The sequence below is a fragment of the Ostrea edulis genome, chromosome 4, assembly GCF_947568905.1.
Source record: "Ostrea edulis chromosome 4, xbOstEdul1.1, whole genome shotgun sequence".
Lineage (NCBI taxonomy): Eukaryota > Metazoa > Mollusca > Bivalvia > Ostreida > Ostreidae > Ostrea > Ostrea edulis.
Window position 1 is genome coordinate 88,109,317 of NC_079167.1, and position 72,089 is coordinate 88,181,405.

The 72,089-nt window shown below is 35.2% G+C and overlaps 2 protein-coding genes, 2 long non-coding RNA genes and 1 pseudogene across 5 annotated transcripts in view; 2 read left to right on the forward strand and 3 right to left on the reverse strand.

The window, feature by feature from the left end:
• The first annotated feature begins 13,825 nt into the window (after nucleotides 1-13,825).
• On the forward strand, nucleotides 13,826-41,091 carry LOC125668366 (nucleolar RNA helicase 2-like). The gene is made up of 15 exons (XM_048902432.2): nucleotides 13,826-13,995; nucleotides 15,309-15,362; nucleotides 16,236-16,617; nucleotides 18,945-19,028; nucleotides 19,332-19,351; nucleotides 19,663-19,734; nucleotides 20,413-20,530; nucleotides 20,924-21,109; nucleotides 22,284-22,432; nucleotides 22,548-22,754; nucleotides 24,698-24,922; nucleotides 28,239-28,312; nucleotides 28,641-28,800; nucleotides 38,986-39,120; nucleotides 39,911-41,091. Exons 1-15 carry the CDS (start codon nucleotides 13,939-13,941, stop codon nucleotides 40,235-40,237), a joined length of 2,250 nt encoding a protein of 749 aa, XP_048758389.2. The 5' UTR covers nucleotides 13,826-13,938; the 3' UTR covers nucleotides 40,238-41,091.
• On the reverse strand, nucleotides 30,641-40,912 carry LOC125668367 (uncharacterized). The gene is made up of 2 exons (XR_007367549.2): nucleotides 40,774-40,912; nucleotides 30,641-34,480 (listed from the first exon to the last, which is right to left on the reverse strand). It is a non-coding gene; the product is annotated as an uncharacterized LOC125668367 (long non-coding RNA).
• A 5,506-nt stretch (nucleotides 41,092-46,597) lies between the features above and the next one.
• LOC125647347 (uncharacterized) lies at nucleotides 46,598-52,494 on the forward strand (annotated as a pseudogene).
• A 4,129-nt stretch (nucleotides 52,495-56,623) lies between these two features.
• LOC125668241 (interferon regulatory factor 2) lies at nucleotides 56,624-62,417 on the reverse strand. 2 transcript variants are annotated; one of them, XM_048902097.2, is made up of 9 exons: nucleotides 62,050-62,417; nucleotides 61,665-61,936; nucleotides 59,135-59,305; nucleotides 58,902-58,999; nucleotides 58,705-58,798; nucleotides 58,136-58,237; nucleotides 57,991-58,034; nucleotides 57,716-57,899; nucleotides 56,624-57,301 (listed from the first exon to the last, which is right to left on the reverse strand). In XM_048902097.2, exons 2-9 carry the CDS (start codon nucleotides 61,897-61,899, stop codon nucleotides 57,249-57,251), a joined length of 981 nt encoding a protein of 326 aa, XP_048758054.2. In that variant the 5' UTR covers nucleotides 61,900-61,936; nucleotides 62,050-62,417; the 3' UTR covers nucleotides 56,624-57,248. The 2 variants fall into 2 exon arrangements, with proteins under 2 accessions (XP_048758054.2, XP_048758053.2); XM_048902096.2 differs by having other exon boundaries at nucleotides 58,705-58,816.
• A 2,082-nt stretch (nucleotides 62,418-64,499) lies between these two features.
• Nucleotides 64,500-72,089, reverse strand: part of LOC130054422 (uncharacterized) — a 7,951-nt gene continuing 361 nt past the window's right edge. The window contains exon 2 of the long non-coding RNA XR_008802737.1: nucleotides 64,500-65,268. This is a non-coding gene — a long non-coding RNA (uncharacterized LOC130054422). The remainder of the gene's footprint in view (nucleotides 65,269-72,089) is intronic.

Genomic DNA, 72,089 nt, shown 5'->3' on the forward strand with positions numbered 1-72,089 from the left:
TTTTGAAATTACATGTCGAGAAGCTACATGTACAGTAACAACACATGAAATCGCCCAAAGATATGAAATTCGGATTCAATGACTACAAGGGTTACAATGATTTGTGATTTTACAAAGATGCAATATCATAGACCAATATCAAAGCAACCCAGAGATCGTGGACGTCGTCACATTTAAAGTAACAATCGGATAGTATTCCATGACTATTCTTCTAGCGAGGGGTTTAGATGTTTCAAATGTTTTCAAAAATCCACATCTTTAGAAAAAAGTTTGTGTTTATATATAACTTGATACCAGTCCAAGCTCCATCCTCCTAGAAGAAAATGCCCCATACCTTACATGTACTACCTTACTATTTTGTCTGACAGTTATTAACACATATACAAATTGTCGCCAGAGACACTCTTTAATTCCCATAAGATCCATCAACACAGTACCCAACAGATGAGGTATCATTGGGTCAAATCCTGTCTGATGTGTTTCATACCGATTGTTAGGCCGTTCTTGGCACACTGATTTTGACTACGGATAACTCTGTTTACCTGATCAGGATATAGGGCTCACGGCGGATGTGACCGGTCGACAGGGGATGCTTACTCCTCCTAGACACCTGATCCCACCTCTGGTGTGTCCAGGAGTCCGTGTTTGCCCAACTATATATTTTGTATTGCTTATAGGAGTTATGAGATTGATTACTGTTCGTTATCTTCACCTTTCATGAGGATGATGCAACGCAAATACTATAATTATAAATTTATAAAATAACCTTTCCGGGATCACCACTAAAGTTCTGTACAAAATATGCATGACAGCTGTTCTGGTGTAAACGTTCATGGACATGCTCGAGTCTGGTTTTCAGTTGTACTCATACCTTAAGAGAATCATGCAGCTGCTAAAAGGAACTGATTGGTTGTGTGCAATTGGTCACCGACGGAAACCAACAGCTGATTACCTCGATGGCAATTGGTATACTGCAAATCATTGATCTATCACAAAATAATATTGCTAGACGTTCTGGTTTGTGCTTCCATAATGTATGCTTTATACAGACAAATTCTGTAAGAAACCATCCCCAATCCGGACATTCAAGCATCATGTCAAATTGACAAAACAACTTTATACGGACAATTCATCATCAGCTAATCAGATGGTTTGGTAATCATGTAAGGACAATCCCTAAACTTTGCACGATCACAGAACAGTATAGAACAAACTCCATGTAGCAAACATCTGCCCCATGACGTCCCGCCTATCGTCCTGTTTTGCTGCAGCTTCGTCGATTAGCATAGTGCAAGAGATATCTCAATCGGATCCGCTCGGATATCTCGCACACTTGTCATATGTATGTCGAGGATGCAAGAAATCCGAGGGGTTTCGATTGAGAGATATATGCGGTTGACCTGCTGTTCTATCTACGGACAAAATCAAATCTCTGATGATCTTGACCCAGAGAACGCTGTTATTTAGAGGCGAGGTGGAAGCGTTGTGATTTCAGAAAGACCATCTCTGGTTATTATAGAGGAGAATATTATGGCAACGAGCGCGTCTTCATCTCCTTCATGTTATTCGTATGATAACCGCTAGCCTATTACCTTTCAAGCAGACCACACACTGCACGTTACAAATCCAACTACCTTGCACCGACTTCGCAACCCGGGGGCCCGGTTCTCAATCTTGATACCACATAAACTTAAGTCATATAATAATTGTAGTGATCTTTCTTTCACCAGGCCCCGACTTTTTAATTGAAAGTCTTAAAAAATCATAGGTCCAGTGCCACAGCAGACGTTGGCAGGATAATGAACCTTCATTGCTGTAGCAGACGATGGCATGATAATGAACCTTCATTGCTGTAGCAGACGATGACATGATAATGAACCTTCATTGTTATGGCACTGAGCTCTATGCATAGGTCACAATTCACGGCGCTCCATCGAAGCTGGTGACGCATCTATACGAGTGATTTTTTTAAAATGAGAAGTAAAACAGCATGAAATCAAACTTACTACATTTCTTAACTTTTCGGCTGGATCTCCATTTGGAGTAATTGGGCTAATGTTGTTAAGCCTTCTATTTCATCTGTTTATACCCGTTATTCATACCATATATTCTTTACTATTAAAGAGTTTCATTATTTTTGTGCAATTTAACATTATGTGATACAAATACATGTATATACACCCATATATATATATACACACACGTATATATATATATATATATATATATATATATATATATATATATATATATATATATATATGAATTATTATATACACGCTCTATTTTCCTCGGGGGTCCTTGTTTGTGTTCAATAAATACACATCTACACACGTCGTTCCTGTTTACTTACGCTGTATATACTTTATATGTTAAAACAAGTTTGGAATTTAAACGTCACAAAAATCACCGATGGCTATCAAGCGTGTATTTGGAAAGACACCGCCTGTTGTGTACACTCTGATCTGTTTATGAATGTGCGGAAAACTTGGTTAAGGTGCACGAGTAAAACGACATGCGGGGGGATATTCCATGGCTAGCCCCTCTAACGTGTGTGCGGCTGTCCTCAGCAGTGCCCTAGGCCTAACTATAGGACTTGTTCTGTTGATTATAGGACTTTTAAAGAACATCGAGGACCTTGTTATTCTCGGAGGATTGTTTCTTGGGCTTTTGTTTGTTTTAGTGGTGGTCATTTCTATAAAAAAGAAGAAAGAACAAGACTACGCACCTGTTATCAGGTAGACCTCTATGTGTTGTGTATATGTACACAGATAGTTGTGACGTCACTTCTATAATTCCTGCCATTGACCATTGATTTGTTTGTTGAAGTACACATGCTCTAATTATGGTAGCATCTAATCTCTCGGATTGTTATCAACGCCACTTTCTACTATTCAGTGATTATTCGTTTAATCGAAGGCATTTAAATACCGCATTTTGCAGCAGGATTACCAATTCCATAGTGTTCTGTAAAACTGATCGTCACGCCAAGAGATTTTGAAAGAACACAAAAGGTGTACACTAGAAAAATCGATGAGCCTTGGGTTAATTTTGAAATACTGGATGTTAAAAACATAGGTTTTTTTTTACATTCACGATGACATCCTTGGATCCACCTAGTTATTCACAAATTACTCCAAATCAGGAGGGGAGGACTCACGTGAACAAAATAAAAGTGACACCGTCTCTTAATGTACGAAAGGAACTAAACCGCGCGAACATTGCCAAAGAGCAGCAGAACCGATTGTACACTATTGTCTGCCTCTTGTGTATGGGGGTACTTGTCTTTGGTGGAGGAATAACACTGGTTATTGTAGGTGATTTGAAAGATATTGAAGATTTTATTGTAGTGGGAGGGTTATTTCTTGGACTGGGAACTGTGCTTTTGGGTGTAATTGCATTAACTCTGCTGAAACCGATCCGAGACAGAAAGAAAATAGCAATGAAGGAATTTTCAAAGAATGCTAACCAGCAGAAGGGCTATGTAGATAATGACGCAACCGATATCGACTCTCCAGAAGAGATAAAAAGGCGACCGAAACCATCGTCAGACCAATTGTACGGATACGATAAAGTGAAGATCCATTTACCTGGACCGGAAGTAGTACCGCCACCAAGACACAAACAAACACATCGACCGCCCCCACCTCCACCCGTCGCTCTCCCGAATCATGGGACATCACAAGAGCCCGTGATGAAGACTCTTCAGAGGGAAGCAACACTCCAAGATTGTGATATTACCACTTCCGGTTCGAAAAATTCTCCGTCACCGGACAGTGGAAAACATGTAGACTTTTATTAGGTGTATATATTTTTTTGCTATCATAAGTGCCAAAACACAAGGGATAATTGCTGATGTTATTTTGGGCGGGAGTCTACGTAACACTAAGCTGCAGTGCAATCTTACAAGAGGTCTTTATGCGTCTATCAGGCATGTGTTTCATTACTATGACGTTTTATATCAATAAACAGTAATAAAACTGTCAATGTTCCAAAGTTCATTTTCATCTGTTATGCTAGCTGCAAAACTGTAGCTCTCTGAAAAAATATTGGGACAGATCAGAGAGCTACAGATCCAACCCTTATAAAATCCTTCGATTTACGGCGCACTAAAAAAATGCGCATGGTTGAGACCTCATATCTCGAGATGTTCGAAACAAGTATAAAACTTGTAAAACCTGCGATTTCAGGAAGAGGGTACTTAAATAGCTTGGAGTCAACCAGGACAGCTTGCTCACGGCGAGAATGGCCCACAGATTGACATTTTATTCGCCCAAAAGTCATACATACTAGGTTTTGAAGTAAAAGGAAGCTAAAAGTGTACACCTCAAGGACCCATGAATGTTATTCTTTTCCGTTATAGTCTAGTCAATCTAGCTCATAAATGAGCAAAACCTCAAACTAATTGCAACAGAAATGAAATTTTGATTATTCATGCAAGAAAACACATGCAAACAACATATTAAAAATCGGCTTTTGTATTTCCATGGGAAAATTGGAATTTTGGGGTAAAATGATGTGTTTTTTCATGAAAATCGCTAAAAACTGGAAATTGAAGAAAATGTCCATTTTATGTAACATACAGTAGAAATAATCTCAAATTTCAACCTGGAAATGTTCGATTAAAATTTTTACAGCAGAATATATTCTTTCCTTGACTGTAATTTTTCGGTAAAATCTTGCTTTTTTGAATATAATTGTTAAAGATTGAAATTTTAAGAAGAAAACCCACATTTTGTCATACATTTGAGTCTACCAATAAAAAATTGAAGTTAGGATTTATTTTAAAAACTGCTCAACAGGTAAGATATATAAATTATTGGCAATATATATGAAAAATACCATTTTAGGTAGGAAAACCTACCTTTTTCTAAAACAAAAATAGTGAAAAACTGGAAATGATAGGAAATGACTGTTTTATAGACGAGATGACATTGATCTTATAAATTTAAGAATAAAACGTCCAAATGCACAACTAAACTTTTCTGCACCAAAATTTATTTTCCCTTGCCGAATTTTGGGTTGAAATCTTAATTTTCCAACAAAAATCGTTAAAAACTGGATATTGGAAGAAAATACTTTTTCCTGTCCATTAGGCATATATGAGTTACCACATGAAGATTTAAACATTAAAATAAACTGTTAACACAAAACAAGTGCCCCTTCAAAAATGGTCTGTTAAAGATGACCTACATTTTTGCAGTTACTCCCCTTACATCGGAAGTTGGAGGCGCGCTTACCATTCCGGTCCTATGTTTCACATAAATACATGTAGTATTTTAAAACAAACAGTGTATAGTAAAGCTTACGTTACCAAATTCTTTATTAAGCTGAGTTTTAACAATTTGTACTACATCTATGATGAAACAAGGTTCAGTTTCTTCGATTTTATAAAGAAATCTTTAATACGTGCACTTCGTCAAATTCTAGAGTTTGGGAAAGAGGGGTGGGGGTGGGGGGGTTATAGCCGTATTTGATGTTTAGTTCTATCCAAATTATTGTGCAATTAATACCGAGAAATTCAGAAGTAATCTGTTTTAAAAACAATGGACACATGGAATTAAAAGCAAAATGAATCAGGCACTCAGCATCGTAAAAAAAATGGGGGGGGGGGGGGGCTGAAGATAATTTCACAATATTGCCTGAAAATTGACAAGTAAATTTTAATCCAAAGTTATAAAAGTCCTTGATGGTGTGTATGGTAGTGGTGGTGGTGGTGGTGGTGGGGGGGGGGGGGGGGGGGCTAAGGTTGTTCTCTCAGTTCAATTTTACACTTCCACTGTGTACAGTTCACGACAATGCTATTTTTAAAAAAATAAAAAAAAGAGGAGGGAGGGCAACCAATCTGTTTAAAAATCGACCCCTGTACGTAAAAATTTATCAACTTTGCATGTAATGATAAAAGGTGTAGAGCCATTATTGTTACGTGCCTGATAATTATATAAGTGATCATTTGAGTAATTGCAGTACAGTTCAGTCCATATTTTTACAAGTACAACGGCTAGTGTCAAAACGTTCAAAAGTTTATCTGGCGCGACTTGTAATTTAGTTTTAACGGATACAAGAATTGCTGAAAGCAGTGATAAGCCCCAGTTCGAAGGATCTAAATTAATCATTTCTTTAGTCCACTCTATGCCTTAAAAAATTCTTGCAGTGCTCCTCTTTTGCAGCTGTAGTTAGTAGTTAGTGGCAATGACTGAACTTATAAAAATGATATAGTGTTAGACAATACTTCACAAAGCAAATCTCCTATAAGTGTCTCTATGGTATTCCATCGTACAAAGTCGATATGACATCGACACCAGAATATATCTTTTTCTCTATGAAATCCTCATATATATAGGAAGGTGAAGATAACGAACAGTGATCCATCTCGTAACTCCTATAAGCAATACAAAATAGAGAGGTGGGCAAACACGGACCCCTGGATATACCAGAAGTGGGATCAGGTACCTATGAGGAGTAAGCACCCCCTGTTGACCGGTTACACCCGCCGTGAGCTCTATATCTTAATAAGGCAACGGAGTTACCCTTATTCAATATCATTGTGCCAAAAACGGCCTAACAATCTATATGAAACAAGTCAGACAGATTTGACCCAATGATAGGTTGTATTGGCAAAGTAGATTGTTATAACGACCATATAATTCGCGAAATGCTGACTTTAAACGAAACAGTTGAAACCCCTTCACCATCAACTTGTTTGTCAGTAGCCTGCCTCCATTAAAAAACTAATCATATACACAATTTTTTCGCGATTTGTCTACATTTTGACTATACAGGACCCGTTCCGATGCCGAACGTTCTTGACGTTGTGTCGCATCCTGTGAATGCATGTAGAAAGGGCAAGGATTGACAAACTTCGTTTCCTAAAAAGACGTCTGGTTTTAACGATATTCTTCACTTAGGGACAAGATCAAAAATTCAATGTCTCACAAAAAACTAAGTTCACATAGTTTTCACCAAGACCCCCCCCCCCTTTAAAACTTAATATGACAAATGTTGAAACTAATCGAAACGTACTATTATATATAACACTCTGTATACCTTTTCTACTGTTTATTCACAAATGAAAGTGTACATTAAATCTATTAAATGTTCATTAATATGTTTTAAATATTATGTGGTATTCAACAGTCGCTTGTCTTTTTCCTTTTTCCACTAATGTGTAATCGATGTCGGATGACAGAAACTTACGGGAGTTTTTATTCCCCTCCCCCTAACTAATTGAATTTAAATTTTCATCCGACATTGATCTCGTCCCTTAGGGCAGTTATGTTTATTTCAGAGTTCGTTGCTATTTCTGTGCTTTATATAAAGACATTTCAAACACAATGTGCATTTTGTATGATCCTCTAAAATTTACGATAAATAACTGTATCCCATTTCCATTCTCAATGATCGTGTGCCAGCGTGGCGAGAATTCCATTGTCATCGAAAACAAGTTTTATCTTGAATAGATGGCCAGGCGGTCTAGCGTGCTGTTCGCATGCTGCTAGGAGATGTGGTTCCGCAGGCCGTGAGCCCAATACTAATTAGAAAGAGAAACTACTCGATTTTACATCAAATCATGATGTTTACTTACATTGATTTTTATTATTTATATTATCAATGTTTTATTATCATTATTATTACCCATGAATGACTCCCCAAACCTGAATTTGAAAAAGAAAAGCAAAAATACTTTACTTACTTAGTTTTATAAAAGTTTTTAATACAAAACGCTTGCTCAAATGATGAAGATACAAAATAACTGAAACTTTTAACCCGAATGGCTTTCCATACTTTCTTTTTTAACAACCGTAATTCCCCCTTGTAAATTGACACTAATTCTTTAAGATTTCATTTCTAATTGATTATTCACAACTTCTAAAGTAAATATTGTGCTTTATAATTAAAATTAATTCAATAGAGGGTCAAACAAAATATTTTGAAGCTTTATTCGCGAAAGTTCCCCGGGAATGGAAGTCGGCAAAGAATATGAGATGCTCAGCAAAATTGTATGTATATAGAAGGTCTTAAAATCACCGTTTTAATACAGCTGTTTAGCTGTTTAATCGCGTATTTTATTACATGCACTTTAGATCGTCGTGTATAACTTTATTCCGATGACTGTCACAGTTAAGTTACTCCCCTTTACATGTACGGCGTGCCGTAAACACCACAAAATATCGATGGTTTACTAAAACATTTAAGTCTAAATTTGAAATATTTCCCATTGTCCGATTTTGTCCGATTTTTTGTATGTTGTTAATCACTAGACTATTAGTCGTTATCAGGGGGAAAGGTGGGTATCTCCTCATATCGATGTCGTCTCTGTATCGAACTACTAAAGACGTGTTACTTTTTGTAAAGAATAAAGATCACAATCCCAAATCAATCTAAACTACGAAAGCCCTGACTTACAGTCCAGTAGATTTTGCCTAGATTAACTTTTTTAAAGGTAGGTCAAAATCCAAGGTCAATGTTATAAGGTTGAAAGCTTTGTTATACGAAAAGAATGGTCTTGTCTCAAGGAATGCATGCATCAAATATCAAAGATATACCACTGACCACTTAAAAGTTATGAACAAATGCATGTTAAAGTTTCGGTTAAAGTTTTGAAATTTGGGTCAAAGTCCAAGGACACAAGCACAAACACATTGGCATCAAACGAATTGTTTTGCCACCAGGAATCTATATATAAAATATGGAAGCCCTATCTTAAATATTTCAGGAGGTATTACCAAGGTTAGGGTTTCTCTACAGTAGTTGAAACTCTAAGGTCAAAGTCACAAGGTTAAAAACTTTGGAACCAGAAGAAAAGTCTTGTCACAAGGAATGTGCATATGAAGTTTGAGAGCCCTATTACTCGCCATTCAAAAGTAATGAACAAGATCCAAGTTTCGGACAGACAGAACAAAAACAATATGTCTAATCATAGTCCTTCTTTTAAAAAAAATATATTTAAAGATGTTACCCTATATACCCACACATAAACCTTTGATCCTCTATTATGGACCCACCCTACCCCTGGGGGTCGTTATTTTAACAAACTTGAATATGCACTGTAAATGCTTGAACGACTAACCATGGTCAAATCCGAAAGGAAACACCCTGTTCTCTTCCGAAAAGTGTCCTGAGAAGTGCCCTATGCTCTTTAGAGAAGTGTCCTATGAGAAGTGTCCTATGCTCTTTAGAGAAGTGTCCTATGCTCTTTAGAGAAGTGTCCTATTCTCTTTCGAGAAGTGTCCTATGAGAAGTGTCCTATTCTCTTTCGAGAAGTGTCCTATGCTCTTTAGAGAAGTGTCCTATGAGAAGTGTCCTATTCTCTTTCGAGAAGTGTCCTATGAGAAGTGTCCTATTCTCTTTAGAGAAGTGTCCTATGAGAAGTGCCCTATTCTCTTCCGAGAAGTGTCCTATGAGAAGTGTCCTATGCTCTTTAGAGAAGTGTCCTATGAGAAGTGTCCTATACTCTTTAGAGAAGTGTCCTATGAGAAGTGTCCTATGCTCCTTAGAGAAGTGTCCTATGAGAAGTGTCCTATGCTCTTTCGAGAAGTGTCCTATGAGAAGTGTCCTATACTCTTTAGAGAAGTGTCCTATGAGAAGTGTCCTATGCTCCTTAGAGAAGTGTCCTATGAGAAGTGTCCTATGCTCTTTCGAGAAGTGTCCTATGAGAAGTGTCCTATTCTCTTTCGAGAAGTGTCCTATCAGAAGTGTCCTATGCTCTTTCGAGAAGTGTCCTATGAGAAGTGTCCTATGCTCTTTAGAGAAGTGTCCTATGAGAAGTGTCCTATTCTCTTTAGAGAAGTGTCCTATGAGAAGTGTCCTATGCTCTTTCGAGAAGTGTCCTATGAGAAGTGTCCTCTGCTCTTTAGAGAAGTGTTCTATGAGAAGTGTCCTATTCTCTTTCGAGAAGTGTCCTATGAGAAGTGTCCTATTCTCTTTCGAGAAGTGTCCTATGAGAAGTGCCCTATGCTCTTTCGAGAAGTGTCCTATGAGAAGTGTCCTATGCTCTTTCGAGAAGTGTCCTATGAGAAGTGTCCTATGCTCTTTTGAGAAGTGTCCTATGAGAAGTGTCCTATTCTCTTTCGAGAAGTGTTCTATGAGAAGTGTCCCATTCTCTTTCTAGAAGTGTCCTATGAGAAGTGTCCTATGCTCTTTCGAGAAGTGTCCTATGAGAAGTGTCCTATGCTCTTTAGAGAAGTGTCCTATGAGAAGTGTCCTATGCTCTTTAGAGAAGTGTCCTATTCTCTTCCGAGAAGTGTCCTATGAGAAGTGTCCTATGCTCTTTAGAGAAGTGTCCTATGAGAAGTGTCCTATGCTTTTCCGAGAAGTGTCCTATGAGAAGTGTCCTATGCTCTTTAGAGAAGTGTCCTATGAGAAGTGTCCTATTCTCTTCCGAGAAGTGTCCTATGAGAAGTGTCCTATGCTCTTTAGAGAAGTGTCCTATGAGAAGTGTCCTATGCTCTTTAGAGAAGTGTCCTATGAGAAGTGTCCTATTCTCTTCCGAGAAGTGTCCTATGAGAAGTGTCCTATGCTCTTCCGAGAAGTGTCCTATGAGAAGTGTCCTATGCTCTTTAGAGAAGTGTCCTATGAGAAGTGTCCTATTCTCTTCCGAGAAGTGTCCTATGAGAAGTGTCCTATGCTCTTCCGAGAAGTGTCCTATGAGAAGTGTCCTATGCTCTTTAGAGAAGTGTCCTATTCTCTTTGGAGAAGTGTCCTATGAAAAGTGTCCTATTCTCTTTCGAGAAGTGTCCTATGAGAAGTGTCCTATTCTCTTCCGAGAAGTGTCCTATGAGAAGTGTCCTATGCTCTTTAGAGAAGTGTCCTATTCTCTTCCGAGAAGTGTCCTATGAGAAGTGTCCTATGCTCTTTAGAGAAGTGTCCTATGAGAAGTGTCCTATGCTTTTCCGAGAAGTGTCCTATGAGAAGTGTCCTATGCTCTTTCGAGAAGTGTCCTATGAGAAGTGTCCTATGCTCTTTAGAGAAGTGTCCTATGAGAAGTGTCCTATGCTCTTTAGAGAAGTGTCCTATGCTCTTTCGAGAAGTGTCCTATGAGAAGTGTCCTATGCTCTTTCGAGAAGTGTCCTATGAGAAGTGTCCTATGCTATTTAGAGAAGTGTCCTATTCTCTTCCGAGAAGTGTCCTATGAGAAGTGTCCTATGCTCTTTAGAGAAGTGTCCTATGAGAAGTGTCCTATGCTTTTCCGAGAAGTGTCCTATGAGAAGTGTCCTATGCTCTTTCGAGAAGTGTCCTATTCTCTTCCGAGAAGTGTCCTATGAGAAGTGTCCTATGCTCTTTCGAGAAGTGTCCTATGAGAAGTGTCCTATTCTCTTTAGAGAAGTGTCCTATGAGAAGTGTCCTATTCTCTTCCGAGAAGTGTCCTATGAGAAGTGTCCTATGCTCTTTAGAGAAGTGTCCTATTCTCTTTCGAGAAGTGTCCTATGAGAAGTGTCCTATTCTCTTTCGAGAAGTGTCCTATGAGAAGTGTCCTATGCTCTTCCGAGAAGTGTCCTATGAGAAGTGTCCTATGCTCTTTAGAGAAGTGTCCTATGAGAAGTGTCCTATGCTCTTTAGAGAAGTGTCCTATGAGAAGTGTCCTATGCTCTTCCGAGAAGTGTCCTATGAGAAGTGTCCTATTCTCTTTAGAGAAGTGTTCTATGAGAAGTGTCCTATTCTCTTCCGAGAAGTGTCCTATGAGAAGTGTCCTATTCTCTTCCGAGAAGTGTCCTATGAGAAGTGTCCTATGCTCTTCCGAGAAGTGTCCTATGAGAAGTGTCCTATGCTCTTTCGAGAAGTGTCCTATGAGAAGTGTCCTATTCTCTTTAGAGAAGTGTCCTATGAGAAGTGTCCTATTCTCTTTAGAGAAGTGTCCTATGAGAAGTGTTTTATGCTCTTTCGAGAAGTGTCCTATGAGAAGTGTCCTATGCTCTTCCGAGAAGTGTCCTATGAGAAGTGTCCTATTCTCTTTAGAGAAGTGTCCTATGAGAAGTGTTTTATGCTCTTTCGAGAAGTGTCCTATGAGAAGTGTCCTATGCTCTTCCGAGAAGTGTCCTATGAGAAGTGTCCTATGCTCTTTAGAGAAGTGTCCTATGAGAAGTGTCCTATTCTCTTTAGAGAAGTGTTCTATGAGAAGTGTCCTATTCTCTTCCGAGAAGTGTCCTATGAGAAGTGTCCTATGCTCTTCCGAGAAGTGTCCTATGAGAAGTGTCCTATGCTCTTCCGAGAAGTGTCCTATGAGAAGTGTCCTATGCTCTTTAGAGAAGTGTCCTATGAGAAGTGTCCTATGCTCTTCCGAGAAGTGTCCTATGAGAAGTGTCCTATACTCTTCCGAGAAGTGTCCTATGAGAAGTGTCCTATTCTCTTTAGAGAAGTGTTCTATGAGAAGTGTCCTATTCTCTTCCGAGAAGTGTCCTATGAGAAGTGTCCTATGCTCTTTAGAGAAGATGACAGGCATAGCCTACATCATATGTCTGTCCACTTCTCTAAAGAGAATAGGAAAATATAAAGCGCCAAATTAACATAAACTCAAATGATTGAAGATCTCTATCATCGACAGCATTGATGCGCGCAATAATTGAATTAATGTATTCATCATTTCAATTGTGACATCAGTATCTGATTTGATGTGCGCATTAATTCCATTGATGGGAGCAATGATTGATTTGATACGCGCAGCAATTCAATTATTGCTCTCATCAATTCAATTGATGCGCTCATCAATGTGGCGGAATAATTGTATTGCTCGCGAGCTCCGGGTAAATGATTTGATGATCTCTTTAATTCAATTGAAGATATTTTTAATTATTTACAACGCTTTTGTATAAGGAATTCATGCGCGCATCGATTCTTTTAAAGAGACCAACAATTCAATTAAAAGAGATCATTAATTAGATTGAGGATATGTGGAATTGATGATATCTCTCATATAAAAGACTTATTGCACGCATCAAATTGAATTTAAAACCATATCATTTTAATTCAATAAGAAGAGAATAATAATTTAGTTGCGCGCATTATTTGAATTAATGCGTGCAACAATTATACTTAATCAGTTCAATTGTTGATATCATCAACTCATTTGAAGAAAGCAACAATTCAATTATAGCGGTCATCAATTCAACTGAATAACTGATGCTATCAACAATTCAATTAATGCGCGCAATAATGAAGATGCCATTAACTATTGGAAGAGATCTTTTAACGAATTATTGCGCGCATTAAATGAATTGATGGTATCTTCAAATGCTTAAAGATGTCTTCAATTATTCGAGTAACTTATGTTAATTTAGCACTCCATAGGAAACGCTCATGAATGTATAGGCCTACCCCTAATCTCACCCAGACAATCACATAATGCAATATTCGGAACGTTAATTGTTTTGCGTTCCATCTGAGGATTTTTTACTCATTCAGAGACGTCACCAGTTTTAGAGTTCAAGTTGTGTTTTTTTTTTTAAATAGATGAATTGTACCATAAATTTTGACCTACCATGTCTACCATGGCACGGAACCTCTGTTTTCATTTCATATCGTCATCCGCATCAAACATGAGCTAGACATTTAACACAGGTCGTCATGCATATATCAGAATTTACAACAGGTGACGTCCGTAAATCCTCGAATGTGAGGTATATTTGCATCTTTTCGGTCGACTCCGCTCCCCACAAACAAATGTGTAAAAAAACAATAGATAAAAGTTTAAAATTTATAATATTCATTATGTGAATATTAATTTCAATTAATTTCCTATTTAAAAATTTGCCAATTCCAGAAATTTGACGTGCCAACAGTTTATCCTTTAGGTCTAGCAAGGAGAAGAAACCTCACTATTTTAAAGATCGGGTTTGAAATGCAGTTAATTCTAAATTCTTGGGAACCACGAGGTCGGTGGTACGTAAACACATCATTGATCATAGAATATATTTTATGTTTGTTTTGAAATTTTGAATCAAAATGGTCAAAGTAAAGATAGAGGACACAGTCGAGGAACCAGTTCCAAAAGTTAAAAAGGTAAAATGACATATGATTTATATAATATGATATATATTTTTATTAGAGGAAATAGAGAATTTCGTAACAACATGGCACATGTTACTAACACTATTTATAACTGTAAGATAATTTCAGAGATCTGTCGCATGTATTTAGTATTCCTCGATTTATTGAAAACATGTAACAAGTCTTAGCTCAGTGCTTTCATGAAATTCTGCGAAAGGATATATTTTTTAATATCACCATTGCATTGGCTCTGAAAACCTTTTATATTTAAGCTTTAGTTACTGTTGTTGAGGGATATGATCGAGATGACAGTCCCGTTGAGTAATTCTAGATGCTGTTCGGTTCAGTATGAGATGTAGTATGTCTTTCAGCTTGTCCGTGTCCAGCCTTTTAGATGGGATACTAGGTTGATCATGTGTTTGGGAAAATCAAGCACATAAAATATTAATCCAAAAGCTGGAAAATGTCAAATACTGTATTTGGGATTACTCTTCATCTCGGCTGAGATTCGGCTTGGCTGAATATTTGGACTGACGCCTTCACCGAATCTCGGAGCAGTCCTTCATAATTCATGTCTGGAAATTTACTTTCAGCTTCGGCCAGTTCTAGAAATTAATTTGCACTCAAGCCGAGATTAGGATTACTCATACTGTTGGTGGCCTGCGGGGATTGTCTAGCCGAATAGCTCAGTCGGTTTTCAAATATGTCTACTTCTGATCTGTTCTGATTGTAGACTCAAGTCCAGCAGAGGTTCAGATTTGTTTTCCCCAGATTACTTTCGACTAAAACTGCATTTTTTGACTAATTAAAGTACCCGTAAATTTGAAAGTTTTCAATTTCAAAATCTTAATTGTACATATCTTCTCCACTTTTCATCCATAATAAATTTCTCTGGGGTGTTATTCCTCCTGAAGTTGACAACTTGTGGAACAGACACTTTTAGCCTACTTCTGATAACATCTGGCTGAATTGAACTAAGCTGGGTATACTCTGGAAATCGCTAAGAATCAAGTGACCTGGCTAAAGTACAATAATGAAAACATTATTGCGGACTACACATGTGTACTTACAAAGCTGTATTTGAAATTTGATGTCTTTTGAACTATTGCAGGTGCACTAATGAAAAATCTGACATCATCAAATTACAAATTTTGCACAATAATGAATTTATTCTTGTGTGAGCAGCTGTAAAATATTTACATTATCATAATCATACATACAAGTGGTGAACGAGGAAAGAAATAAGTATTTGGTAGAATATCATGGGTGCCTTGGAAAAGATAAATTTCAGTTTCTTATTATAACATTGTAACTATGTTCTGTAGGGCAAAGAAAAAATTTCAAAGGAGAAAACTAAGAAAGAAAAGAAAGTGTCAAAGGTAAGTTATGCTGACTGAAAATTGTCACAAGTAGTGGTTTATATACAGTGTGTGAAACTAACTTCAATCCTGTAGACATTTGGTCCACAGTCATTTCCTATAAAACCACACCAAATTCCTATAGACCAAAATAAAAACACTAAGATTAGCACATAAAAACTATTTTGTCTATCGGGCCATCTTTAATTTTGCACACTGGTTATATGTGGGAGGGTATGGTGATCGCCCACTCAGACACGTGGGTTTCCTCGGGGTACTGGGGTTTCCTCCCACAAAATTACCCCCGTGCAAGTCAGTCAATAGCTAGTATATATATATAGCTAATGTTATTGTTGTTTGTATGGCCGACTTTATAAAAATAAAGATTATTAATGTTGTCATTATCATTGAAATTAATTCAATCTCTGTTATTTTTGTTGCTATAGGGATGGAAGACTTGTCAACATATTGTACATGACTTTAGTTTATTTATTTAGGAATAGGCACATATACAATATAAAAACAAGACAATATCACAGAGGAACACATAGTTAAAACAAAAGTTGTTGTTAAATACATAAGATAAAAGGGTAAACTTAAACAGCTATTTGACTTTAAGAGCACAGTGAATAAATTAATGCATATGCCTATGCTAAGGATAACCCATGAAAGCCATATGGCTTATTTCCAATGGGGACCAGGAGTGGGCAGTTTAGAATTGAGGTGTTTTCCATGATTTGTACAATCGTTGTTGTGTCAGATAATGTGAATGTTGTAACTTTATTATTTTACATTTTACCTACTTTGCAGTATCATTCTTGTATGATCATTTCAATATTCATTACTGCATACTTGTATTACTTGTATCATGTTCAGCATAATACTGTTTTTAAGGCTGGAGATAAAAAGAAACAATCTGAAAAAGAATTATCAGAAAATGGGCACGAAGAGTTAGCCACAGAGAAGGAAGAGAAAAAGAAATCTAAAAAAGACCGAAAATCGACAGACAGGACAGAAGAGAGTTCAACCAAAAGCAAAGATAAAAAGAAGAAATCGAAGAAGGATGAAAAAGCAGCCATAAATGGGCACAGTGTAAATTCAGATGTTAAGACTGAAGCAGTGGATTCTGAGAATGATGGTAACACTGTGAATAGTGGTACTAATGTAACAGCTCCGGACAAGGAGAATGTCATCAAATCGGAGAAAACGGAGGAAGAGATCCTAGGGGATTTCTCAAACTTCAGAATCTCAGATTCCACAGTGGAAAAGCTCAAAAGTATGTGTACTTTTATAGTTGAGTGTGTTCTCCGGAGTTGGAAAGTTTCCTTAGTTAGTGGAATGGTGTGATGGGTTACCGGTAGTCTGGCAATTAAAATGTTGCTGGTTTGAATCTTCATTGTAAATAATTGATGGTGTATGTTGTGTCTTCTGGGGGGGGGGGGGGGGGGGGGGGGGGGGGGGGGGGGGGCATTATGCATAGTTGCAGGACAACAAATTTTCAAAAATATTCTCTAGTTCCATACATCTTAAATGAGAATTAATTTATAGTTGTGCAGAAAGCTTTCCATAAACAATTTTGAAATTAATGAATTGGAGTTGGCGTTCAGTCTCGCGGCAGGGGTTAAATGGGTGTATAGTGAATGTCTGTAATGTTTAAAACTTTTCTTTTTTGTTGACATCAAATATGACTGCATATTCAGGAAGATAATATTATTCTGTCAAAATTGAAAATGTTCTTTTTTGTCTCGGGGGTACAGATTCCAGGGCAGACCAAATTTGTCACAAGGCTGTATTGATAATTATAAAATCTGCTGCTTTTAAATAATACATCTTCAAATCTAATATTGAATGAAAACTGAATTCACAGTCAGTAAGACAGAGAATAAAGCTATCAACAAAACGTATAAATTTGAATGCCTTTGTGGCAGGAGTTGGTGGTGGTGGTGATGTTGTTGGAGGGTGTTAAACTGATCAATGATTGATATTTGTTTTCTTTTGAAATCTGAAAACGTTTATTTGGAGAAAGTACAAATTTTTACAAATTAATTTATTTCATATCTCTTGAAGATGATGTTCTGGCTTGAAAGTGAGGGTGGATGGGTTATTTTATTTCTCTCTATATTTTTTTTACAGTATAAACTTGAGTGAAATTTAATGATATATTTGAACACAATTTTAGATTAATTGATTAGATAATGTTTTACGTCCCTATCGACAATATTACACTCATATGGAGACGTCTAGAATTCTTGATGGTTTAGTCACATATTTGAGGGCTCAGTCAAGTGGACAAAATAATTCAATGAACATATATATGTACTGTTTTGTTTTTAAAGAGGGTGGGAGAGGTTACATGAGAGAAAATGTGTCATCAGGTTTGATGATGAGTACCTTTAACAAGAAAATAAAAAACAATCTGACAAATTTCATTTTCTGGTGTGGTGTTGTTGTTTTTTTTTTTTTATTAATCTTTGATAGTAGGTTTTCAACAGTTTCAATATACATGTACATCTAATTCATTGCTCTTGGAAATTGTCGAAAAATTACCACTTACACTATTGCACCACATAGATCAGTGATGATTTTCTTTCTGTAATTAACTGAAGTCTAATAATTTTATTCAAGAAAACTTATTTTCACAGAGCATCCTTAGTTTTAACTGTTATCGTATCCTTTATAAAATCTGTTTTTGTCCAGTTGTAATATTGATTTAATGTGTTTTATATCACAATTCTCAGTTTTTCATCGATATAGGAAATTAAATTGTAGTGTTGATATATTGTATATGACTCTTTGATGATGATTTATATTAAATACCCTGGTGACCCTGGCATGGCCTTAGGGCTGAAACAATTCACCGAAATATCGATACTGTTCAATATAAACGCTCGATTCAATGTTCGATTTATTGCCTGGATTTTCGATATGTTTATTACAAACAGGTTCAGTAAAATACATCAGGCTCGGCCTGTACTTCTTATTTTTACCTGCATGGGGGACAAAATGGCGTCGAATAATGTTCAGATTGTTTTTTACCTTGAGATTGACGAAAATAATAATGAACTTTATCAGTTTAAACTACAGAGCCAACAGGCATCTTACCGTTTGGCAGTTCAGAAACATTTTGCTTTTAAAATTATGATTTTGAATTTTGGTAATTAATTTTATCTTCAATTAATGTTATTGTTGGTTTCTTCTGTAAATTGTATCGTATTGAAAGTATTGAATCGTGGCATAAGTATTGCAATATGTATCGTATCGTGAAGGGGGCGTATCATTTCAGCCCTACATGTCCTTTTCAAATTTGTTTCTAAATTAAATCATCACTGATAGATTGAGGCACATTGGAAATAGTGCACACGCCAACATTGTTTGAAATGCTCTTTTCCTGTTGGACATTGAAAAAATCTTAATCTAGAAAGCTAAGGACAATATATTTTCATCTTTTTACAGAATTAACGTTTTGTTTGATTGGTCTGTTCAGTGAGAGGTTGTTGCATGTTACTAAGGTGACCGTTAGGCATTAAGGCCCATGGGCCTCTTGTTTATTCAATAGGACTCCTGAATAAAATGTTTAATTGAAAAATCTTACTTTACTTACAGAAAGAAGTATAAATTATCTGTTTCCTATACAGTACAAGACGTTTAATCATGTGTACAATGGGGAGGATGTCATTGGTCAAGCCCGTAAGTCTATATACCTCTTGATTTTCACTGTTAAACATATAAATTATTATTATTATTTTGTTCATTTATAAAGCGCAAAATTACATATAGTTTCTATGCTAAGTGTTCTCTGTGAAGGAAATGTTTCTCAGTTGATTTCATGTCAAGTTATTAACTTTTGCTGAGATACAGGAATACTGTTATTATGTAATGTTTTGTTGATTTTCTGAAAGAAACTTTTTCAATTTGTGCTTGTTTGTTTCTTTAAATTGTTTTGTTTTTGAGAGAGAGACATAAATAAAGATTTCATTCTATTTGATGTAGGTACTGGAACAGGAAAGACAGTAAGTAGGAAGAAGTTTAACATCTCAGAACTTCTGAAATTGAAATGTCATCTCAAAGTAGAATAATATTATAATTAAAATGAAATTGATGCATTTTAAATGTTATATCAAGTAGAATTATTATGGTGAAAGCTTTAAATTACATGGTTATTGACCAAGACATGTACATTTTAATTGTTTCAATTTAGATTCAACAGAAGTTAACGGATAATGTTGAGCGTTTTGTATTTGCTGTTAATCATTGGATCACCTTTAGCAACATTTAAAACAGTGTGAAATGCTTGTTGGATCTACCATTGTTTTCTTTGTAGCTTTCCTTTGCATTACCTCTTGTGGAAGTTTTACAGAAGAACAAAACACAGAGAATACCTCATTGTCCAAAGGCAAGTTTCATTCTGTGGAATTGTAATGAAGTGTTGCATTTTGCCATTCTGTTAAGGCCACCGTTAAAAAAAATTGTTTGTCCTCTCCTGACTGACTGACAAAAAACTGCCTGACTCTAAACCTTTAAGTGTCTGAGAATTGATAAAAAAAAATTAACTTTCAGAATTTTCTCATCCTCTTCAACTTCAGTTTTAATTTTATATCTGCTACTTCTTGCTCAGGGGATGAGATTTGACCCTATTCCCAACTGGAATTTGTCAATTTTTCCCAATTTAGTAAACTACCTTTGCATGCATAGAAACATTTACTTGGAAAAAAGTAACAAGGTCTTTATTTCCATAATTCCCATTGAAACATATAGTAGCACTACAGTCATGATTTATTTTCAAAACATCGCCAACTTTCCCAAATTTCCTCCATTTTTCTTTATTCATAATATCTATGTTTTAACATAGATTCACTGATTAACTTACTAAATCGACTTCAGAGAAAATGATGTTTCCCAAAAGTACGCTGACTTAGCGTCGTTTAAAAAAAAAATATTTTCCCCACCTACTACCTACCCAAATTTAGATGCTGGGTCAGGAAAGGGCAAACATAATTTTTAAAGGTGGCTTAAAGTAGACGGAGTGCTCATTGTGTTGAATTGCATTGAAAAATGTTGCATTTATGTTTAGGTTATTGCCATGGTACCAACCAGAGAACTTGCTAAACAGGTGTCAGATGTGTTTGAGTCAATCAGCGACCGACTGAACGTGGCCTGTTTCTATGGTGGAACTCCGTATGAGAAGCAGAGTGAGCTCTCTTATTTCATGATTATTATAACAGATTATTACACGGGCAATTGTGATAGGCCCTTCTGTTAGAAATTCTCAATCAATTCTTATTTTGTTACTACTGTAAAGAATGAATGTGCTGTGAAAAACTTTTGAATTATGTTTTGGTTAATTGACAAAGAATTTTGAATGGCATCGCAATGACACACTAAACCAGAACCTTGTTATCACATTGCCAAGAAAGTTGCTTGTTTTTCATTAGTCCATCAGACGTGAAGTTGTCTTAAGTTTATGTATGCAACATAAATACAAGTGTCTGTAACAAGTCTGTTTGTAGCATAAATACTACTATAACACTGAATTGATTTGGAGTTCCATGTGGGAATTGATATGGAGTTATACATGTTATCAGTGAGAGCCATCAGATCAGGGATTGATGTCCTGGTGGGGACACCTGGCCGAATCAAAGACCACATAGAGAAGGGCAACCTGGACTTCCGTGGTGTGCGGCATGTTGTTCTGGATGAGGTGGACAGAATGTTGGACATGGGGTTTGCAGATGATGTTGAGACCATTATATCTTCTGCTTATAAAACTGGTCAGTGATGGTGATATTCCTTGTGTTAGGGATTTTTCCCTTGCTAAAATACTGCCGATATTCAGTTAAAAAATTAGTGATTTTTTTTTTTCATTAATCCATTTTCCCCAATTTTTAAATTGAATTTCATATCTTGCCCTTCTAGAAAACCCAAATTTTGACTTACCTGAATTCAAATTTTGGTTGTTTGAAATTTTTAAAATTAAAAAAAATGATTATTATATACCTCAAAGTTTATCATGTTTAAATTTTGATTTTTAATCAAGAATTCTAAAGGGAAACAAGAAACAAATAACTAGGATATACAGTAATTGGTATTTCAGCCTGTGTAACGCAGATCATACACACCATACCAGTGTCCATGACGATTAGCCCCAACAACTCAGACTGCCATGCAGCCTAAAACCTGTTTCCTTTTCTGTCTTTTCACCTTTTCTGTTTGTTTACCCCAAAATTATTTAAGAGAAGACTGAAAAGCCATGCTTCTTTCAGTCCAAGTTTGTTATGAAATCATGATAAGCCATACTTTGAAGGTTGACTACTGTAAACGTATTATATTTGGCGTGTACGATATTTGGCAGAAATCGTTTTTTCAACAAGTTAGCGTAAATTTGATTTAGCGCATTCCTGAATTACTTTAAACATCCAGATTTACGGATGGCATTTAGCGATGTACTTGATTTAGCGGAAGCTGCGTTCCGCCAAAGGCGCTAAATAGAATACACAGCCAAATGTAATACATTTACAGTATATGCAATACAATTAATCACTTAGGTAGAAATGCTATCAAGGATTTTTCAAAGCATAAATGTGTGACAAAATCATGGAATAAAGAATTTAATTCAATGTTTGTTTAAGATGTCACGTTTCTAACTGAAATATTAACTTTCCTGATCTGGCAAGTTTGTCTTGCCTGAACTGAGATTTCACCTGCCCTGGACAATCACACAACAGTTAATGTCAACACCTAAGTGATTGATTGAATAACTGATCAAGTATGAATAATTGGTATGGTTTGTGAAAAGAAAGGTGTTTCCCTTTACTCTGTCATACATTTTTGGATGGTTTAAAAAAATTATATACAAAACGCTTTTAGGTGGAATTATTTTGTATTCCGAAACTGCAATCTTAAATTTTGATACAGGTTTCACATTTTGTAAATTTTTTCTTTCAGAGAATGGAGAGAACCCTCAGACTCTGTTATTTTCAGCAACTCTTCCCTCCTGGGTTCATGAAACAGCCAGAAAGTACATGAGAGAGGACAACCTGGCGAAAATCTCTCTTGTTAACAGCCAGGAAAATCGAACTTCCACGACGGTGCAGGTACCATGTTAATACCCACTTACTTTCCTCTGGTTTACTGTAGACAGACAGACTTGTAAATTCACAGTTAATAGCACACCTTTTAATATTAATTTTAACTTCGCATTTATTACAGCATTTGGCAATTCGCAGCAGTTTCTGGGACCGTCCAGCAGTGATTGGAGACGTCCTTCAAGTGTACAGTGGTAGGAATGGCCGTGCCATTATATTCAATGAGACCAAGAGGGAGGCAGACGACCTGTCATGCAGTGAATACATCAAACAGGACGCACACGTACTGCACGGCGACATTCCACAGGAGAAGAGAGAGACCGTTCTGAAGGTACACATGTGTGAACTAGGGGGTGGAGCTAATGTTTTACGGTGTGATCATCGAGAGAGACCGTTCTAAAGGTACACGTGTGAACTAGGGGGTGGAGCTAATGTTTTACGGTGTGATCATCGAGAGAGACCGTTCTGAAGGTACACATGTGAACTAGGGGGTGGAGCTAATGTTTTACGGTGTGATCATCGAGAGAGACCGTTCTAAAGGTACACGTGTGAACTAGGGGGTGGAGCTAATGTTTTACGGTGTGATCATCGAGAGAGACCGTTCTAAAGGTACACGTGAACTAGGGGGTTGAGCTAATGTTTTACAAGATGAACGAAGACCCTTAATATCTTACAAAAACAACTTTAGACACTTGATCCACCTATTCATTTAACGCAGGAAATATAACGTAGTTGATGTAAGCAGTGTATTGTGATGTCATATTTAGCGTCAGCTTTTACCCCCTTTTGAATCAAGCAATTATCAACAGCAATAAAATGAACAAAAGTATGAGAAGACTTGCCTGGTAAAAGATATATGCTGCTCTGTACTAAAATTAATGTAATTTCAGGTTTCTATAGCTACAGCTAAACATACGCACAATGTTTGCTTGTTCAGGTTGTTGACAGCCGATGATGTAAAGTTTCCGTCAGTCACAGAAATATTTAGATGAAAATCGACAGATGATAGGTTGTTCGAATACACACATAAAATTAACACACCTTGACAATATAATTGTGAATTTATTTCATTTTTATGATGCCCATATAGATTAAGATCATTAAGTTCATATGTATTCAGGGATGACTTGGCGGAAAATTTGTGTTTTGGTTTTGGTATCGGGGTGGGGCCAGAATGGTCTGTGATTAAATGTGTTAACAATTAAACACTTTTATCGTCTTCTTGATAACTACCATTCTAATTCTTTTCAAATTTGGTATGAAGCATCTTTGGGGCAAGGGGGACTTAAATTGTAAGTTTCAGGACTCCTGCATGCCCGGTCCTTAGGAGCAGGGCAAAATCTGCCAAAAATTACTAATTTTCAAAAATCTTCTCTACAACTGTGTAAGGAAAACTAAATTCCTGATGATGTAGAGCAGGAAGACCTCTACCAAAATGGTAATTTTTACCATCCCTGTGGTGGACGTTCTGACTCCAGTGCGAGGCTAAACTTGGTAAATATAGTATATGCTTGTAAAACTTTTCGATGATATCTTCTTTAATGCTGTTGATACTAAATTGAAGCTAAATAGATATTCAGAAAGAGTAGGTAGTCCTTTCCTGCGTTTGGTCCCGGGGTGGGGCATAATTTATTGTAGTTATTATGGTCTTTATCATTTGAAAGACTTCTTTAAATTTGCTGATATGGATAAAAACTAAGTGCATATTTAGGAAAAGTAGAAAAGGATGTACCAAATTTGTGAATTACACAACCCCAGTGTTTTGACTCGAGGACGGGACCATATTTAATAATCATATCGTGTTAATGTTACATGTATTATGTAAAGTCTTTCATTATTGTGGGTGCGGAGACATTTAATTTTTAAGAACACATCTTGTTTTATACTGTTGCTAAATATTAGAATTTATCTTTATAGATATATAGAACATGAATTTTTTTTTTTTAGATTTCATAGACCTTGGGACCATTGCTACTTTGAGTTAATACTTAATTGACTGATAAGGCCTGTGGGGCTCTTGTTTAAGTTGAAAAGTTGCTTGTATTTCCCAGTTTTTATTGAAAAATACAAACATTGAAACATTAAAGATTTATTCTTGACTATACATTGGTAAGTGTATATGTATAGATTTTATATCCTGAAGCGGGTCTTTCTGCATAATTCATGCATGGTAGCGAATTCTGTTGAGAAACCCAATACATCTTGTTTAACAAAAACAAGATATTGACAGAGATAACAAGTTTTTTTTAGCAAGATTGTGTGATTTATTGACAGGGTTTCCGAGACGGGAAGTTTAATGTCCTTTTGACCACAGATGTAGCTGCCCGAGGACTGGACATTCCCGAGGTGGATTTGGTTATCCAGTGTAATCCTCCGGAAGACGTGGACTCCTACATCCATCGTGCCGGACGAACGGGTCGTGCTGGGAAAAATGGAGTCTGCATCTGCTTCTATAAACCTGAAGAAGAAATGAAACTGGGGAATGTGGAGTACAGAGCTGTGAGTGTATTACGGTCCTAAGAGATAGGATAACTCTGTTCTGAAACGGGGCACTGTCTAAAAAGCAAAAAGCATAATTGACTGCCTGTCACCTATCAAAAGGGAATCGGGTTAATATTCCCGAACCTGGCAACGGAGTTGGCTCCTCGCAGGGTCGTGTGCAGTAACGCAAACGAACTCGGAGACGGCGACAGAGGTCCCGGGAAGAGTTCTCTTTTCTTTGTAAGGGACGGACTCCCTGGAATCGGCTTGCCCGGAGATAGGGACCCCTGTTACCGTAAAGCGCCACGGCTCTTGCGGTAGTGTGTTAAGATGAACGATTTATGTCAAAAATACACATTCTGGATTACTAAATCTTGGTTGTAAGTCAATGCACAGATTTTGCTACACGACCAGCTGTGTGCATCATGTCAGGTTCTGGAAGAAATGCACTATTTTGAAATACTATAATCTTGTTTCAAGTATAAGTAGTATATTAAAAAGGGGACTTGCTGGGGAGGTCAAAGATCAACTGAGTGTGCCATTTTGTTGAAAATAATTTCTCAAGTGCACCCTCATGTGGTGTATAGTTTGTGTGAGGAGATCTGTCATGTGGTCTTGTAATCAGCAATTCTATAAATAGTGTTCTATAAATAGTGGTCAAGTGTGTTTAAGTTTGTATAAAAGGCTCACTGTTCCTGTTTTTAAGCTCATCGGGACAAATGTCCGGAGAGCTGTTGTCACGACCCTGGCCTTAAAGGAAAAAAACATTAACCTTGGCTCTTAACGTACATGTATCTTTTGAACCAAATGGGTAAATGTCTTTGATATTTCACATATCGATTCCTCATGACCAGGTTTTTCATTTGGTAACAAGACTTGTGACCTAATGACCTTGAACTTTGACCTACTTTTCTAAAACTTCTACCAAATGAAGAGTTATTGCCCTTGGATTCAATATTTTGGAACATATTATTGATTATTTATAAGTTAGACTTTTGAAACATTTTATATTTAACAAGATTTTTTACAATAACCATTGGAAAAGACTCCAACAAAATTTATGGTAATACCATGCACAAATCTAAATAAATCATTGATTTCGCAAAATCTTATGATGTCACAACGTTGCAGTTCATACCCTCATGTATTTTTATATCCCTTTATAGCTCACACTTCCATGTGTCAAAGCTACAGGGTCGAGACAACAGACCTCACAGTGTTAAATGAATTGCGGAGGGTATCATGTTTTTGACCTGTCCGTCAGTCAGTGCTGTTGTCAGTGCAACTTTGAAACCGCTCAACAAATTTCACGAATCTTTGTAGTTAATAAGGACACACTGTGTAAATGTATTATTGTAGGAAATTCTGTTTCGATTTTATTTCTGAAATCAGAAAAACAAGACCCTTTTATAGCTCACACTTCCAATTGTCAAGGATCAAGTTAGCTCAGTGTTGTGGCCCATAGGTTTTTTCTATAGTATTATTAGACCAACACAAACGTGATAAAACTTTTGCCTATATCTGGTCACCTTGGATTTGATTTGATATTGTTTAACGTCCGACTTGAGAATGTTTCATTCATATGGAGACGTCACCACTGCCGGTGAAGGGCTGCAAAACTAAGGCCTCTGCTCGGCGCTTACAGCCTTTGAGCAGTGGGGGGGGGGGGGTCTTTATCGTGCCACACCTGCTGTGACATGGGACCTCGATTTTTTGTAGTCTCATCTGAAGGACGGCCCCATTTAGTCGCCTCTTACGACAAGCAAGGGGTACTGAGGACCTATTCTAACCCGGATCCCCATGGAATTGGTGCACCTTTAGAATAACTGCACAAGTTTGCTTTTAATATGTACCATTTTATATCAAAAAATCATTTTTATATCAAATTATCATTCTTATATCAAAGATGTAGATAATAAATTTGAAAATATGCTTATGTGTACTTAAAATTTCTAATGAAATATATGTGATTTAACACACAAGGTTATATGGTTATAAATTTGATCAATGTATTTTTTTTATCAAAATTATGACCATGGTGTATTTCATGTGTTAAATCATGGACTAAAGGATTGTGCATGGAGTCATTTCAAAATATGGGCCATTTTAAAAGGGCCATTATCCTACCTTGATCTTTGCAGATACCGTTGCTTTATGATGATAAATGATTTTTAAAAATCTGAGATTTCAAAAAAGGCATGAACAGATGGTCAACACATTCATTAGCCAAATGAGACACTCAGTAATATACAAATTGTTGGAAAAGCAATTCATTTGAGAAAGATTATTTTTGAAAATACATGAGGGTATGAACTGCGACAATTCACACTAGCGTACTTCATGAGTCATGATGCAGTTCATACTCTCATGTATTTTCAAAAATGAAATTTATATTTTATATTTACATTCTACTTTTCATTTCTGTCAGAATTCCCAGCTGTTACAGTAGATGTACAGTGAAACTTCTCCAAACTGGCCCCTCAGAAAACCGGCCCATCCCTATAAACCGGCCGTTTTTATCGGTCCGAGAGCTGGCTGGTTTAGAGAAGTTTCACTGTACTATATTTATCAAGATTCATACATTCATTGTTCACCACAGCTATTACAATTTATAAAGATATTAAAGGGACTGGTTCCCGTTTTTTGAAAGAAATGTTTTTCATTTTTTATGTTAAAAATTAAAAATATAGCTCATTTAATGTTGACAACTAAAATTTGGACCGTCTGAATGCAAGGATAAGAGCAATATTTTAGCTTTGATTCTGTGTTATGTAAACAAAGACTCGAGTCTTTAAACAAACAAACCAGTGAAACGTTAATTTGTAATTTAAAGCATCTTCATTTTGTACAATCACAAATTCTAACTTTTAAATGACAGATTTTACCTAAAGTATACTTGAGATGTGATTTATATAATAAACTTGGATCAATATCCATTTATTTTGAAAACTTATTAAACAATAACACACATTAATTTTTTTGTGAAACCTTCTAAACATATTGTAGCACTCGAGACTATAGATTTTGTCAGATCATTTAAAGTGAAAAACAAAATTTGGAGGAAAATCGTGAATCAATCCCTTTAAAAGCAAAAACATTGCAAATGTAAATATACTGTGATATGCATTCTACACAAATGACGACACATCAGGATTTAACTCGGTAAATTCTGGCAGAAAATGCAGTTGTGAATAACAATAGATTATGTAGTTAGCTTTTAAATTATTATTTTGTTTGTACAAAATTTCTGTGCATATCAGTGTAGAATATTATAATGTAGTATTACAAAACTCAATACTTAGTTTATCGTCAATTTATGTATTAAATATTTCAGAAAATCAAGTTCCGACGGGTTGCTGGACCCACGAAGCAGGATATTATTCGGGCATCCGTAGACGATGCAGTGAGGTAATCTCTTGTTTGGTGTGTGTTTGTAAAAGTGTATTGAGGATTTTTGAGAAAGTGAATTCATCCAACTCCTGATTCAATGTGTAGGATAATGAGGACGGAGACACTGACAATCCGCCATGTTTGTAAGGGAGATAACTTCTATACTATAAACAAAATCTGCAGTTACCGAAAAGATTTTGAGAAATTATCTGTTACCCTCACAAGTTGAAAGTATTATAATACTGAATGTGTGTGGATGTGAATTGCTGGTTTCATTATCTGAATACAGTTAATCGTTTATAAGTAAGTCTTTCATTTCCATTTTCTTCCAATTTCTTTTCTTTAGATCTATAGAAGGGGTAGCATCAGAGACACTGGACTATTTTCGTTCATCAGCGCAGGAGTTAATAACAGACCGAGGTGCAGAGGATGCTTTGGCTGCTGCTCTTGCCTTGATATCGGGCTCAACTAAAATTACATCGCGCTCTATGTTGTCATCCAAAGAGGTGAGCTCCTGTCGTCATTTAATGGTTTTGTATCAAAATTCTAAAGACTTCTAAAATATAAGAGAAGAAAAATTTAAATGGAGGTTGAATTAATTTTAGGGGCTCTATCACTGGTATGACCGTGTCACAAGCATCATGGTTGATACTTGAGTAATTCAGTTACTGTGTGATGAAAGTTGAGTTGCCATATTTAAAGCTGGTTTGTTGGGTTTTTTTTTTCGAAAAAACATCTGTAGTTCAATTTTGATGAAATAAATACCAACAATTTCAAAGCACAGTCCTCAGAAAGTCATTTTCATGCTCTAGTTCTATCCAAATATTGGTTTTGTGATACATGTGTACCTCTATATTAGTGATGTAATGATTTGATTACAGAGGGATTTTTCTTTATATATATATACATGTATATTCATGTTTTAGAATTACCAGATATGTATTTATAAAGAGAATGATAGCACTAGAATTATACTTTTTATATGACGTTGTTGTGGTATGGCAGTTGTGTCTGTATATCCGTCGGTCCCACTTCATAACTTAAATAGTATGAGACCTAGAATCCTCAAACTTTTTCAGCTGATACATCTTGGGTAGAGGGTGGGTCAAACTTTAAATTTAGGTCACTGTGACATTTGATTAAGACAATATGGCCAAATCCTGTTCGACTCGTAATTGGACAATTATTTGGTCTAGAATCATCAGACTTGGTCAGTAAATGCATCTTTAGTAGAAGGTGTGTCACACTCTAAATCAAGGTCACTGAGACTTAAATTGGCCCCATTTTCAAAACCCCTCATTTTGGGTTGTATTATATAAATATTGCATGTAGTTAAGGGTAACATTGAAAGGTTGACAATAGTTTTTCGAGGGGTGAAAATTTTCAATGTTACCCTCAACTACATGCAATATTTGTTTTATTATACTGAATGTTATATAAACAACAAAGCAGAAAGACTTGCGTCTGTTGACATTTGATCAATCACTATCATGAGATTTTTCGTATATCGATGCTGGTATTCGTGTTTATTACAAATGCTCAAATTACATCGTTTAACAAACTGCGGCGAACAGTACGCGCATAAATTTGACGCATGTGATAATTTTTTATAATATCACCCGTTGTCAAGTACTGTTACCCGTTGCTAGATACTATCACCCTGGAGGGCGTGCTTTCTGTTCTCAGAGGGTAACAATATGTTTTTTCAAATGCTTCTTGACCAATCAGATTCGAGTATTTTACATGAAAGTATAAAAAGAAATGCCCCACAACCTTCTTACATTATACTCATTAATTAATCTTTAACTGGACAGATGCAATTTGGCCCTTATCAAAATAATTTTTGCATGTCCAGCTGAACTCTTTGAAACACTATGGCTTAGACCATTACTCCCAAGGGACAAATGGATCTTAATTGGACAGAATTTGGCAGTAATTAAACTCCTTGAAACACCATGGCTTAGATCATCATTCCCATGAGACAATTCCTCTATCTGTTCTGTGATGTGCATGTTAAGACTGCAAATTTTGTAGTATAATACTGCATATATTTATATCATTAATGTTAAAAACAATAATTATACATATTAATTGTTATTAAATACTAATATGAGTTTAAAAGTTTTAATGACCTGAATTTAATTTGCAATTTACATTCCCCTATAGATGCACAAATTGACAAAATCTGGTGATTCAAGGATTACATAAGCCCAAAAATATGGCCATATCATCTTAATTAATTTAAGTCCCAGTGGCCTCGATTTAGAGTGTGACACGCCTACTAAAGAGGCATTTTTGAACACGGACAATTGGAAGTTGTAGTTTTTGAAATCAATGTCAATCCACTTTGGTTTGAACATATTTTATTACATATATGATATACTAAAGATTCAAACACAGCTTTCTAACAACTCAAGAGATTCTCACCTAAAAAGAAAGCATATGCATAGACAGAATAAATACCATAAATATACATGATGCATATTACTATCACAAGAATCTGCTTGAATTCAATGTAAAGCAGTGGAGATTTTAATTTGATAAGGAAGTGAGTCCTAACCTTATTACTACACAGTAAAGGCAAGTGAGGATAGGTAGATATTGATCCTTTCAAGATGTATATCAATAAATTGTAAGCTGTAAAAACAAGAAAACACTAGTTCTATTTGTAACAGGAACCATAACAGATGTTCCCCAAACATCTCCCAGATACAAAGTGGTGCCATTTTGTTTGATTTTAAGTTCTATGAAATCGTTCAAAACACACCTTCATTAAGAACAGTATGACTTTCACTTTATTTCCTTAAATTATAAGAGAGCTATGTAAAGTCAGTATTGTCCAATCAAAGTGAACTGCACATGCATGTGGTTGCTGGTCAAAAATTTTGACCATGCCAATCTGTTAAGCATCTCAATAGATATTCTGTATACAGTATAATTTTCAAACTAATTCATGGAAAAGCAAGAAAGTTGTAGACGTTTAAGCACTATCCAAGATACAATCAAAATTAACGTTCACATGCACTGATGTCAGTGATTTTGAACATGCTAATCCATTGAGCATCTCATTGTGTACTGATATTATGACTTTCAGTGCATTTCATAATGAAACAATTCGGTTATTGACGAAGTATCATCCAGTCAAAATTCAGCACGTGCTTGCACATCGTGGTAGGTGATTTTGGCCTCACACAGAGTAGAGAGTGCTCACATATATCTACAATCTACACATTCCATTGAAAACGAAAAATGTTATAGACAAATACTCGATTTTAGACATCAACAGATACATTGCACTTACAGTCACGTGAATCTGATCCGACTATTTTTGTTTACATCATTGATTAGGCATTCATAAGATAAGCTTCCAATATAAGATTCATTTGATTGCAGTCTTTTATAAGAATGCTATGGCTATGGCCATTTTTAATTAGTACCAAAGAATTGATAGAAAGTCAATGCATGTGTATTCACACGCAAACAAGTACGACTTTGTACTTGTGTTGATGTCATTCAACAGACATTCAAATCATACACCAATAATACGAATTTCATAACATTTGCATCATATATAAGAAAGTTATCATGATTTTAAAATCATCCATTCAGAATTTCGCACACATGCTGGCCAGTACTTTTGACCGTAGTAAATTGTAAAGAGTGCCAAGATACAACTACAAAACAAAAACCGTTATGGTCCTCAAAAAATTTAACCTTCAAAAGACGATATGCATGCATGTATGTGTTGGAGTTTTTTGTCACAACAATCTATACTCATATTATCTATTACCAATGCCATGAATCTCATTTCATTCCCTTTATTCATAAGAGAGTTACAAACATTTTTGTATTATTCAATCAAAATGAAGCAAACATTTATTTATGTGCATGCAGATTGGTAATTTTGATCATGCCAATCAGTGTTACGGGTCTGAATTTTTACCAACAATAAGATAAAAATCTCAAACAAATTCTTTAAAAAACACAAAGATGCAAGTTTAGACTGATTCCAAAGTTGGTGTACCAAAAACCCAATGCACGTGCATGCATGTATAGATTAATTGATTGATTGTATCTTGTTTAACATCTCTCTGGAGAATTTTTCACTCGTATGGAGACATCACCAAGAATGGTGAAGGGCTTCAAATTTAGGCCTTTGCTCAGCGCTTACGGCTATTGATCAGTAAGGGTTCTTTAGCGTGCCACACCTACTGTGACGTGGGACATATGTTTTTAAGGTCATCTCCAAGGACCTGTGACATTCACACCTGATGCTGAGCATTTGGTGATGGAACTCTCACTACCTGTTTTAACAACTTAGGTCTGTTGCGGCCGGGATTCGAACCCCAGCCTTCCGCATGTGGGGCAAACACTCTAACCTCCACAGCTCTAATCTTCAGACCACCGCGGTGGTGCATGCATGTATAGACAAAATGTCATTTGTTCTGCACATCTACAAATGTTATACTGCCATCTCAGAAAGGTTTTATCTTAATCTCTTGTGTGGTTTCTGAGAACACTCCCAGACAAAAATGTCGGAGAAAAGGAAGGAGAAGAAACAGTAAAAACAATATGTTCCTAAACTCTGAAAGCTTGGGAACATAATAACATATAAAACTCCAACAATATCACAAATGGCAATCACTGCCAAGCTAGTCATTCTGTCGTGTAAACAAGTTTTCATCCCATAATTCACTACACCAATACTTTCCTTTCAGAAAATGAGCACTTCATTCACCAAAACACACATTCATAAGACCTTGGCTATATTTCTATAGACAATCAGCTGCAAAAATATTGATGGCAATATGGTGGATGCAGCTGAAATTTACAACAAATTTGCAAGAAATCATATTGACTGTCTGCTGTGATGTGGTCCTCGACAATATGAAACATTTATTTATAGCACAAACCGGCACATATCGTCTATGGGCTTGATCAACCCATATATTTCCGCAGACTATCAGTTACAAACCTAATAAGACTGATAATATGCATATAGCAAGCCCATCAAAGTCATGTCAAAAAAATGTAGGCCATGTACTGCATTCTGGTGTCCAAATGCACAGAAATTACTCTACACTCAATATATTCCTTGTTACAGAAATCACTGCCACACTCAATATATTCAATCAATTTACACTCAATATATTCCTTGTTACAGAAACCACTGCTACACTCAATATAGTCCTTGTTACAGAAATCACTCTACACTCAATATAGTCCTTGTTACAGAAATCACTGCTACACTCAATATAGTCCTTGTTACAGAAATCAATTTACACTCAATATAGTACTTGTTACAGAAATCACTGCTACACTCTATATATTCCTTGTTACAGAAATCACTGCTACACTCAATATATTCCTTGTTACAGAAATCACTGCTACACTCAATATATTCCTTGTTACAGAAATCACTGCTACACTCAATTTAGTCCTTGTTACAGAAATCACTGCTACACTCAATATATTCCTCGTTACAGAAATCACTGCTACACTCAGTATATTCCTTGTTACAGAAATCACTGCTACACTCAATATATTCCTTGTTACAGAAATCACTGCTACACTCAATATATTCCTTGTTGACAGATTTAACTCCTACATTCAGTATATTTCCCTGTCAGGCTGTGTACAGAAAACGCTTTACACTTTCATACTAGTTTATTCAGGGTCTTTATTGAGCTAAACAGAAATCCGATTGTGTTGCATTTAATTATTCAATGGTTTCTTATTCCAAATGCAAAGCAAGAAATTCCGAAATTCTGTCCGTGAAAATTACTCCTTGTTCCTTGTTGTATGAAGAAATGAGCTTCCTGTGCTATTTGATGCCATGTTTGTTACATGTAGAGGTTAGCTCTATCTTTGATAGCTGTTTTCATATGACCGGTTGCGGTAGCTAAGTGGTAGAGCATTCGCTTCGTAACTGGGAAGTCGTGGGTTCATACCCCGCTTGTGCCATGACCACGTCAAACCTAAAATGTAAACTCGGGTAAATGCTCTGCATTTAGAAATGAGAATCACAGGTCTTTTGGATGTGAATTTAAAAACGGAGGTCCCGTGTCATGGCAGGCATTGGCATGTTGAAAAACCCTCACTGCTACGGCCCTATTGGCATGTTGAAAAACCCTCACTGCTACGGCCCTAAGCGCTAAGCATAGGTCTAAATTTGTGTTACTTCACCTACAAATGGTGACATCTCAATATAAGTGAAAAATTCTTGATGGGATGTAAAACAAACAATTAATCAGTCAATCAATCTGTTTTCATGTTCATTATTTAGAAAGGTTAACTCTTTGATATTTGTTTAAGGAATGGATTTATTATTTTTTCGTTGGATGGAGGTACCACGAAAAAAAAAGACGGATAACCGCATTATTGCGCGTAGAGATGAAATACATCATAAGAATGGATTAGTTTGAAAGGGGGGTGTCTTAATAGGCTTGTAAAATATTTTAGAGTTCACATTAAAAAGTATGTAGGCACATTTGTTGCTGCAGTGCCCGACATCCTCGCCATTGCCAGTGTCTCAGTAACAAGAAAGACAACTGGGGTTTACTCTCGCATAGATTTAGCACTGTGGCAGGGGTTATCTAACTTACAACACTGGGTCACAAAGCGTACTATTGTCGCTTACTCATCAGATAAGCATGGCAAAGTGTCCCTCTTTCTCACCGGATGCCTCTTTAGTGTATTAGCTACAAATCTGTTGTTGTTTTTTTTAGATTCCCCAATATTTGTTTTATAATTATCTTTAGAATTATAGATAGGTGATGAAATCATAAAAAGCTAAAGACAACGAATTAAAAGGTGGGCTCAGGTGCCTAGGAGATATCTAATAATAAATAGGTGTATTAAAAAGTCCAGATAAGAGATGTGTAAATATCAATATTTTGTTTTCAACAGTTGGCTATTTTGATTGCAGCTGCTTCACAATGAGGTCAAGCTTATGTCTGCTGCAGGTCCTCTAACAAATGCACTGTGCAGCCTGGTAAACTAATCGAATTATAACAAAACAGTCTATCCTGCTGGTCCTTTCATATTTTCTAAATCATGCCAGGACTTGCCGTTGTTATTGAACTTTGAAACATGCTTTCTTTGTTTTGTGCAGATGATTTTTTTTCCCAACCCAATAGATTATGCAATGTGTTTGTCCTTGAAATGAGCGTTTGTCAATAGGTCGTCTTAACATCGATTAGGAAATGGGCTACTCGTTTTACAGAATTGGTGAAGTATGATACGTGTCCCTCTGAATTCCAATGTTTCAGTATATAACAAACCTGGTAAGGAATTGAGAATATCTGTTGCAGAGGGCAAATAGAACCAAAGTTTGTGGGTGGGGTGTCTTGTTTAAAATTGAGGGTTAGACATGGTGAACTTCCTAAGGTCATAAATATTAGTTGCAAAATGCACCTCATTTCTGAAGTACTTTTCGTTATTCTGTACCATATAAGAAAGGATAGATCCTTAACTCCCCCTCTAGATCCGCCAATGAAACGTTATGCTGTGATCGTGCCGGTATTGAAACTTATACTTGTTTTTGGTATGATTTACAAGAGCGTGAATTTCTACAGGAAAAAAAGCTTTTCAGGTGTCTAAAGGTGTATAAAAATGCAGCATATTCCATGTCTTTATAATAAATGTTTACTTATGTGTCACCGCGAAGGTAGAAATGCATACGGTCGCTAGGTGTGTCTGACGTCATTAGTTTCGAATCCTGCACACCTGAAAGTACGTATGCTCTTACAAACAATGGTGTCCCTGAACTAGCCAAGATATAATTGACGACCAGATTAAAAGTATGTGAACGGAAATAATGGCGGGGTTGTGAAGTTCATTTTCTGGGGACCAGGCAATGCATGTTGATCTGTAAAACATCTTGACCCACCCATATGTTTGTGTGTTTTACTTTTTTAAGTCAACCCCAAAAATAAATAGATTTTTTATGACAAGATATTTTGTAATAATTTTACAAAGATTGGATCATTTTGCCAATAAGAATACTCAGATAATGAACTGTAGGCAATCTGATTAAAATCAGCTCCTCGATCCGCCCCTCTTTTTAAAAAAAAAAGTAAACTAGACAAGTTCTGGAACGGCATGCAATACTCCATAAGACCCACGCATGCAACAGTTAACTATGGTAGAACAGAGCGAAAGTTACTGGCTACGTAGCCTTCAAATCTGACTTTTTTTTTTAAAAAAGAGGAGCTCATTTTAGTAAGATTGGAAGTGCATGTTTGAGGGCTTGCAACTGTTTTAAAATTATTTCCCGATGAAACCGCAGATACCATTACACTGTTGAATGAGTCGCCATCAGTAACTAGTGGGATTTCCTGAATTAGACATATACCAGTAGCAGCATGTTTTCTGAAATTAGTAACTAGGTCTACTTATCAGAAAAATATCTACTAATTGATTCAGACGCTTCGTCAAGCTTCCTTCGACTTTTCTCGGAATTTTATTATCCCTGTAGGTAGGTCACCTAAAACTTTAAATGATGACATGGTTGACGTGTTGTTTATGACTGCACTTGGATTATTTCCAGAGAGAGATAGAGAGAAGTGTCAGAGAGACAGAGTAGCAATGCAGACGTCATTAATATAATGATCGGTTCAAATTATGCAATTTAGGTTTTTAAAATAATTTTTTTGGGGGGGAAAAATAAACCCAAAACATACATGAACAATGAAAATCACAGTGCACAGCTGTTGACATTAGATAGGGGAAGGTTTCTGCAAGAACTATAAATAGTACCATTGGGGATGGAAATTCCCTTGACCTAGATTTCGTTTTCTGAAAATCCCTTGTATCGATCTAAACATTTGCCAGGTAGAAAATACACCGACTCGGCGACTGATAAGTATTGTTAGCACAATGCGTGCGCTGAGCTCATATCTAAATGCTACACATTGTCAACAATTTAAAAAGTGACGTAGTTTTAATTCTATACACAAATAAAGAGTGTTTAGTCTTATGATTCTTTTTTAAAGAGGACTGTCGAATTCTAGCTGACAAGGATGTATATTGTTAAGTTACATATGGAACTCTATCAATAAAGTCTTACGGTTTTATATTGTTCTGGTGGTGAATGCATTGCTTTAAATGATTGATTGATTGATGTTTTTCGCCACACTCAACAATTTTTCAGTTATATGGTGGCGCCCAGGTTTTATTGGTGGAAGAGAGAACCCAGATACAATGTACCTGGGAAGAGACCACCGACCTTCCGAAAGTAAACTGGGAAACTTTCTCACTTACCGGCGCGAGCGAGATTAGAACCCGCGCCGACAGAGGTGAGAGGCCGTGTGATTTTGAGCGCGATGCTCTAACCACTCGGCCACGGAGGCCCTTTGTTTTAAATGAATTTCAATAAAAGCGTTAAAATTCAAGACTATTGATCTACAGGTGTTTTCCAATCAAATGATGAGTAGATCCTCCTATTGTTTATCATCCTTACACTGTATGCAGGGTTATTTTCGCGGTTCTGTACTTGTTGACGGTTTCGCTCCGTTTTAAATTCGCCCAGACACAGATGTGTTAGAGAGATATATATAAGGGGGGACAATGTTACCCAGTCTTTAATTCGCCCAGACACAGATGTGTTAAAGAGAGATATATATAAGGGGGGACAATGTTACCCAGTCTTAAATTCGCCCAGTGACAACAAGAGCGAAAGGGACGAAAGTAAAACGGGGGCGAATATTTCCCTGTGTACAGTACATACTATGTGGGTGGGGAGCTGCTGGTTGAAATCCTAGCTACCTGTGGTTCCTGATGTTTGAACCCACACTCCCTCCATGCACCGCCCCTTTTTATGTGCAAAACTAATTTCCTGAAACTTCATGGATTTTAAGTCTTTCAAGCTTTTATCAAACTCTCTAGTAACATGGATATACTGGATTAGATATATAAACAATGATTGGGACCTCGCTTTGATCTGGATCTTCAAATTAAATAAGCTCTGAAAGTCTGATTACGGGTAGTGTGTCTGGCCGTCAGGTGTCTGTGTTTGAGGGGAGAGTGTATCTGACCGGCAGGTGTCTGTGTTTGAGGGGAGAGTGTATCTGACCGGCAGGTGTCTGTGTTTGAGGGGAGAGTGTATCTGACCGTCAGGTGTCTGTGTTTGAGGGGAGAGTGTATCTGACCGTCAGGTGTCTGTGTTTGAGGGGAGAGTGTATCTGACCGTCAGGTGTCTGTGTTTGAGGGGAGAGTGTATCTGACCGTCAGGTGTCTGTGTTTGAGGGGAGTGTGGGTCTGGCTGTCAGGTGTCTGTGGTTGAGGGGAGTGTGGGTCTGGCCGTCAGGTGTCTGTGGTTGAGGGGAGTGTGGGTCTGGCCGTCAGGTGTCTGTGGTTGAGGGGAGAGTGTATCTGACCGTCAGGTGTCTGTGTTTGAGGGGAGAGTGTATCTGACCGTCAGGTGTCTGTGTTTGAGGGGAGAGTGTGTCTGACAGTCAGGTGTCTGTGGTTGAGGGTAGTGTGGGTCTGGCCGTCAGGTGTCTGTGTTTGAGGGGTGTGTGGGTCTGGCCGTCAGGTGTCTGTGTTTGAGGGGAGTGTGGGTCTGGCCGTCAGGTGTCTGTGTTTGAGGGGAGTGTGGGTCTGGCCGTCAGGTGTCTGTGGTTGAGGGTAGTGTGGGTCTGGCCGTCAAGTGTCTGTGGTAGAGATGAACATTTTGTTTTGAATTGCAGGGATTCACGACATTTTACCTGAGAACGAATAATGAAATTCAGCGGAACAACTACATATACCGTGCATTAGAAAGATGTCTGCCAAAAGACCTGGTGGAAAAACTTCGATGGCTCACTTTATGCAAAGATAGGATGGTAAGTGTTTCTAATGAGTACATTTAAAAATTGTCTGGACAGTAAACACTCAGCCATTGGGCGACCACCCCCACCCCCCGTTTTTTGTTTTGTTTTTGTTTGACCGAGTCTTGTGAATTAGTCGACAGACTGTTATTGTGTGTAATAAATTGACAAAGCGATCTTTAGTCTGAATGCACATAAAAGCGTTTTGAATTACAGGGTTACTAACTGTGGGTACACAGGGTTTAAAAGAAGTTAATTATAGAATTTAGAGTTTAAATTTCAAAACAAGTATGGGGTGCAATTTTCCACATGAGCAGTTGGCCAAGATCCTTTTTGCCCTTGGGGATTGTTTTGTTGTCAATTTATTTTGGAGATTTGGAACGAGTCTCGCCTCAAATATATTAACAATATTGCTCTTCAATCTTTATGTTTACATGTTACATACTATCAAATCAATAGCACATTAAATTGCACTTTGGAACAGAGAAGTGAAGTCTCGATGGGGTGGATTGTTATCAGTGAGGGAGGTTAAAGGGTTAGATTTATGCGCTCATGAACATATTGTAAAAGTCATTGTTGTGGCCTTGATTTTTTGAAATAATGCTTGTCCTAGAAAATATTCTCTAAACAAATAAAGATAACGAACAAGCATACTAACCTATCTCATCAATCCTATGAAGAATACAGACTTAAGGACAAATTTAGTGTACTGAAAATAAATACTGTAATTACAGTCATTATATTATTTTTTTCTTTGAATGTTTGGAAAACTGCCAGGACTACACGCTGTACTTTGATTTTTCAGGGAGCCGTGTTTGACTTTCCTTCTGACTGTGAAGCTCAAGTCTTGGATTATTGGACAGATGGGAAATACGACACCTTGTGCAAGGCCACTGAACTCCCAGATCTGCAAGAGAGAGAGAGACCGTTTTCCTCGGGGAGTCGTGGAGGGAGGGGGAGAGGAGGAGGCGGTAGAGGCTTCGGCGGGGGTCGGGGAAGGGGAGGGGGTAGAGGATTTTCAGACAGGACATTTGGAGGCTCAAACAGGGGAGGGTTTAATGGGAGAGGGGGATTTAAAAGATTTGCCGACAGGAGTGGGGACTTTCCACAAAACAAAAGGATTCGATTTTGATATTGCAATACATGGATTCATACTATTTATATGTATGTTGTGCAATAAATTAAAGTCAATTCAGTCGAGTTAATTGCCTATTTAAAGTTGTAGACAAAGGGAAAAACTCGCATATAGCTACCACATTGAAATGGTGAATTAATTTACAGCAAATATTGCAGAATACGGCGTTTAGTTATGTGTTATAGGATGCGATCAAATCATTCGATTGTTCTATAGAATTTGATCACGGGGCGTCCCAGTAAAATTTTGAAGATTAGTAGTGTAGATCTGGCTCCGTTACCGAGGATAGACGTACGATTTTGTAAATACCCTGGACTTTTTGGAATCACATAAATACTTATAGTCACATAAATGGTGTACATTTCAATGATATATAAAAATGTGTGTACATTTTTGATGTGTGAATTTAGCCATGATTACTTGAACGTATATCGTTGAAATAATACCTTGGTTTAGAAAATGAAAGTACGTGTTCTTGAATTAAAGAATTGACTCAGAAACTGTCAATTTTCAAAAAACGACGAAATACTTACGAACAAACTGTAAATTTATCCATTATCAAATTCCAGAACGATCATGATTAAATCGAAAATTAATTCCAGAACACCCTGATTGGCCTAACACAGACACCAATCTAGGGAAGTATTCTAACTTTCATTTTGAGTTGGTTTTACCCTCCAAAAGTTCCATCAGGATAGCAACTTTCATTTTAGCATCCAGTTTTGTTTTGCGTAACATGGACTCGCTATCTTAGATTCTCGCTAACAGTAATAAGTTTGGGTATATTAAATGAAATGCGTTTTAGAATATTTATTCGAAAGTTGAGAATAAAATTTTATAAATGCTACGTTTTTATATTGTTTGTTTTGTTTTAAAAAGTCCATACATATTGCATTGTTCTGATCACGTGTAGCAAGTCCGTACGGACTGAAAACAGCACATGTTCATCGCGTGCGTTCATATGTTATTGGTATGCATTTCACAACTTTGTAATTTTAAAACTTCACGATAGAAGCAACTGCAATGTGTTTCATTTTCGACATCGTTGCTACGCTCCCCTCCCTCTTTTTACCTGGAGAGTCTATCTTTTATTTTATCGATAATGTAACCAGATGACGGCAGATCGATCAGTCTGAGGGCCATTTGTTTTATTACATGAAAACCTGAAATAAAATGAATTATTAATGAATATCACAATTACATTCAAGTGTAGCGCCGAGAGTACGGGGCCTTGGTTAGTAAAAGCGGGAAAGTGAGTGAGAATTAGAGACCGGTTAAACAAGTATATAGAAGTCCAGTGGTCAGTTAAAAATCAACACACATACGTGGTCTGTCGCACTTGAGCGCTGAAATAGAAACACATTTACACTTACGTAACAATGAGAAATAAATGATTAATGATAATTTATTTACAGAGGATATATTTGTGAACACATTAAAATTGGTAAAGAAATTCATCCACTCTCTGATACAGAAAAAAATCGATTTTTGTGCGCTTGTCCAGCCGTGTCGCGCAATGTGTCGTAGATGCAGGGGTGGGGGGAGGGGGTGTTGCAGACCCCCGAGATGGCAAAAACAAAAACATTGCACCGTTGAATAATACGTGTGAAAATAGATTAGTAGCTAGTAAATTTAATTTCCTTGTGACATGCATGCTGAAGATGAGGATGCAGACTCCAAGAAGGCTAAAAATATCATTTATGTTAAGAATGTTCAACCAAAAGGTGTGTAACCGCCCCTTTAGATCCGCCACTGTATTTAGTTTAAATATTCCGCTACCTGTAACGATATCCAGGCAGAAAACAAAGTGCAATATAGACTAATCTCCAAAAGCTTACCGGGCCTCATTCCGTAACACCTCCCTCCTCGTAGATCGGAACACTATAAGAAAATTGACTATTCCTCATCTCTTCCCCCCCCCCCCCCCCCCCCCCCCCCCTAGTTTTACCCCAGACCTAATCTCGCCTGAGATTCGGCTCGGCTGGATATTTGGACTGACACCTTCACCGAATCTTTGAGCAGTCCGTAATTCATGTCTGGGATTTTCATTCAACTTCGGCCAGTTCTAGAACTTCATTTTCACCTAGGTGACGCCGCTCGTTTCAAACAAGTTATTTGACTATTTCATTACTTGCTGTCTAGGCTAGCTTTCCGAGAAGTAAAATACGTGTTCTCTAATTTTTCCAAATTTTCCGACTTCTGATTTTCAATTACAGGTATCTTCTTTTTCTACAATTAATAGAGATGAAGACATACATTGGGACCGGCAAGAAAAAGCGATTTTCCAAGTGAATGTTACAAAAATGGAGAAATATACCCCGCGCCCGAAATTATAAAAGAAGTCTGGACAGCGGATTTTCAACAACTGTACAACCCACAGGACGATAATTCATTTGATGACGAATTTAAAACACAAGCTATAGATAGTAAAGAGCACATGGAACGATGCATGTTAGACCCATTGTATGAACCAAACGTTGCTTTAAACAGACAAATAGAAATTCAGGAAGTACGGAAGGTTGTTCAAAAATCCAAAGCCGGCAAAGCTGCTGTGGTATTGATGAGTTACCTTATGATGTTTTAAAGTCTGAGAACGTAATTAATTTACCACACAAAATGTTCCTGCTACTATTTGACACTAGTATCACCCCCCCCCCCCCCCCCCCCCCCTATATGGCGTAAAGCGATCATATGTCCAATTTTGAAAGACAAAAACTCTGACCCTAGAATCCCATTGAACTACAGAGGTATTAGTTTGCAATGAGTAGCATCAAAGATTTATAGCTCGATTTTAAACAACAGGCTCATGACATATTTAGAAGAACATGAACTTTTAGTAGGTGAACAAAATGGTTTTTCGGCAGAATAGATCATGCTTGGATCATATATTTACTTTAAATAGCGTTATCCAGAATTACAACTCGACCTTTGTCACGTTCATTGACCTACAGAAAGCGTTTGATAACGTTGATAGAGAATTACTCCATTACTGTCTACTGAACAATGGACTGTTATAACAAAATACACAGCTTTACACAGATAAGACCACCGATGATCTGAAAGTTTGAACTGGTCACGTGATTGTCACTTGAAATGGCAAAGTGACGCGGTTATTTGTAAACATCGATAAATAATTTGGGTTAAAACAAGTGAAATAATTTATGATATGTCGTACAGCCTCATAACTACATACGTGCGATGATTTAATAGCGTTTTTACGAGATGGAAAAAAAATATTGTAATTCGGACCATACAGCTTTAAGAAAGATGCATGCAGTTGTGGAAATAACTTGTCTGTTATGCAGGCGCGGATCTAGAAAATTTTCAAAAGGAGGGGGAGGGGTGAACCAGAGGATTAAGTTGTTAATATCTCTCTATATTAATCATTTATATTACTAATTTAATGAAACAGACTTTTACATCAATTTATATGTTCAAATATAATATGACAATGAGTTTACACTATCACATGGTAATAAGCAGACCTGTAATGCTTTCTGATACAAATTAGCATACTAGTTTACTTATTAAAACCTTGTTATAACATACTGAAAAATGGTTGCTATGGTAACTGAAATATTTCATAATATGAGAATGCGTGGTATTTATCATTGTTTATGCCAAATTTAATAGATTAAGGATATTATATTGATAAATTATTAAAATTTGACTCATATATTCATATTATGAGATTTTTTATATTACCATGGCAACCAATTTTTCAAGCTATAGAATTTTGTTAAGCAAAATAAGACTTTGGTCGTTTTCTTTTTATATATATATATTACACATAAAGGGATGAATTAAATCATATACATATAACTTTCATTGATGTATGTTGTTGTGTTTTCCTGTAAATGATGTCATAAAATGGCTTAAAATTGATTTTTTTTCAAAAATAGTCAAAATGCTAAAACATTTGATTTTTCAAGATCAGGAACAATAGGTAATCCAATTTTGATTTATTGATGTTTTATTATGCTGAACCTAATCTTATAAGCAAGCAACAGAGAAAATTGTACATCAGTAAAATTAATTTGTTTATGTTTAATCAAAAACGGGCCAAAGTCGAGCATTTTTAAGGATCTTGGGAGTTGTTTTCAAAGTGTTCTTGTTACCATGGCAACGGTACCTCAATTACGAATTTTGGTACCAGTAAGTAAGTAAATTGTTTATTATAGTGACATGTGTAATGATACAGTTATACAATACATTTTACAATAAAGGTAGTTTTTTACACCCGGCCCAAAGGACCTATATGTCACTGATTAATATTTTTACAGTGTTTAAACAAACACATAAATGAAGATGGAATGATATTAGAATGTCTTTTTGTGAAGTTCTGACGGATTTTGAAAGCATCAAGTATAAAGATAGCGGCTAGCCTAGGAAATATACATAAAATATGCGAGAAGAGTGCATTATCTAATGACAAATTTGACAAATTCTTAAATCCTGTTTTGCTGAAGAGGTCTTTTCTCTTATTTTCATATAATTTACAATGTAGTAGAAAATGTATTTCGTTTTCAATTTCGTTTTTATCACAATATTGGCAGCGCATAGAAACTATATGTAATTTTGCGCTTTATAAATGAATAAAATAATGATAATAATAATTCTATCTTGAGGTGGCTCAGATTTATAGCGACCGGTTTCAATTCGAAGTGGTAGTACACCGCAACGAAACATTGCCATCGCTGATCGTACAGATTTTGGCAACTTCATACTGACGTACTGCTCCAGCCCATACTGGTTTACCAAATTCTATGAGAGGGTATCAAATAATCGCTATATGCCTTTCAGCAAAATCGGTGAGGGTATCTATCCACCTCTATATTAAAAAAGTTGATGCTTACAGAGATTAAGATTTCAATTTAGCTACCACGTACGTTGATGTAATTATCTTTAAATCTTACTTCATGCGCTCAGGGACATTTTTCAGACGATGCATTAAGGCTAGGCTGACCTCGAAATGAAAACAATCACATGAAATGGAAAACAACTAAAATATATATATGTGTTTATTGATAGTTGTGTGATAAATAGAATCTTACACTCGTTGCTTATGGCAAGGCTCGGGAAATATTAAATCCGGCAACTCATTTCATAAATTCCATATCCCATTTATAAGCACTCATTCAAGATTATCTATTTATCTAATGGGTGATATCCACTGGATAAAGGAGTAAACATAATTATGATAAAAACACGAATAACTAATAGAAAAAAATTCTCTAAAGGTAAAATAAGCTCTTGGGTAATGAAAATGCTACACAAGCCTAGTCTGGTCATTTACTGTAATCCCAATCACTGTAACATTCAAAGTTTTTATCATACTTTGACTGCAAACTTGCATCTTAATTACACTGTATGTATAATGTACAATGAGTTATGAATAAGAAACATGATTTTTTTTTCTCGAGCTTTGTATCTCGGTTATATCAATATTGTCACTGTCAGTTAGGAGTCCCTGTCCCGATTCACACTCCATATAGTAATACATTCTAGGAGTCCCTATCCCGATTCACATTCCATATAGTAATACATTCTAGGAGTCCCTATCCCGATTCACATTCCATATAGTAATACATTCTAGGAGTCCCTATCCCGATTCACATTCCATATAGTAATACATTCTAGGAGTCCCTATCCCGATTCACATTCCATATAGTAATACATTCTAGGAGTCCCTATCCCGATTCACATTCCATATAGTAATACATTCTAGGAGTCCCTATCCCGATTCACACTCCATATAGTAATGCATTCTAGGAGTCCCTATCCCGATTCACACTCCATATAGTAATGCATTCTAGGAGTCCCTGTCCCGATTCACACTCCATATAGTAATACATTCTAGGAGTCCCTGTCCCGATTCACACTCCATATAGTAATGCATTCTAGGAGTCCCTATCCCGATTCACACTCCATATAGTAATGCATTCTAGGAGTCCCTATCCCGATTCACATTCCATATAGTAATGCATTCTAGGAGTCCCTATCCCGATTCACATTCCATATAGTAATGCATTCTAGGAGTCCCTATCCTGATTCATATTCCATAAAGTAATTTCTTTGCCTTTGATTGATATATATTCCTTTAGCTACTCTCTTTCCCTTTTCAAGTCTTTTTGGGGATGCGCGCTCAAACCCCTATTGCCCCTCAGGTCCAATAATTTGACCTATCTCTAAATGAATTCAAGACACATGGAATGAACTTCAAAGATGGGCGTTTTTACTTTGTACATGTAACCACAGGGGCTAAGCCCGTTTTGGGCCCGAACTCTGTGATACCATGGTATCATAGAGTTCGGGCCCAAAACGGGCTTAGCCCCTGTGCATGTAACATATCCACAAAAGATTTGAAAGCTTAACATCTACTTATAAATCCATCTTTAATTTTCCACTAATTTGAGCTTATCTGCAGTATTGGAATTTAACATATCTAATTCATTTATTAAATTCTATTTGATTGAACCAACTTGAGGTATCTTTAAAATACTCTAAATACACGAAATACTACAGTGTACTACAATAAAATGGGCAAGTCCTGTAGTCATCATTTTGAAATTGTGTCATTCTATTTATCTAGGTCACTGCTCTATGGTGGGTACGCAGACTGGAAAAATTGTCAATTATTCGCTTCGATCCAAAGGTTGCAGAGTCTGCACCTCAGCTGCTTCAAGAAATGAACTTGTTAGACAACATGACTGCTATCGTAATTGGGAGGGAAGTGCAAAGGCCATGGAAGCAGATATGGTAACAGAGATGGTTCTCGATATTCACAAACAAGGGTTCACAGTTTCTGCAATTGCTGGTGGTGAAGATTCTTCAACCATAGGGCGCCTACGAGCAAATGTCAATGATAAGATAGAGAAAATATCTGATCGGTAAGTTGTACTACATGCGTATACATGTATATGTATACATTTTTGTATATATACAGGTGCAAAAACAAAGGACATGTACAGCATTATAATTCCAATGTTGATTATCGCAATTGATTTGATTGGACACAATAGGGGATCAAAGTTTTACATACAAATAAATAGGAAAAATCTTTTAAAATTTTCTTCTCTAGAACCACTGAGCCAGAAAAGCTGATTTTTACATGAAAACTTTCTGACATAGTGCAGATTCAAGTTTGTTCAAATCATGGCCCCCGGGGGGTAGGATGGGGCTACAAGTGGGGGGGGGGGTCAAAGTTTTACATACAAATATAGGGAAAATCTTTAAAAACCTTCTTCTCAAGAACCATTGGGCCAAAGAAGTTGACATTTACATGAAAGCTTTCTGACGTAGTGTAGATTCAAGTTTGCAAAAACCGTGGCCTCCAGGGGTAGTTGGGGCCATAATAGGGGCTAAGGTTTTACATGGGTCTCTTGTTACATTTTCATCTTCTTCTCCAGAACCACTGGGTCAATTTCACCCAAACTTGGCACAAAGCATCCTTAGGTGAAGGGCTTTCAAATTTATTCAAATGAAGGGGAGATAGTCACAAAAATGGAAAATTAGGGTAGGGTCATTTGAAAATCTTCTTCTCAATAACCACTGGACCAGAAGAGCTGATATTTACATGAAAGCTTCCTGACATAGTGCAGATTCAAGTTTGTTCAAATCATGGCCTCCATGGGTAGGATGGGACCACAATAAGGGATCCAAATTTTTACATACAGATATATAGGAAAAATCTTTAAAAATCTCCTCAAGGACCATTGGGCCAAAGAAGTTGACATTTATATAAAAGCTTTCTGACAGTGTAGATTCAAGTTTGTAAAAATCATGGCCTCCAGGGGTAGGTTGGGACCACAATAGGGACTAAGGTTTTACATGCAAACATATTTGGATAGTCTTCAGATATGGGCCAAGGTAACTCAAGTGAGCGATATGGCCCATGGGTCTCTTGTGTTAAGTTTGTGAGTAAACTGTCCGGCGTTTACACATCGATAAATTCTTCAAAAAGAATGTTTAATTCTATAATATTTTGTATTATAACTGGCAATAAGACACATAGAATAAAAAACACCTTGATTTCTTTGTAGGAATCACCTTCGCAAGCTGTTGGGAAACACACTTTATTCATTAAAGAAACAACATCCGATGCTTACAGTCCACATTATTAAATATCTCCAGAGGTGTTTTGATTACATCATTGCTCAGGGTGAAGGGGATCCACTTCAGATTGCAGCAGACCTTGATGCTCTTACTAAACATCCTTTTGGTGACCATCAGTCTTGCTCATGAAGATGGTGCAAGTTTCTTAACAATCCAAAGTGTCTGTACAAGTCATTTCCTCATGGAAAACCACTTTCCAATCTAAAACTCCAAGAATCCTTGAAACAAGTTTTCTCCTCTTATTCCAGTCATTGCGATAAGCTCTCTCGCCTTGGTAGTACCCAAGCCAATGAAAGTTTCAACCGCATGGTAGCATCAAAAGCACCCAAGAATATTCATTATAGCTCTTCAGGAAATCTTTCATACAGAATTGCAGCAAGTGTAGCACAAAAAAACCCCACTGGACATAGATATGTTGTAAACGTAAGTACATTTTATCAAGATGGTTGATTTCATTTATAATAATTAAAAAGTTATTGAAAGGCCAGTGTCAAAGTGGATTGATTAAAACGGCCATTCATAATAGCACTTCATTAATAAGACTCCCCTCTTTCAGGGGGGGGGGGGGGATATTGTTTTTGTACTTTCTGTCCGTCCATCCATCTGTCTGTCTGTCTCAAAATATTGATAATGCTTCTCCTCCTACATGTATATGGCTTATCTGATGGATTGGAAACTTTGTACAATGTTTAATTGCCCTTTGTAGATGTGTATATTGTCGGGACAGGAAGATCCAATTGTTATCCTTAAAGTTATAGTGGATCTCAGGTGTGGAGGGTGTAAAATAGTTTGTGAACATATCTCCTATGTGACTTATTGGGTTTCATAATGTCTATGTTCCTGCTCATACTTTCTCCTCCATATCATACAGTACATTGAGGGGTGGTTTCATTTGGAGCAATTCCAATTTGGGGAAACATTTGTTTTTCATTACTCTTGAGTATTTTCTCTGTTACGTTGTGCGTTATGCATGGAAAACGATATAGGAAACAGAAGATATAAAAAATCTATATATTTCAGATCAATCGTAGACTAGGGCTATCTCCTGGACATTTTACTGAGCGTCTTGCAAGACTGAGGGACTTGCAGAGGTTGAAGCAAAGCGCAATTGCAAACTCGCATGCATTTAAGAGGAGAAGACTGCAAAAGAAATCAAAACAGTAATAATGATTTAATAGATATTGATTTTTACCAAAGAGTGAAAAGTATAATAATAATTACTTGTCATACATGTTCATGCAACCACTAGCTTGGAGTCATTAAAATTTAAATTAATAGCAAATCAGCTAATCTCAGGCATGTTCTTCAGTCCACTTTAAGAGTTACAAAGGATCAATCTACATATACATACCAAATAATGGATGCTTTAATTAATTAAGAGACAATTATTATTTGATAACAGACATCAGAAGACAGGCTCTGCAGAAATAAGGGAAGGTGTCTCATATCAAACAGAATGCGCTCTAAATTCACAGTTGTGCACTGACATTCAGACCATTCCACAACCCCTACTTCAACCTCAGTATGAGCCTGTTGATCCAAATGTGATGAAAAATTGTCACTTCATCTTTTTTTATGTAGAAACTACTAGGTATTGTTTTGAAAAATGAAACTTGACACTGTGGTTTTCTTAGTCTGCCAAGCATGTATTGAATACATTGTATATTCTCTGTCTCTAGCAAGAATGATACCATGAGTCTGCCACTGTCAGTTTTAGGACTGATGACATTTATCTATTATTATTTCATTAAACAGGACGTGATGCACACATTGTACAGCTGTCGGCAACTGACACGGAAGTAACTACATTTAGTACATACATAAGACCAAGATGACAGATTTCGAAGAAGGCATCAGAGATCACTGGCATACAGTTTGAGAATGGAAAGATGTACCATGTAGATAAATGTGTTCCTTTTGTAGGAATTACAGAGGCCCTTCAGAGTTTCATGCAATATTTAGAGGAAATAGTAAAATTACAATTCTTGTTGGACATAATTACAGAGTGTTTGACATCCCTGTGTTATTAACAGCTTTGGAGAAAACTTCTATGTTGGAAAACTTTATCTCAGTTGGTGTGGCTGGTTTTGTAGACACCCTACCTCTTTTTAAAAGCAATGTTCATGATTTGCCTTCATCTACACAAGTCAGTGTTTATGAGTCATTTTTAATGAAAGGCACAATGCTCATGACTCTGTATTTTCATTAATTAATTAAATCTATATGTTTTGTAATTAAGTATACCACTTCTTATGGTTAATATTTTATCTGTCATACAATTTTAACATTAGTACTAACTCACCAATTATTATATTATGCATCTTCAGTTTTATACACATAATACATACTATCGAATAAGAATTATGGAGCCATGTCGTGCTACGAACTGGATCCAGTTACAGAAACATGGTACAGGGTCTGAGGTGTAGCACCTGACGACGACCTCCAAATGCTTGCCTTAGGACGATCTCAAAATTGTTGTCTGGCATAATTTTATAATTTATGATTAACAAAGTAATAACTAGTGGCACTCTATTATCAAAATTTTCTTTGGCGACCCTACCCTAATTCTTTTCTGTATATATTTTAGTTATTTCACATGTATATACATACCTACATCCCTATTACTATTACCTGTTACTAATATTACTAATTTTGTAATAATTATGGTATATTTATTTCGGTGTATCTTGATTTATTTATCTATTAGAATCCAAATAATATAAAAATATTTAAAATATTTAATTTTATATTTACTAATTATTAAAATGATATATAAATAAAAAATATAATTTATTATAAATAAAAAATATTTTAATTATTTAATTTTAATTTACTTATCAATTTTTTTTAAATTTTAATTTATTGAATAAATTAAATAAAATTTATTATTAAAATTATTATATAAATAAAAAATATAATTCATTTTATTAATTTTTTTTTACTTTTTATTTAGTTTTGTAAAATATAAGTTACTTCTTTATTTCATTATGATTTATGACATACGACCACATGTATGTGTCCGGCCATCAAAAGACAGTACCACAGTCATCAGGTGTGTTGGTACACGATGGTCCTTATTTATTTATATTTATTTATTTTTAAACCATGGGACAACCCATACGTCCCATACGGAGCATATGTATGTTACTACAACACACTTCAACTTCACTATGTTGGTGCATTTGGGAGGTGTTGGAGGGTGAGGCTGGATCGCAATGAGATGGATAGTATTATGGCAGATAATACAGTCACCAATCGGTTGATGATATATAGTTAACCAATCCTACGAATATCAAACAAACAAAGAATTACAGAGGCCCTTCAGAGTTTCATGCAATATTTAGAGGAAATAGTAAAATTACAATTCTTGTTGGACATAATTACAGAGTGTTTGACATCCCTGTGTTATTAACAGCTTTGGAGAAAACTTCTATGTTGGAAAACTTTATCTCAGTTGGTGTGGCTGGTTTTGTAGACACCCTACCTCTTTTTAAAAGCAATGTTCATGATTTGCCTTCATCTACACAAGTCAGTGTTTATGAGTCATTTTTTAATGAAAGGTACAATGCTCATGACTCATTGGAAGATGTTAAAGCCTTAAATGAAATTTTAAAACTCATGAGACCAAGTTTATCTATATTGTCAAATTTTTCATGCTCAGTAGCATCGGTTCTCACAATGTTCAAGTTCAAAGCAAATTCGAAAATATTATTTGAAACACTAAATCCTCTGCTGGAAACAAAATCTATTTCAAAGGGTATTGCAAATAAAATTCTAAAGTACGAGTGACAAAGTCAAAGAAAATTATTCAGTCTATATTTATGTGCCTAGGAAGTTTGGAGGAATAGTTTTACTTCATGTATATACTTGCGCGAAAGGCTCTTAGCTAGATAACTGTTTGTAATTGGAATGTTATTTATTACAATTGCATTTAGGTGGAACAGTAGGATCCAATTATTTTCCTAAAAGTTATAGTGGATCTAAGAGGGGTGGGTGGATGATGTTGGAATACCTTGTGAACACTGTATAATTACTATAAGACAAAATGTCCATGTACATTATTCAATTCTTATTGGCACTTACAGAAAAAGTATCTGCTAAAGATTATGTTGTAAGATCACTAAAATACTTTTCATAAGGATAAAAAAAAATTGAATATAATATATATATATATATATATATATATATATATATATACATGTATATATATATATATATATATATATATACAGTGTATATATAAAAAGTGTGTTTCTTTGTATATATCTAATGTAGATTTTTCATAATGAAAGCCTAGTAGTGTGTAATGGAATTTTGTAAATTATTTTACTAGGAGAGAGCTATTTAAGTTTTTGAACTTGTGCCTAATCCTTTTGTTGGTTTATGTTTTATTCAATTCATTTCTGATATAAAACAAATTCCTTTTAATTCTAGAAACAATACATACTGAGAATAGTATATATTGCCACAATATGTAAGGAATAAAATACTGCAAAGATGTGTATTTTGCAGGTTCTAATTGATAATTTGTTGGATATGTTACTTTTAAAACAATCAGGGTTGTGTAAAAAACTGAAAAATATAATCAAACTAAACTTTTTATATTAATTTACTTTTTGATTATGTTGATATTATTGTAATATAACAGTGTGTGAATTAAGATCAAATCAAGTATTTTTCCAAGCTATACTGATTAATTATGATATTGCAAGCATTTATCATGGTAGTTTATGCTCAAAATGCAATTTTCCTGGAAAACAGAGGAAATTCGAGTGCTATTTTTTACAATTGTGTTTGTGTTATCTGGAAAGAAAATAAAAATAAATGTGCATATCAATTGTTAGTAACCACATATTAAAATGTTAATATCTTAATATGTAACTTTTGCCTTTTTAATGGGGGAAATAAGCATGACCTGTCTGTAGTAGTTAAAATATGTGAAATTTTCAATGACCTCAAATGACCTTTAGTTGATCATATCTTTTTATCCAACTCATTGACATAACAATATTTCCCGTTATTCCTGTAGCTATGGATACCATCTTTAACTCATAGTAAAATTAATAAAATCTAATTACATTTAGTTAGTGTTTTTTACCATTTTCATTGAAAACTCTATCCTCAAAAACATATTTTTTAGAGGCGCTGAGGAAATTCGGACTGAATTTTGGGTAATTTGTGTTTGTGTTACGTGAAAACAAATTTCACATCATTAAGTGTCTGCACATAAACTGTTTGTATGATGGTCATTAAATATATCTATATTATGACCTGTTTGTGTTTTGTACACATCTTGGATCTACCACTGCTAAAATTTGACGTCATGCGTTTTTTCAACATTGTTAGGTTCAGGGGTTGTTTCCATGGAAACGAACTCATTGACATATATAAAAATTGTCCATGATAAAATGATTTTTTGAAAAATCTAATTACTTTCATCTCAGCATCCACTCCGGTTTATTAGGTGATGAGATCCATTTTTTGATTAAATGTGAAAAGTTTGCTGATGAAAGAAAATCTTTTTGTGGTGCTATAGAAAAAACAGTTAAAATTTTTACCAAACTCAATGATGAACAAAAATTCATTTACATACTATGTTCTGAAGAGCCATCCATTCTAAATATAACTGGAAAATTTATTTTGAACAATATATGACACGGTATTTGTATATAACTATGTGTTATGTAATCACTTCTTTCTTTACTTGTATATGTATATGTACATTATTTGTATGTATTTTCATGCTGCCCCTTGATGGCCCTTGATTGGAAATAAATATAGTTATAGTTAGTTATCCCCTTAACGTGTATATGGTAGACATGTGTAAATTGTATCATGTAGTTATAATGTTTAATTGTTAATTTGTATATGCCCCCTGAGGGCCCTTGATTGGTGAATAAATAAATATATTGTTATTTTTTTCTTCCTGTGTACATTTCTGACTGTTTTGCATTAGGATACACGGTGGTACTTTCATATATTACATCAAGTAATGTCTCGTGTTATGTACATTGTCTAAGCTCATACTACTAGTATTACTGTATATTATGTGTGAACCATATGAAACCATATTTGCACATATGCACTCATTATAAACATGACATGTTGATCTAGTACCAATGCACCGTCCCGTGGTATCTTTTGCATTACAGTGGAGTTAATCATATGTACTTATACTACCTTTACTATTATTACATGTAGTGTTGTTATTTACATGTATATATATTTTTTATTTTGTTTTTTCTGTGTACATCTCTGACTGTTTTGCATTAGGATACACGGTGGTACTTACATATACATACAAATAAGTATTATCATGTTCAAAATGTCTCATGTATGAACATTACTCATACTAATATTAGTGCATATTTTGCTCTTGTTTTGTTCTTTTCTTTTTATCATCATTTTTTAAATAAACAATGCACATTGAAATGTTAACAATAATGTATGCTGTATGCCCAAGAGGGCCCTAATTTGGAAATAAATCATATTCTATTCTATTCTATTCTTCTGTAGGAGTGTAGCTCAGAAAAAATGATCAGCGATCCTGCATGTACGGTTTATGTCTAGTTAAATTATGATTAAATTGAAATTGATTCTTTTTAAATGTTATCTCAAGCAGAATTATTATGATTATGTACAGCGAGTTGTTCAGACTATCTCCCGAATGTTTTGACTGAATGCCGTCCAATCAGAAAGTAGTAGGTGGAGCCAATACGTTCTTGCTGTCATGAATATGTATCAGTTCTATTAATTTAAAAGGCGAAAAAGTGTAGCGGTATATGTGAGCAGTGGTTGCAGTTTTAATTCTTTTTTAAAATAAAGTTGCGCATTTAGCAAGTGTCATGACCAGGTTCAATTTTAGATGAATCTATATGGAACACAAATCAAAAAGTCATTTAATATCTATTTAATGTTCGTATCCATTTGTTATTGAAAATGTTTTCGATTTTTTTTTCTAATTAGAGTGCACTTACCGAAGTTGAAAAAAAATCGTTCCTGATAAATGAAAATGGCAGTTAAAATTTTGGTAACTGTGTTTCATTTTACTTACTTGTGTTCTATTATTTTCAATAATTTCAAGATATATAGCACCTTTCCCATAATATCTCTGCCTCGTGTGTTTATAACAGCACATGGGGTGCATTGGCAAAATTAATGTTATCTTCGGTTGTTTTTATTTCTATTATTTTTGAAAAAAAAATGCAGTTCGTGAACTTTAATGAGTTTTTGTTTTTTTAACCCAACATTTTCGATGGTCTGGAGATAGACGTGTAGTGACATTGGGGGGGGGGGGGGGTGGGGGGGGAGCGGATCGAGGAGCTGGCCGTAAGCGTCAAGCACAGGCACTAAGCCCTTCGCCGATATTGGTGACGTCTCCATGAGTGAAAAATCCTCGAGAGGGACGATAAACAAGATACAATCAATCAAAACCCATTTTCTGCTTTTATTTTCCATACATGTATACGAGAAACCCGTGCAGTAATACACAGATCATCAACAGACGATGGGCTAAAGTGTCGTGTGTGAAATAATGTAAACAGATGTAAATTATACTTCTTTTGTCAACAATGCCTTCCGGGGGCCTTGATTGGTCAATAAAATATCTTGTATACATATTTCTCAAGTTTGTGAATTGTATGAGATTCGTGCGGAAAATATAATATGAATAAAATTGAATCATTCAAATGTTCTGATACTGCTCAGATACATGTATAGAAAATTACTTATATATATATATATATATATGCATAGCCCCTTCCGCAGGACAGAATCAGAACATACGGCAATTGGTCAGATAAGAAATATTTTTAAAAGGGTTTTCGCTTACTCATTTCCAAACCTTAATTTAGCTATTACTTGTATTAATGCACTAAAAAGAATTACTGCATCCTTTTAATACTATAAGCACAGGGTAAATCAATATTTAAATGAATCCGATTTTGTTCTGCGACACTTTAATGAATTTCAACCTCGTGTATTGTTTCTAGCACTCGGAACTCTTATCTTTCTTTCAGGTAGTTCTGAGAGAGAGAGAGAGAGAGAGAGAGAGAGAGAGAGAGGGTGTATCTCCATTTTTGAAAATGATCATTATTTGTTATTTTGCAATGGAAGTTAAAGATATAATTATATTGGGTGAAATTTTAAAACACGAAACATGAAGCAAAGCCATGTGAAACATATCTATAAACATTTATAAAACATATCTATAAACATTTATAAAATATATCTATAAACATTTATAAAACATATTGAACAAGTTACGAAAGCTCTGCTTTTTTATTCAATGATTCAACAGTAAATAATTTATTGAGAAACGCATATAAAAACAATAAAATATCATGCAAAGCACTATATACACTGCAGTGAACTTTGACAAAGTAAAATCAATGTGGTGAGTTAACGATTTGTTTTTATATAAACATGATTAATATCAAAAGGGTGATAAATGAACATGCATGTGCAATGTAAAACGAAGGTTGTAAAAACATTTCTTTTTTGCCCATTGCTATTAGTCAGCAAATGTAGACACAAAGAATTATACTATATAGTCATGGTTGTCTATCGGTAGACATTGCTAATCACTGTCGTCCAGCTGTAGACATCGCTAATCACTGTCGTCCAGCTGTAGACATCGCTAATCACAGTTGTCTATCGGTAGACATCGCTAATCACTGTCATTGTCTAGCTGTAGAGAATGCTAATCACTGTCATTGTCTAGCTGTAGAGAATGCTAATCACTGTCATTGTCTAGCTGTAGAGAATGCTAATCACTGTCATTGTCTTGCTGTAGGCATTGTTGATCGCGGTCATCGTATTGATGTAGACGCCGTTAATTACTGTCATTATTTTTGCGGTATTCAGTTACAACTTTTGTGTAGTGGTTCGTTCAGGAGTCGGTTGTAGTTACAGTTTCCTCGCTTTCAATAACCCAATCACCATCTAAAACCAGAGCAGAAAGAGATATTTCAAACAGGATATTTATAACATGGCATGCACAAGAATTATATTGCCACTATATGCTCCACATAAAAGGGGGAAATCCCAGAGAAGGGTTAAAAGGCCAATGCTGTTGGACGCGTTTCATATAGATTGTTAGACCTTTCTTGGCACATTGAATTTGACAACGGATTACTCCGTTTACATGATCAAGATATAGGGCTCACGGCGGGTGTGACCGGTCGACAGGGGATGCCTTCTCCTCCTAGGTATCTGATCCCACCTCTGGTATATTCAGGGATCCGTGTTTGCCCAACTGTCTATTTTGTAGTTCTTATGGGATTTATGAGATTGATCACTGTTCATTATCTTCACTTTTCATGGACACCCACGTTCCAACCACAAAAATTATCTTACCCGTATTGTCTGATAAAAGATTGGAGAAATGCGGTACGTTGTCTGTCTCTTCTCCTGGACTCGAGGAACTGGAATCTGAAGTGCACGAGATGTTTGACGATTCGTCAGTCACAGACAGCTGCGAATACGACAAACTTTCGTCATCATCGGTACTTCTGTTTCGCTTTGCAGCGTGTGCCATCAGCTAAAAATTTCAATTTTTATTGAATGATAAATAAATGGAGTTTCTAATCTTTAGATTCCAAGTATTTGATAAAGAGTCCTTAAAAGGTTACCTGGGCGTCTTCTAATGACGTCATCTCCACCGGATCTTCACAATCTGTAAACGTGTCAATTGATGATGTTACCGACATTTGATCTACAGATATACACATTTTTTTTTAAAAATTTTAAAATGTCTTTCATGTTTTTAGCACGTACCATCTTTCTCGGTTGAGTATGGCGCTGGCCTCTTTCTTGGGCTCTGTATGACAATGCATCCGGCCATATGGTGCTGATATGTATAGCAATCGACCTGTCGCTCTGTAACAAAAAATATTAAGCTTATGTGTGTGACCGAAGGTGGAGGGTTTTGTAAGTGTATGTATGAATCTGTAGAACATTTGATCTATAAAAAATACATTACATAGCAAAAATTCAGCAATACTCCTAATAAATATTTTCATGTAAACCTCATTACGATACTGTCACACCTTCACAATCATATCTTTATACTTGACCTTTGTATTAAGGAGAGAGCCTACATAGATTATGCCTATTGCCCGATCCTATTGAGTTTCTCAATAAAATATATTTTAAAATCAAGCTTTGGTTTGTTTGTCTGTTTTTGCTGTAAATTAAAATTCTTTGAGTTTTGATTTTTTAAAAATAATTTCCTGGTCTATCAAATATATACATAAGTATACCGAGCGGATCCAACGGGCAACAACAGACCCTCTCTGTGAACATGTTATTTGATCCAGTTTTATAAGATCCGTGCCTTTACTTACTGGTAAGTAAGGGGGTGTCCTGTTGTGGGGCCGCCGCCTCTTCATCCGATGCGGGCATTGGTTCGTCGATTTCTTGTTTACTTATTAACAATGTCTGATCAACAGAACAATTCTTTATCAATTTTGTTTGAATTAATATATTTATGATTTTAAATAAATCAAAATAGCATTCCAAATCAATAAGAATCGAATCCTACCTCTTTTTCAGGCTCTTCGTCGGTTGCATCATCAAATTTGCAAAGTTTTTTTGATTTTCCTTTGTCTGGTTTCTTTTTATTGTGTTTTCTTTGATGCCCTTAATGAAAGATGCGATTATTTCGTAACGTTGGGGTCAAATTCAAAGTGGTAGATTTGAATTGTGAATTGAGATTCTAAAAATTGTAAATTAAAAAAAATTAAACCCCACCAATAATACTATAAGTCTTATTACCATCTTTTGGTTTTGTTTCCTCCTCCAGCAAAAATTGGTAAACGCGGTACGCATGGGCACCTTTGCTCTCACCCAGGTTTTTCACCTCCATGACGTTTTGCAGGCTGTTCAGGGCGCATCGGAAATTTGCCTTCCATTTTTTGGGGTTTAGATCATTCGGATCCCAACGTCCTAATAAAAAACAAATTTCAGAAATAACTGATTTATTCTTACAAAATCGTAAACAGCGAATGAAATTGAGATTTTTGATTAGCATGTGTTATACAGTGTACATTAATGAGACGAAGGTGAGTCTTCCCTACGTTATCCCATACAAAGTCACCTTTTCATGATGGCATTTCTTCTCCAATTTAGAAATATTCTAAGAAAGATAATTATACACACACGTTATCAATATTATCCAAAAAAAAAGAAAGGATAAGAAATGTTTTCAGGGGAATTTTTTGAAGAAAAAAGAAAGACCATTTCGTTAAAATATGAATAGCGAAATATTTGCTTACAAATGAAGCTTTTCTCACATCTGTATATATTTTGAAATACATGTAGTCAAAATGTCAATTTTAATATATTTCATCTTAATGAATAATACCTTCTTTATATTGTATTATTCGAAAACAAATCCTACAAGTATGAATATTGATTTTCAATTTAATACACACTGTATATTGTTTTTAACAAATAGCGGGTTGCAATTTTAACAATTATTTGTTTATCATTCAATATCTGTTTATTTCCCCCTTGCATTGAATTTTTAAAATGATATTATCATGATTATAGTAAGTAATTTAAATGTTTACTAATATGAGAATTACTATATAGATTTTGAAGACGCAAAACAATTCACATTTTATGACATTGATTTGTTGTTATTGTCGTAATTATGTGTGTTTTATTATTATCATCAATATCTTTGGTTTTGGGGGATGCCAATGTGATGTTTTTTTTAAATTAATTAATTTTAAAGGATATCATAGACCTATATTATTATCAATAAAGTATAAGAAGAAGAAAATGATACGTTTTCGGCAGCTATCTGAACACTCATATTTCCAAACAATAGGCACTTTTTAATAAAATCTTTGAACATTACATTCTTCTACGAAATTAAAATGAGATTATCAGAGACCAGCTGCAAATGTCCTATGTAACGAATGAATTGGCAACCGCTTTTTTTCTAAATATGAATATTGATCCATTATAAGGCGCATCGGTGTTTGATGTCGTCATTTTTGTTCGAGTTTTAAGAGATCGGTAATTGTTTCTATAATAAATAATGTTTTGTAGTACAATAAAATTCAATGAGAAAAGTTCAGAAATACATTGTAGATCAACCATTTTTTGCATTGCGACAGAGAATATACTGAACTTTTTGAAATGTCAATATTTACAGTAAAGATTGAAATCAGACACGTTACCTACATTTCATGCCGACTTTTTCACTGTAGGGCGGATAATTTTTCTACAACTTCATAAACACACGAGTACTTGATGTTTTATTTCACAATGAATAACGATTCCTTGATTTCACAACTTATAGCATACAGGAATAAAAATAGAAGGATCTAGGATTAAAACTATAATTCTTTTTTTAGACATGAAATCATATAGATCTACATAACATAATAAAACTAGAAATTCTATTTATAAAGCATTGGTACAGAACAATACTTATGAATATTTGTAATTTATTAGTAAGTAATAGAATTTCCTCGACAATATTTCTTTAGACACTCAAAATGTAAATAAACTTGTAACGAGTTTTATTTTTCATGTATTTCATATACTTGAATTATTATTATGAAAGGCAGTATATTTGTAAAATTGTATCATAGTATATTTGATTTAGCCTTGTTCATTTATTCAATATTATTTGAAATATTATCATATGAAGTCAAATGAATATCTGATTTCTTATTTTAAGATATTTTCAGTAACCCGGCCGTAATTTAATTATAGAACACCATGGAAAATGATAAATCATTTAAAACAATATTATTCATGTATGTACACTACAAGTAAAAAAAAAAATGTACCATTTTCTATTCCAAATTATTCCTCATTTTTTATTATCTCTCATTCAAGAAAGTTTTGTTTTTATTCTTTTTAAATAAGAATATTTTTTCTTAGCAATTGATGCATCACATGAAAATTATATTGACACCAGTGAATGATATATTTATTATTTATATAGTGCAACGGAAAAAAAAACTTTCCCTTCATTTTATTGAATATTTATGTATACATATAGAATCTATATACAATTTTAAATATCATGGCATCAAATCAGACATAAAAAAACCCCTCAAAACTTGCTTTGTGGCAAATTGAATACAAGTATGAAAGCCTATATTATATATAAAGCACAGCTTCAATCTTTGGTAATATATAGACTCAAGTTCGTTCTATTCAGCATTCAAATTTCAAAATAAGCTCAAATTTAAAATCAAATCACATGAAGATATTGCTGAATCATGAGAATGTTTTGAGGGGTGACAAAGAGGAAGAAAATCAGCCATGCAATTGACATTACCTGTGTGTTGGGCGTATTTCTCGAAGAGGCTGGCATCTTTTGTGGTATTGAACCCGTGTCTGGACCCATGCTTCCAGTTAATTCTAAAGAGATTCTGCGATTTATCGAACCACTCCAAACCTTGCACACCCCCATTGTCCAACATGTCCTGGATCCACGGCCGCATCTTCTGCCTCTCCACCGGACGTTTTTTCGTCATTATTCCGCCTGTCTGTCTAATATTGTCCATTCCCATTGATAGTTTTCCTTGGAAACACAGTAAACACAAATGTCTAGAAATGGAAAAAAAAAAAAAAGATTAATGCAAAACCTACACAATTTTTTTTTAATGAAATAGGCTTTATATCTTATCTGACAATTGTAATAGCCGCTCTTGGAGACTTACTAATGATCGAGACAGTACTATAGTCCGTCCTCCTCAACGCCCGGCACTCACTACTTTGAAGCTATCCGCTGCAGAGTGAGCTGATTTTCAGAAAATTCACAGCCCGACAATTTTGTTTTCGGAAAACGGCAGTTAGTGTTGAGCGGCGCAATGCATTGTGTGATATGTTATGTGTTTACCGAGAACCCACGTGTCAGAAGTATTTAGAATATAGACAAATAAAATTTCTGTATTGGTGTAAAAGGAAAAGACATTTTCTCAAATCTTCAAAATTTTCAGAAAGCAAGATGTGAATTTGCCGCCACGATAAAGAAATGAGGATTTCCCAAAGAATATTAATTGATCGTTTCTTGGTATTGAGTCACGTGACTCCAGATGACTTAGGTCAAATATCTATTTATATCGGGGCTGTTTAAGAATACATTGGTGGATCGGTGTTTACTATGCAGCAGGTCTGATGACTAAATTACTTGATGTCACCAGAGATCTAGATGTTAAACGTATAATTACTGGTGATTTTGTAATGTTGTCGTAAGTATGTAGATGTTAAACGTATAATTACTGGTGATTTTGTAATGTTGTCGTAAGTATGTACATGTAGATGTTAAACGTATAATTACTGGTGATTTTGTAATGTTGTCGTAAGTATGTACATGTAGATGTTAAACGTATAATTACTGGTGATTTTGTAATGTTGTCGTAAGTATGTACATGTAGATGTTAAACGTATAATTACTGGTGATTTTGTAATGTTGTCGTAAGTACGTGTTATGTGTGAGGTGGGGGGATGCGTACGTGGACTTTCTTATTAAATTTGTAAAAAAAAAATACATATATAAATAAATAATTTTTTAAAAAAAATGATGCAAAGACTCCGGTGTAGGGAAACCATTAAAATCAGTGACTGTAATATGGTTCTATTGAAGCCAAAGAGTTATTCAGATTGGACAGGATTTATTCTGTAGGATACCTTTTTGATGTAAAGTTTATTGATGTAGTGGTTCAAATTTTTTTTTTTTTTTTTTTTTTTATAATCCCCCCTCTTCAGATGAACATTCTTTAAAAGGATTATCTCGAAGAAGATCGTGGAACATAATTTCATTAATTGGCCAGATTGGACATTCCCCCCCTCCCCCCCCCCCCCCCCCCCCCCCGAACTAGGATGATATATCCAATCTAATTAAAATTGCAGATCCTCTCTGAACTGAACTGAATTTATTTCTCTTCACAATTACACATATTGTATACAGAGATTTAATACATGATGTATTCTATATAAAAGTGATTGTAATATATCACTAAATGTTTTAAGACATGCGCGAGTATGGACATTGGCAAAATATGCAGTTTTAGATTGGAATAGTCATTGGGTCGGGGAGCATAGTTTATTAATATTTCTTATAAAGGAACACAATTTTCTTAGAAAAGATTGCTTGTTTGAATTCATTATATTTTTTAATATGATGATATTTTTGAGAGGTATTTGTTTCGGTGATAAACATTGTTTTCTTATATCAATCAGAGACTTGCAATTAAACATGTAGCGGAATCCATCATCAACTTCTATTACAATGTCTTAATTGTTTCTCTGGGCTCGTTTCGCCAACGTCCACTTTTGATAGGTAATTGATGATTACAGATTCGAAATAGCATCTTTTCTGGGTAGGATATCCAAATATTTTTCGAATTTTAATTCATCCTTGTACATTCTATAGTTTATAGTTTTTGATAGCGTTTTAATGTCAAAATTTTGTTTTTTGCTTGAATTGATCGAGTAAAATAAGTTTTACTTTTGACTTTAGCCAGTGTGGATTACATGCGTTATTTTGCCAAATGTTTGAAAGTCCGCAATTGTTAAGGATAGTGGAGACCTTCTTAAACCACGCAATCTCTTTCGCGTATTGGTTTGTAACATTATTCACTAGTATTAAACTTTCGCGTATTGGTTTGTAACATTATTCACTGGTATTAAACTTTCGCGTATTGGTTTGTAACATTATTCACTGGTATTAAACTTTCGCGTATTGGTTTGTAACATTATTCACTGGTATTAAACTGATGATAGTAACGATCGTTACTATCATCCCAAGATGGCGGAAGGAAATTCCGGAAAGACCATGTTTACTTATTATATCTATTTGTATTGTTTATTTGCGAATGATATGTAGGCAAGAAATATCATACACTAGCAACAATTACGATCAGGTGTTATTTTATCTTTTATACGGCTCATATGAACAGAAAATTCGTCGTTGAAAAAACAGCGAGGATGATAGTAACGGAAATGAATGATGATAGTAACGTAAAACTTTCGTTATTATCATCCTCGCTGTTTTTTTAACGACGAATCCAGCTCGGGATTGTTATAATTTCAATAATAATTTGCAAGATTTAAGGTGGACTATTTCTATAATTGCATTATTTGAAAATCCCCACACCCCACAGCCGTATAGAATAGAATATGATTTATTTCCAAATTAGGGCCCTCTCGGGCATACAGCATACATGATTGTTAAAATTTCAATGTGCAATGACGATAAAAAGAAAAACAAAACAAGAGTGAAATATGCACTATTAGTATGCGCAATGTTCATACATGAGACATTTGAACATGATAATACTTATTTGTATTATATGTAAGTACCACCGTGTATCCTAATGCAAAACAGTCAGAAATACACATAGGGGAAAATATATATATATAGATGTCTATATATATACATGTACATAACAACACTACATGTAATAATAGTAAAGGTAGTATAAGTACATATGATTAACTCCACTGTAATGCAAAAGATACCACGGGACGGTGCATTGGTACTAGATCAACATGTCATGTTTATAATGAGTGCATATGTGCAATATGGTTTCATATGGTTCACACATAATATACAGTAATACTAGTAGTATGAGCTTAGACAATGTACATAACACGAGACATTACTTGATGTAATATATGTAAGTACCACCGTGTATCCTAATGCAAAACAGTCAGAAATACACACAGGAAGAAAATAATAACAATATATGCAATGACACATAATAATAGTAATAGGCACGTAGTACAAGTACATATGATTGAATGGAATGCAAAAGATACCACGGGACGATGCATTGGTACTAAGTCAACATGTCATGTTTACAGGGAGTGTAAATGTAGTGGAAACCTGCCAAGTTTGGATAGTGTTGCAAAGTTTGAGCTTTTTCTATGAAGACCTAGAATAAATTTACAGAATTTTACATGGAGGTTTTCACATTTTAATTTAGAGTAAAAATCATGTAAGGAGATATCATTGCGATTGAAAAAAGAAGGGCGATTAAAAAATCAAATACATCTAATTGACACTATATTGATAGGTTTCTCAAACCGTTGCACTGGAGAAGGTGTAGGACCTAACGGTTTGAGGAAATATGATTAAGTGCACATTAATTGCTAGAACCGGTCGAAGCTGGAAGTAAATTTCCATGCAGACATGAATTATGAAGGACTGCTCCGAGATTCGATGAAGGCGTCAGTCCAAATATTCAGCCGAGCCGAATCTCAACCGAGATTAGGCCTAGATTACTTGTTATGTAAACGGATATTACACCACCGAGTCCCCCCCCCCCCCCAGCTTAGTTACATGTAGAATAATCTAACTGTGTCTCGGGACAGGCCCGCACCACAGTTAGAACGCCTCCTGTAAATTACGGCGTAATGTAGCAGAAAATTACAGAATCGCTCCAAAAAGAATTTTAAAATCACCAAAGAATAAACGCGTAAATTTGAAGTTAAAATTGAATACAACTAACATCACTGATAGTCTTTAACGCTATAAAAATACGTAAAATAATATTGTAAACTGGACAATTTGAAATGTCACTTTTCTCGATTCAAATTGACTGCCATTTTACCGGAATCTGTTATTTGTGTTCCACTTGTTGTTCGAAAACGAACGCTCAATGAAGAACCGCCCACTATCATATATGGAAAACAGTGAAACGTACCATTCGCAAAGAGCTTGAAGACAAAAAAGAGTACGATGTGCAGTGGACACAGAATTGACCTGTAGAATTGAAAGACGAACAGGCAGAAACAATCTCTGCAGTGCTAAAGGGAAAAGACATCTGTTTGACAGTGCAATCTGGTTAATTTTCTTCATTCAATCCTAATGAAAGCAATTTTCATCAAAAGAAGAATATTAATCCTTCGTATTAATTTAATTCGACTCTGCAATGTTGACTTAACTTATATCTCTTAATTTACAACGTTTATTGGAAACTATAGGCTAAGTTAAACTTCCTGTAAAATAATGGCGTACTGGCGTAGTAAAGATCGCAAAGTAAAGTAAATTTTATTTAAAGTCGGCACTATATACATTCAACAAAATCAAACACAAGCTCTGTAGAGCTTTTTAACCGAATATCACATTCATGCATATCAAAGACACATAGCATGCATGCACACATAACACAGATTAACAAAAAAATACAATTAATATTTTCCGCGGTACGGAGATTAGCGGAAAATAATTGTCTTATATAGATTCGGAAATAAGATCTCCAATGAAATTGGCGTATTAAGTCACATGGTGTGAGTCTATAAGTGTTCGAATAGCACGAAGAATCAGTTCTAGCCCGTCTTCAGAAGAAGACACATCAAACTTAAATAAAAATATAATTGTAATTATATTTTTAGTATTTGTTTCAACACTATCGGGCTAAGGTTTCCAGAGAGTTTTTTCTTTTTCTTTTTGGAAATATAAGTTTTTTTTATCTCTGGTTTTCATCCTGGCCAACAAGTTTTTCATATCAGTAATACAGCATGTTATTTGTTATTCGTATTTGTATTTGCATGTCATAAAACGTGTATGTATTATGCTTATCAAATACATTGTACATATTATATTTTGATAAACTTCCGGCTCCCCGATATGCTTCCTGGGCTAGTCAGCAAATATATTTTGCGTGGTTTTGTGTGTGTGTGTGTGTGTGTGTGTGTGTGTGTGTGTGTGTGTGTGTGTGTGTGTGTGTGTGTGTGTGAGAATAAAGAAGACAACAACAAAACATTTCATGCAAGAATATACAGATACGAAAGCATAAGATTTAGAAGAAGAAATAAAATACTACAAGCAAGAGTAGATGCGTATAAAAATCAACATTTTCCGTAAAAGGCCATATCTCCACATTTGGAAGCTGATTGCTTACGCAATGATTGATTGACTGTATCTTGCTTAACGTCTCGCTCGAGAATTTTTCACACATATGGAGACATCTCTTACAAGTTCCGGTAAAATGGAAGCTGTACACAACGAAATTCAAACTCTTGGGTTTTAGTTCTCTTTTTACGCTAATTAAAATGGAATTAAAGTAATTCCACCCTCCTATGATATCATAAGATTTTGCAAAATCAATGATTTATTTAGATTTATGCATGATAGGAACATAAATTGTTGGAGTCTTTTTCTATAGTTATTGTAAAAAATCTTGTTAAAAATTAAATATTTCAAAAGTCTAAGTTATAGATTAATAATCAATGATACATTTCAAAACATTGAATCCAAGGGCAATAACTGTTTCTATTGATTTCTTTATCAAGTCTATTATGCGACGATTTCCTTTATTTTTTTTACAGACATTTTGTATATTTTCGTGAAGATACAGTTCCACGAAATTGTTATGAATGCTACTATATCCTCATAACAAGTTTGTATGGAATTTTAATAGCAATTTTTTGACGGTGATATATGGTTCTGTTTATGTACGTTTCACATGAGGGCTATTATCCGGTTAATTAGGGACAATCAGGCTTCTAATTTAAAAGTATATTTAATCTGATTCAGAATATTTTTTCCGTAGTTATACAAACGTATAGGTCACTCTTATCCCTTGTAATATAAAGGTTCTTATTATTTATAGATGATCTAAAGAAGTTTTCCATTTTCGTTGATTTTTAAAGAAAAAAATCATGTTTTAGCCCCAAGACCCGTATATGTCCCTACATATTTATGTCAAACAATTTGATGTTCATTTTTACATAATCAAAGGGTTACATACGTTCACAAAACAAATGTCAATGACTACTCTATCAGATCTAAAGAGTTTTTCCAGTTTTCGGTTATTATTTTTACAAATTTCATGTTTTTACCCCAAATCTCGAAAAGATCTCCATGCAAACATTCTTATCTATAGTTAAAGGGTTGCATACTCTCAGAAAATCATTGTTTTCAAAGGTCTCTATTATCTATATGGGATCTGAAGAAATTTTACATTTTCAGTGGTTTTTAAAGAAAAAATCATGTTCACAAATACTCTATTTATGGGTCTGATGGTAGTTTTCTTAAGAATTTGCTTACTTAGTGTACACACAAAGTTAGAATATATTTCCTTTTTTTCTGAATTGAATACTTCATATGTATTTTTTTTTAATGATTTGCATGTTCATGGCTTTTTACTTAGTTCTTGTAGAAATATTGTTTGTGTAATTGTAAAGTTTGATTTGAACATTATTTTATTCATGTATCTAAGATACATTCATAAATAGAATTGGGCACACATGTATAGCTTTTTAACAAAGCTTACCGTCTTTAGGAACAACTTTATCCAGTAAACTGATATAATTGTATGATATGCTTTAAGTTTTTCATATTTCAGATATATTTTCATTAAATGACCACATAATCAAACTTTTCTAAAATGGTAAACTTTATATAAAATCAAATTTTAAAAAACACCTATAATAATACCGTCTTCGATAATAATGAAAATATCAACAAAATGATTGGAAAAAAGGAAAATAAAAGAGAAAAGAAAACTTCAAATTACTCGCCCTTGATTACAGGTGGCGCATGATCCGTTAACGTCAATCGGAACTCCTCGAATGTCTCGCGCACTCAACACAGATCTCGGATGTAATACGATGGCATCCATGAGAGAATTTGATGCATTGTCACAGCAATGCATCAAATTCTCTCATGAATGGTGCCATCGTATTACATCCGAGATCTATGTTGAGTGCGCGAGACATTCGAAGAGTTCCGATTGCCGTTAACGTCCAAGGCGTTTCTAACCTCAAGTTTAAGAGAGCGTCGGAAGATTAGAAAGTTGTTGAATATTTAGTAACGAAGGCGGATTACGGTTCGTAGGACCTCAATGCGCTTAGAGACGAACTTAGAAAACGCAATGCAAGACTCTCTGGGCGGAAAGGAGAGCACGTTGAGAGTTTCAGCTGCAACTGAATTTTCTCAGTCACATCGATTAAATAAAGACAAACGTTTTTCACTATAAACTACTTCGAACGATTATAAAGTTTAGTTCGATAGGAACTGCAAAGTGGTGCAACTGTGTCACAATTTGCACCTTTAAAGGGACTGGTTCACGATTTTAAAAAAAAAATTTTTTTAATTTGATGTGAAACATTAAAAATATAACTCCTTTAATGTTGACAGCCAACATTTTAACCTTCTGAATGCAAGAATAAAGCATTATTTTAGCCTTAAATCGGTGTTAAGTAAACAAAGACTCGAGTCTTTTTATGTAAACAAACCAGTGAAATATCAATGTTGTAATATAAAGCATCTTAATTTTGTATAGTCACAAATTTTAACTTTTAGATGCCACATTTTACCCGAAGAATGCTTGAAATGTGAAAGATATAATAAACTTAGATCGATAACCATTTATTTTGAAAATTTCGTAAACAATAACACAACTCAATCTTTAATTGTTTACAAAACAAATAATGCACACTAAAATGATCTTCTGTTATAATGTACAACCTTAATTTTTATGCGAATTCTTGTGAACACATTAGACAGTAGATTCTGATCAATAAAAGTTTTTACTTATTTTACCAGTTTTATAAAGTTTAAAGACATCATTTTTAAGGCTGGTCAACAGCGAAAACAAATTTATTCTCCATAGTTATACCGGGCAGAGGAATCATGGGGATCCTGTCATTGTATATTGTCATTAATTATTATTGACCGAAGGATCCCTGTAAAATTTGGTCTCTAGCCCCCACTTTTTTAAATTCCATTTTAGATTTTAAGAGAAGACCTTGAAAATTATGTGAAATCTACTCCTAATATGTCCTTTTAAGTTAAACTTCCAAAAGATATGATTTTTTTCGTATATCAAGTGCAAAATGTCATTATTTATTTTCATTACTAGTATTAAACTGTTTTTTATCTGTAGTGTTAGAAGACATGATTATGTATCAATTTTATGTAATGATTGATTTGTGTTGATTATGTTGTGTTGACACCAACAGATAAATTAAGTTTAATTGAATAAATTTTAAGTGCAAAAAGGTTCTCCTTCAATACAGAAATCAAATATACACTTCCCAAAAAAATTATATTACTCCAAATCTCAGGTACGAACCTCTTTAAGTAATATGAAAACAATTTATTATATGGATTGTAATTTATTCCATGCATGATTTCTCAATAAAATCCCAAACAATGGATAAAATTTGTACCGATAATATAATATATTTCAACTGTTCAACATCGTATAAAATTTACAAATCCCTTCGTTTGAGGGTTTTTCTTTAGTAGAAATTTTTATTGTATCAAGTATCCTTAAATGTCCTTATATCCCCGAAATAACCAAAATAATTGTTTTTCTATCCCCGAAATAACCAAAATAAATGTCCCTATATCCCCGAAATAACCAAAATAAATGTTTTTCTATCCCCGATACAACCAAAATGAATGTTCTTATATCCCTGAAATAACCAAAATAAATGTTTTTTTTAATCCCCGAAATAACCAAAATAATAGCTGTCATTTTGGTGTCAAAACTTTTTGTTGTAAAATCGTGATTTATTATTTCAATGACAGAAAAAGGGTTTATAGATTTTATTATTACTGTTTGTGTTATAAAACTTATCCAGAGGCTCTGAAGGAAGCAAAATTACATTATTGTCTTCCAGTACAAAAATTAATTTCTATATAATTTTATATATTCGATGGAACCGAAATCTTGATTATGATAAAGTCTTAAACCTAAGTTTATCAATTATTAGCTCACCTGAGCCGAAGGCTCACGTGAGCTTTTCTGATCAAAATTTGTCCGTTGTCTGTCGTCGGCGTCGTCGTAAACTTTTCACATTTTCATCTTCTTCTCAAGAACCAGTGGGCCAATTATAACCAAACTTGGCCAAAAGCATCCTTGGGTAAAGGGCTTTCAAGTTTGTTCAAATGAAGGGCCATGCCCCCTTCAAAGGGGAGATAATCACAAAAATGCAAAAATAGGGTGGGGTCATTTAAAAATCTTCTCAAGAACCAGGAGCTGAAATTTTCATGAAAGCTTCCTGACATAGTGCAGATTCAAGTTTGTTCAAATCATGGCCCACGGGGGTAGATTGGGGCCATAATAGGGGATCAAAGTTTTACATGAGAATAAATAGAGAAAATCTTTAAAAATCATCTTTTCAAGAACCAATGAGCCAGAAGAGCTGCATGATATTTACATGAAAGCTTCCTGACATAGTGCAGATTCAAGTTTGTAAAAATCATGGCCTCCAGGGGTAGGTTGGGGCCACAATACGGACTAAGGTTTTACATGCAAATATATATGGAAAGTCTTTATAGATATGGGCCAAGGTAATCCAGGTGAGCGATGTGGCCCTTGGGCCTCTTGTTATTGTTAAAGTTACATACCAAACTATCATACTTGTATTGCACGATATTTACATGAAAGCTTCCTGACATAGTGCAGATTCAAGTTTGTAAAAATCATGGCCTCCAGGGGTAGGTTGGGGCCACAATACGGACTAAGGTTTTACATGCAAATATATATGGAAAGTCTTTAGATATGGGCCAAGGTAATCCAGGTGAGCGATGTGGCCCTTGGGCCTCTTGTTATTGTTAAAGTTACATACCAAACTATCATACTTGTAAAGTTTTAAAACAATATATATATACAATGTATATATTTTTTGTTTTAGATATAGAGCTAGTGTTACTTAAAGGGCAGTGACTGTTTTTACACATAAAGGTCTCATATTTTCAAGTACTGACATTTTCAGTATTAGTTATTAGTACAACAAA

What these genes read in the sequence shown, in the direction of transcription:
- LOC125668366 (XM_048902432.2), top strand. Translation starts at nt 13,939, where the DNA reads ATGGTCAAAGTAAAGATAGAGGACACAGTCGAGGAACCAGTTCCAAAA. An exon ending in CAGTTCCAAAAGTTAAAAAG is followed by an intron (nt 13,996 to 15,308) that starts GTAAAATGACAT and finishes TATGTTCTGTAG; the next exon opens with GGCAAAGAAAAAATTTCAAA. An exon ending in CACAGTGGAAAAGCTCAAAA is followed by an intron (nt 16,618 to 18,944) that starts GTATGTGTACTT and finishes CTTTACTTACAG; the next exon opens with AAAGAAGTATAAATTATCTG.
- LOC125668241 (XM_048902096.2), bottom strand. Translation starts at nt 61,899, where the DNA reads ATGGGAATGGACAATATTAGACAGACAGGCGGAATAATGACGAAAAAA. An exon ending in GAAATACGCCCAACACACAG is followed by an intron (nt 59,306 to 61,664) that starts GTAATGTCAATT and finishes GTTTTTTATTAG; the next exon opens with GACGTTGGGATCCGAATGAT. An exon ending in GGAAACAAAACCAAAAGATG is followed by an intron (nt 59,000 to 59,134) that starts GTAATAAGACTT and finishes TCTTTCATTAAG; the next exon opens with GGCATCAAAGAAAACACAAT.